The sequence below is a fragment of the Chiloscyllium plagiosum genome, unplaced genomic scaffold (genome assembly GCF_037043375.1).
Source record: "Chiloscyllium plagiosum isolate Xiang-an unplaced genomic scaffold, Cpla_swu_hap1 HiC_scaffold_3, whole genome shotgun sequence".
Lineage (NCBI taxonomy): Eukaryota > Metazoa > Chordata > Chondrichthyes > Orectolobiformes > Hemiscylliidae > Chiloscyllium > Chiloscyllium plagiosum.
In genome coordinates this window covers 113,872,961-113,945,049 of record NW_028270141.1, presented here as the reverse complement: position 1 = coordinate 113,945,049, position 72,089 = coordinate 113,872,961, and the positions used below count along the sequence as shown (strand labels likewise).

The window sequence follows — 72,089 nt, the reverse complement described above, 5'->3', positions numbered from 1 at the left end:
GGAAGGAGGTCAAGGTGAGGGTGATAGGCTGGAGTGGGGGTGGGGGCGGAGAGGTCAGGAAGAAGATTGCAGGTCAAGAAGGTGGTGCTGAGTTCGAGGGATTTGATTGAGACAAGGTGGGGGGAGGGGAAATGAGGAAACTAGAGAAATCTGAGTTCATCCCTTGTGGTTGGAGGGTTCCTAGGCGGAAGATGAGGCGCCAGACCATAGCAATACGACGGCTGGAGGAAGAGCACCTCATCTTCCACCTAGGACCCCTCCAACCACAAGGGATGAACTCAGATTTCTCCAGTTTCTTCATTTCCCCTCCCCCCACCTTACCTCAGTCAAATCCCTCAAACTCAGCACCGCCTTCCTAACCTGCAATCTTCTTCCTGACCTCTCCGCCCCCACCCCCACTCCGGCCTATCACCCTCACCTTGACCTCCTTCCACCTATCACATTTCCAATGCCCCTCCCCCAAGTCCCTCCTCCCTACCTTTTATCTTAGCATGCTGGACGCACTTTCCTCATTCCTGAAGAAGGGCTCATGCCCGAAACGTCGATTCTCCTGTTCCTTGGATGCTGCCTGACCTGCTGTGCTTTTCCAGCAACACATTTTCAGCTTCCCTATTGAATCACCTCTTACCATTGCTGGTCTGGATTTCCTTGTATCCCTTTGTGCACCTAAACCACCAATGATAAAATGTACTTGGTTATGAACCATAACTCTCATCAGTATTCAGAACTGGGTCAGAGAGGGGAATGCACACAGGCGAGTAATGTACTACATGCCTCGTCCTTTTTGGTAGCCTGGTAATCATCCATCCCCTCATTCGCTGCATACACTTAATCTGTGGGAATACCTCATTATGAACACATTATCCATGCATTTCTCAGTCCCACAGATGCACTGCTGTAAAATCAGCTGCTTCTCAAGATTCAAAACCTGGACAACAAGCTGCTACAAGTGATGAAACCTGATGCAGAAATGATAAGTATAGGAAGGATATTCCTGATGATCATGGAATCCAGAACAAGGGTTGCAGTTTAAGGATACAAGGCTAGGCCATTTAGAACTAAGATGAAGAAGAATTTCTTTGCCCCAAGATTGGTGAACCTATAGAATTCTCTGCCATAGAAAGCAGTTGAGGTTAACACAGGTAGGACCTGGATTGTTAAGGAGATCAAAGGTGAAGGGGAGAAAGAGGAAGCATGGCGTTTAGAAAGTTACCAGTCATGATTGAACGGCAGAGCAGACTCAATGGGCCATATGGCCGAATTTCTGCCACTATGTCGTATGGTCTTATGACCTTAAAACATTGAATGTTTTCAAGAAGCAGTTAGATACAGTTGCTAAGGTTAATGTGATAAGAGGGTATGGAGAGACAGTGGGAAGAGGGCACACAGAGTTGGATGATCAGCTGTGACCATACTGAATAGCAGAGGCCCAACGGGTCAAATGGCCTACTTCTACACTTACTCTCTATGATTCTATGAAACATTTCCCACACAGAAAAACGTGCAATTACTTGAATTATTTTTATACCTTAATGTATTTTTCTTAAGTAACTTATATAAACCTGACTTTTTTCAATAAGCTTCATTTCAGTTAATAAATTTTGTGGCAAAAGAATTATTACAAAGACTGAGAATAGTCAGTTTGTGATACTGAATTTGAGTATTTCCAAAAATAGATATTTCTCAAAGCTTTTTGTCTTGTGCTCAAAAAGACCAAGGTGTAAGAAAATGGATTTGAAGGAAAATCAACCTCTGTACAGTATGGGAGGAGCACATGCATAAGAGAGATTGGCTTGTGAACTGTGATTGGTCGAGAGCTTTGAAAGGTAAATGAACTAATACTCACTAACCAATCACTTATCCAATTTTTTCTGACACGAATCCTATTTATATGTGGACACGGTTGGTCTACAGATTAGGTAGGGTAGGAAAGGATAGCTCTTTTCACTACTTGACAGGTGTTCTCAATGTACATGCATCAATCAACGTCCCCACCTCTGACCTTATAATGTATCTGAAAATGGTTGGGCCGAGTTATGACTCTGAGGAACACCTGCAGCGATGTTCTGGGATTAGGATGGTTGATTTATGACAACAGTCTTCCTCTGTGTCAGGTTACCCCAACCTGTGAAGAGTACTCTCTCTGATCCCCATTAAATTTAACCTTTCTGCTGGCTGTGGTGCTATGCAAAGTTAAATGCTCTCTCATGTTGTCAAGGGGTTTTAATCCCATGTCAGTGCTGTTATTCAGCTCCTTTGTGCATGCTTACATATCCCCAAGGTATAACGAGCTCTGGAAACAAGTGATCCTAAACTGAGCATCAGTAACAGGTTATTAATGTATGTGCGCTATTGGATAGCACGGCAGACAAGAGCTTTCCACACTTTGCTGGTGTATCAGAACAGACTTGGGAAATTCACTGGATTAAACTTGGACTTGCCTGAGCAATTTTCCAATTTGTCAGCAAATTCCTAGTGCTGGAGGTGAAGCTAACTCTAGTGCAAAACTTTTCAATAGCACAGCCAGGGTGTTTTCAGGACCATAGCCTTTCACTGCATTCAGCTCACACAGTTGTTTTGTTGATTTGCGATGCCAGCGTTTTACCTTCCAAAGGTGGGAGTGAGCTGCTGCATTCTTGTCAGGGGGAGCAAATGACGTTGGTTGATGACTGTCGCCTTTGATGGTGGGAGCTTGAGGTAAAAACCAAGATAAATCATCAATTCAGCATTTCTGGTTGAAGGTGGGCTCAGCCTTACCATTCTCAGTTAGATTGTCAGCCCCCTCATCAATGAAGGTGGAGATATTTGTAGAACCTCCTCACCCGGTTAACTGTTTAATTGCTCACCACCATTTACTGCTAGATATGGCAGGACCACAGAGCTTAGACCTGAACTGTTGCTTATGGGATTGTTTAACACTCTGTCAAGATGCTGCTTCTGCTGTTCAGCATGCAAGTGGTCAATACATTTGGCTAATGACTGGCAAGTAACATTTACACCACACCAACGCAAGGCAATGACCATCTCCAATAAAAGAGAATCTATTCTTCGCTCCTTGACATTTAATGACTTTACCATTGCTGAATTTCCCATTATCAACATAATGGTGTGACCATTAACCAGAAACTCAACTGGACTCGCTGTATGAATACAATGGTTACAAGAGCAGAGCAGCGGATCAGAATTCTGTGGTGAGGAAGTCACTTCCTGAGTCCCTAAAGCCTGTCTGCTATCTGCAAAGTGATGGAATATACTCTAAATCCTGGATGAGTGTAGCTCCAATAACACAAGAATCTTGTCAGCAACCAGAATAAAGCAGCATGATTCATTGGCGACACATCCACCTCATTCAACAGTGAATCCACTCTACCACTGATGTAGTTGTGTGAATCATCGACACAATGAATTGAAACAGCTCAGAAGTTCTCCTTAGAAAGCAGATTCCTCTACCACCCAGAAGGACAAGGACAGCAGATGCATGGGAATATCATCATGTTCAAATTCCACTCTAAATCACACACCATCCTGATTTTATAACCATGTTGCAATTCCTTGACTGCCCTCAGCCAAGAGCTTGGAACTGCCTTCCAACAGCATTGTGCATGCTTGAGAAGCAAGCTTATCAGCATCTTCTACAGGGCAATTGGAATGGGCAATAAATATAGGCCTAGACAGTAAGGCTCAGATCCCAACTAGTTAATAAAACAAAATCTGTCAGAAGTAGTACAACTGAATCACTCTTGAGATCCCAATGTAAAAGCCTCGATCATCCCATGTTTGACTTGCTGAGTCAGTGTTCAGTCCTCCCAGTGCACACTTCTTCACAATTGTATGCCACAATGTCACCACCTCGAGTCGGAATGTCCTACCTGTGACACTGGACATAATCAGGATTGACGGTGGTATTCTGGGACATTGAAGCCACAGCCTGACACAGACAATGTCTAGATTAGAGTGGTGCTGGAAAAGCACAGCAGGTCAGGCAGCATCTGAGGAGCAGCAAAATCAATGTTTTGGGCACTTCCATTCCTGATGAAGGGCTTTTGCCCAAAACATTGGGCAATTTTTTTCTGCTCCTCGGATGCTGCCAGACCTGCTGTGCTTTTCCAACACCACTCTAATCTAGACTCTGGTTTCCAGCATCTGCAGTCCTCACTTTTGGCCTGTGGCTTCATTGGTCAACCAATTCCCTCAATATTGAGAAAAGCTCCCAAGCATTAATGAGGAAAGATGTGAAAGATTGCCGAGTCAGGATATACCTTCCTTTTATATGAAACCAGTGACTAGATTTATACATGAGTGGTTTCTCAAATTCTGATATTATATAATGATTTGGTACAACTGAGTGGCTTGCTAAGTTATTGAAAGTGTTATTAAAAGTCAAACACATTGGTGTGGATCTAGAGTTACATATAGGCGAGATTAAGAAAGATAAAAGCAAATTACTGCGGATGCTGGAATCTGAAACCAAAAGAGAAAATGCTGGAAAATCTCAGCAAGTCTGGCAACATCTGTAAGGAGAGAAAAGAGCTGACATTTCCAGTCTAACCGATCCTTTGTCAAAGCTAAAAGAAGGGAGAAATAGGGAGGTATTGATACTAGAGATTAAGAAAGAATTGTAGATTTCTTACCCTTCCAAACATTAGTGATTAAAAATCTTATTTCTGAATAACAGTATCTCCCAGATAATAACTTCACAGTCACCTCCAATAAGATTAACATATTTTTTTCCAGATTTCTTTAATTAAATTAATTTGTCTTCGCAAATTACAGTAAATTCTCCATTATGTGGTACCCCATTATCCAGAATTCACAACAATCAATAATCAAAGGGATTCGGTTTTCCAAATCTGTGAACTGACAATGTGGTCCTCTTAATCTCTCTTTCTCTCTTTGACTCTCTGTCCTATTTGATCAGCCCTCACTGAGTATTTATGCATGATCCTGGCCACAACTCACACATATATGTAAGTGGCACTCTCAATTCCCCATGCATACCAGTAACCAGGAAGTCTACTGCACCATGATTTCTTTTTGCCCTTGTCTCTAGATTGTTAGCTCTGCATTAATAATCCAATAACATAACCTCTAACCACTGCTATAAAGATGGGCACAGAGAGAGAAGAAGTCATCACATGTTCAAGAGCTTTCAAGGAGAAGGGGAGGTGGGAGAGAGGGTGATAATTTGTAAGTGGAGGGCTATCTTGAGATTGAGGGTGGATGATAACCGATTTGAAAAGGAAAGATACTTTTTCTGGAGAAATTGAATCAAATAATTTATCATTCTGCATGGAGGCCAAGTGGGAATTTGACTGCTTCAGATTTTCATGGGAGAGCTGGAGGTGTCACTTATAGACAAAAAAAGTTTAGCAATGGTTTGAGGAGAATGAATAGATAGATGTGGGTTCAGGGATTGAGCAGAAGGAAACCTGGTGAAAGCTTGAACTGATGTACAAGAGGGAAAATGAAATAACTTTTAGAAGTCGGTAGCCTGTCAGCATGGTACCCTTTATTTCCACGTGGAGAGTCCTTGACACTGATCCAGCTTCCTCAGAACCAGCCCTCTGAGTGAACAGAAACTCTGACACTCCTGTTCTTATCTGTCAGTCAAGGCTCCCTGATTGGACCAGACTAACAGCCCCAATTGGGGAACTCAGATTCTATGAAGTCTACCTAACTGACCTCGTTATAATCACTACATTCCTCCCCCTCTGAGTCTGAGAACATAGGCAGGCTTATTTTTGCAGCTCTCCCAGGAGCAGCAAAGGCGTTGAGGCAGCAACGTCTGCTGTGTCCATCTCAGATTCTGAGGTATCTTCAAAGCTTGATGAACATGGAGACCCATGGGTTCCAAGACAGTCAGAAAGGTAGTCAAGGAGCTGGCCATGGTTTATTCCTGCACTGTTTGCAAGTTTGGAGCTTTCATATGGTGCATGTGAATGTTTATGACCAAACTTTGTACGTCACTGGGTCTGACCTCGCATTGACCATGTCTCTTGCCCATACAAGGCCATTCCTGTGGTTCCTACACCAAACTTCAGCCCTTGGAGTAAACAGTCTCTCTCATTTAGCAGATTGTGTCTGACAATGATGTTCCTGACACAGTTTCACCCTCTCCTTCAGGTCTGGGAAAATCCAATTTAACCTGGTGTGGAGTCTTGTCCCCAATAATAACTCTGCTGGAGCATTCCCTGAAGATATCTTGCCCCAATGCCCCACGCCTCTCCTATTTATCTCTCCATCCCCTCGGCTCACAGCCCCATTCCCGATGAAAGGCTTTTGCCTGAAACGTTGATTCTCCTGCTCCTCGGGTGCTGCCTGACCTGCTGTGCTTTTCCAGCACCACACTTTTGATTCTACTGTCCAGCATCTGCAGTCCTCACTTTCGCCTATCCCTATAGATTCATGACAGCTGGTCCCATAATAAATAGGAACTGGGACAGTTTGGTATCTAGTGAAACTGCAGGCTGTTTCTTTTAGCCTGCCTTCAAAGTTTGCACTTCTCTTTTCACCAGACCATTGAATGAGAAATGGTGTGGAGATATCCTTCTATGCTGAATACCTTTCGACTTTTGGAAATACTGAAACTCCCTGCTAGTAAATGTTGGCCTATTATCTGTCACCAATACTTCCAGGAGTCTGTGTATTACAAAAGATGCACATAGTTTTTCTATTGCTGTTCCTGTGTTTGGCGAATGAACTCCAGCCACTTTGAGTGGGTGTCAACAATGACTAAGAACATTGAACTCATGAAAGGACCTACAGAACCAATGTGTAACCGAGTCTAGGGTTTACCTGGTCATTCCCACAAATCTCAGGGTGCTACTGGCTATAGTTTTTATCCTTGCTTTGATTTATTGTTGTCACATATATCTGAGCACTGTGAAAAGTTTTGTTTTGTGTGCAGTCCAGGCAGATCATAACTTATGAGGACATGTAGACAATAGGGTGAACAGAATGAGCCATACAAAGTTATGGATGCACAGCAGGTAAAAGTGCAGAGTGATTGTAAGAAATGTGAGAGTAAGATTTGCTGTAAAGACCCTTGCAAGGAGTCAGTGCCATCTTGAATAGCACTCTGGGCACTGCCCCACTAATGTGGCAACGTCAGCATCCAATCCTGGCCATCAGACATAACTACTCGCCAACATCTTCATTTTGGAAACCTATGGATGTCTGTGGTGGAGTTCAGCCAGTATCGGCAGTGACATTTGCTCTGAATAATCACTCTTACTCCCCATAATAAAATGCAATCCTCCACTGAGATCTGGTCTTTCTGGGTTCAAAAAGGTTTTAATCCTGTTTGTGACACCCTTCGGTTTTCTTATCAGCACCAGGACCAGATCTTTTTGCGCCAAACATCTCATTGTTAGCTGTGACCAGAAGCATGCCCAGAAAATTTAAAACCATTGCCGTGGACTCTTCCAGTGGTGGTGGTACCACTGGTGGTGCATCTGCCAGTGGGAGGCAGCTCAATTCATCTACACTTGCTACTTGGCCTCCTGGACAGCGTTCCGACTTGTAATTAGAGCCCACTGCTGATTTCGGTTTGAAGCTATGGATGATACTGACTTGTCCACTTTAAGTAGACCTAGCAAAAGTTTGTGGTCCATTTTTGTTACAAATTTATCTCCATAAAGGTGGAACGTCTGACTCCAAATATAACTGCCAAACTTTCCTTCTTTATCTGGGCGTATTTACACTCTGCGTAAGCCAACGTTCAGGATACATACCTTATTGGGTGCTCCACTGCATTAAGCCACCTATGAGCTAATTTTAATCCAATGTTGTAGAGGGAGGCATTGTATGTCAATACCAGATCTCGCTTGGGATCATAATGTGCCAACACCTTCACGGATGCTACCTGTTTCTTCACTTCCCCAAAAGTTATGGCTTGGCTACGTGACCATTTCTGAGGCAGAGTCTTTTTAAAGAGATTTTGCAAAGGTGCCAGGATGAAGGCCAGATTATGTGTGAACTTTCCAGAACAATTCACCAGCCCAAGGAAAGAACTAAGCTCCGGTACAGATGTGAAAGCCGGGGGATCTCTGATCGCCCTCATTTTATCTTCCAACCGGTATAACCCGATCTTGTTGACTCTGCAGCCCAAGCTGGTCACTTGGGGTGCCCGGAACACACATTTTTACCTTCTAAGGCGTATACCCACCTGGGTGAAATGTCTAAGGACTATGTCCAAGTTCTCTAAATGCTCCTTATTGGTCTTCCCTCTTATTAGCAAATCATCTAGATAAATGGTGACCTGGAATAGACTTTGTATAATGATCTCCATCGTCCGCTGAAAAATTGCACAGGCTCATGATACCCTAAATGGCAGTCTCGTATATTGGTATCTGCATTAATTGTAGCATACAATTCTCATCGAATCATAACTTCAAGTACGCATGGCTCATGTCCAGTTTTGCAAAGGACAGACCCCTACCAGACTTGCATGTAAGTCCTCTATGTGAGGAATTGGGTTTTTACTTAGCTGCCAAATGCAGTTTATTGTTTGTTTAAAATCCCCACAAAGGCGAACCGCCCCATTGGGATTCACAATCTGTACAGGCAGTGCTGCCCATTCAGCAAACTAGGCTGGTTGTTTCATAGCCAAGAAAGCCCAGCAGCATCTCTACCTTTGCACAGGCTGAGGAAAGCCCACCTCTCACCTACCCCTACCCCCCCATCCTCACCACATTCTACAGAGGGTTTATTGGGAATTACACCATCTCGGACTGTAAGACCCTACAACGGATAGTGAGGACAGCTGAGAAGATCATCGGGTCTCTCTTCCCTCCGTTACAGACATTTACACCACATGCGCCATCCAAAAGGCTAAGAGTATTGTGGAAGAACTCACACACCCCTCACTTAAACTCTTCTCCCTCCTGCCATTCAGCAGAAGATACCAGAGTGTTCAGTCTCTCACAGCCAGACTGTGCAAGAGAGTTTCTTCCCTCAAGCCATCAGGCTCCTTAACACAGTATGATTGACTCTATTCTATCTGAAATTATCTGCATGACTTTGAATTGCTTTTAGAAAAATGTCTATTATTCATCATTCTTCTGTTACAATGTAACTTGCGTGTTTTGCACTTCTTATGCACCTTATACCGAGTAAGATTGTGTAGTTTCTACTGTCCATGCAGCACTCTCAGTCCTGGAGAAACGCTGTCTCAATTTTACTGTATCAGTTGCATTTGGTAGAAATGACAAAAGCAAGCTTCTCTACTCTAACTTCTTCGCATTCCAGATTTCTGATTTCAGCCTTTTTTTTGCCCATAAGGCAAATGGCACTGGACAGGCCTTGCAGAATTGGGGAATTGCTTCCTGGTCAACATCCAAGGTGGCTTTGGCTCCTTTGACAGCCTTGGACCTTGTGGAACCTCCTCCGGGTATTTAATTATGACTACACACAGGCAGCCATCTCCAAAATGAAAAGTGTTGAGCCAATCGAGGTGAACCAATTTAAACCAATTTCTCCCCATCAAACTCGGGCCTCAGCCTTTTACTACAATGAATGGGAACGGAACCAACTGCTTCTCATAAGAGACTGGAACCAAAGTTCGGTAAAGTATCCCAGGTATAGGTCCTCAGTCCAGTCAAGGTCTTGCTCAAACTTAAGGGTTAGAATCCAGAGCAAATTCTGTTAAAGATTTGTTCTGTGATCACAGAAATGGCCGCACCTGTATCGACCTCTATTAGAACTGGGTGACCGTTTAACCAGATATTTATTTTGATTGGTTCTGATTTGGATGTTGCTAAGCAATTTAACTGTTACAAACCAGATGAAGGTGCTTGTTCCAAGGTGTGCACTCTCCTGAGCACGAGCCTATGAGCTCTCTTACTCAGTTCAGGTCCAGTGGGACTCGTTTGCTGTCTCGAGTCTGCAGACCAGCAGCAGCTACAATGGCTTGCTTCAGATCCTGAAGAAAATTTTAACTGTTTGGCTGAGGCTTGGCTTTGTTTTGGGGTTTTGCTGTGGGCTGACCTAGAGTCTCTCTGCTCAGGATAGGTCCTGAATGAGGCTACGCAATTACCTTCACGCAAGTGGTGCTCCCCAAGTTCAGTCAGACTGGCAAGCGTGTCCACTTCCATTAGAATACCTCGCAATTCATACATTCCATTTGATACATTTTCTAATGATAGAGTCAGCTGTAGTGTCTGTTTGAAGTCCAGTTGGACTTCAGCTCGTAGGCACTTTTGCTTGAATGCCTCATTAATCCCAATCTACAGAAGCTGCTATCCTGTCACTGAGTCCTCCTTCATTTACACCTGGGGAGCCTTTGACACTGATCCAGTTTCCTCAGAGTTAGCTGTCAGAGTGAACAAGATGTCTGACACTCCTGTTCTTACTGTCAGCCAGGCTCCCTGAATGGGGCTGTTAATCTAGTTGATAAAGCGTGGTGCTGGAAAAAGCACAGGAGATCAGGCAGAATCTGAGAAGCAAGAGAGTCAATATTTCCGGCTCCTGAAGAAGGGTCATGCTGGAAACATCGACTCTCTTGCTCCTCAGATGATGCCTGACCTACTGTGCTTTTTCCAGTGCCATGCTTTATCAACTCTACAACATCTGCAATCCTCACTTTCCCCTAGTTGCAGATAACCTAGTCCCACACAGGGAACTAAAACTCTATGAGACCCACCTGGTGGACTTCATTACATTAAACTACAGAAAGGACTGAATGCATTGTCCCAATCTTAGTGATACCCTTTGCAGTTGCTACTGGAAATGAAGACTCTTGGGTTTTAATAAATCATTGAAAATGAAAAATCTAAGAAAAGTTTGAAGCAATGAATAGCTTTAACGGGTTAGAACAGGGCCTTGTTTTATGTAATACAGCACAGTCAATGGTTAATGAGCAGGGTGGGTGAGAGAACAAAGGTTTTATTGGAGGTGATGTCGAGGAGATTGATGATTGAAGAAGTGTAGTGAGTGGAGGATTAAAAAAAAAAGAACACCAAGTATGTGAGAAAGGAGTTATGCTAACATGAAAACTGAAGTTTCTTTTCATAAAGAGCATTGTATACTCATAGCAATTCATAATTCTTAATGTCTTGGGGAATCCTTGACATGCAGGGACAAATTCAAATGAGATTGACAATGGGCAATTGGGATTAAAAACAGGGACAGCAATTGCTCACTTATCAGATCTTGTTTCAATACAGCTAAGAATTATAATTTAATCTTAAAGGTGATGTGAGGAGCTAACAACAACGACTGTAGTGAGTTGTGAACTGGGGTCTGGGTTCAAAGGAGTATCATCTGTTGTGTCAATGTTCAAGTGACATCTGAATTTTCCTGATTGGCACATAGGGATCCAGTTAGTGACAGCAACTTACGCTGAACTCATTTTGTTTGACCTTGTCACATACGCCAAACCTGACAATTCCATTTCTTTTCAGTCAGCTCATAGCTTGACAGATCTTTTTCTTTCAAAGTGGGTATTTTTTTTGTTCGGTTGCTTTTGAAAAGCAAGCTTGTGGCAAAAATGCACCCTCCCAGATTCAGCTTCACATAACAGCAATCCCAGTATTTCACCTGAGATAGCATATTTCAGGGACCTTTTCTGCTGATCCTGATGAAACACGTTAGAGTAGACTTACCTGGCCCTATCAGGGTCATCATAGCAGAGCTGGATATCAAACCAACAGTGGAGGGGCTGAGCAAAGTTATTGACTCAGCTTGCCATGGAAGGAGCTTCAGGAGATGTTACTATTCTGCCTAAATTCATCGAGTGTGCAAAACAGGCATTGCTGCCACATCTGCATGTTCTGTCCCTGTCTCTTCTGGAAGGGCTGCAGTGTGATTAGATTAGATTAGATTAGATTAGATTAGATTACTTTACAGTGTGGAAACAGGCCCTTCGGCCCAACAAGTCCACACCGACCCGCCGAAGCGTAACCCACCCATACCCCTGCATTTACCCCTTACCTAACACTACGGGCAATTTAGCATGGCCAATTCACCTGACCTGCACATCTTTGGACTGTGGGAGGAAACCGGAGCACCCGGAGGAAACCCACGCAGACACGGGGAGAACGTGCAAACTCCACACAGTCAGTCGCCTGAGGCGGGAATTGAACCCGGGTCTCTGGCGCTGCGAGGCAGCAGTGCTAACCACTGTGCCACTGTGCCGCCCATGACCACTGTGCCACCGTGCCGCCCATAACCACTGTGCCACCGTGCCACCCATAACCACTGTGCCACCGTGCTGCCCATGACCACTGTGCCACCGTGCCACCCATGACCACTGTGCCATCGTGCCGCCCATGCCGCCATGCTCGGAATATAGAATATAGAATATAGAATAATAGAGTCATAGAGATGTGCAGAATGGGAACAGATCCTCAGTCCAACTCATCCATGCAGACCAGATATCCTAAATTAACCTAGACCTATTTGCTAGCCCTTGGCCCATATGCCTCTAAACCCTTTCTGTTCATATACCCATCCAGATGCCTTTTAAATGTTGTAATTGTACCAGCCTCCACCATTTCCTCTGGCAGCTCATTTCATGGACACACCACCCTCTGCGTGGAAAGGTTGCCCCTTAGTTCCCTTATAAATGTTCCCCCTTTCACTCTAAACCTATGCCCTCTGCTTCTGGCCTCCCCATCCCAGGGAAAAGACCTTGCCTATTTACCCTATCCATGCCCCTCATGATTTTATAAACCTGTATAAGTTATGAGATACAAAAGACTGTGATCCTGTACAAGAACAAGGGTGACTATATAGTGAGTTCAACAACTAGCAAGGCATCTTCTAGCAAGGTGGGAGAGGTGTTTGCCTGTGCTCATGTCTGACTCCAAGTCCTGACAGAATGCATTTACCCCAGACCTCAGTGTAGTGTCAGAATCAGAAGAGGTGTAGCTCATGGAAACTTCTCCGTATGGCAGCTGCAGGAGAAAGGCCGTGAACAAAGCAGACCATTACCTATAGTTTTTATTGATCTCACCAAGGCATCTGACCATCTGAGCAGAGGAAGACGAGTTAAGCTGCTGAAGAAAATTGGCTGCTGCCACAGCTGCTCAACGTGATCCCCTCCTACCGCGGCCACATGACAGGTACGATCAGCTATGACAGGACAACAAAACCATGTGACCTCTGTAGTGGGGTCAAAGAAGCAACAACATTCTTTGACAGTTCTTTTTGAAACTGTTATATGCATTCAGATTATCCATAGACAGTGTCTACTCACATAGTTGAGCTGACAGAATGCTGTTCAGGTTTGCTTGCCTAAGATCCAAGACAAAAGGTACACAAAACAGTCTTAAGAGTTTCTCTATGTTGAATTCCAAACCAAGGAACCCAGTTTCAGCAGCAAATGGACAAACTCTGTAACGCCTGTGAAGAGTTTGGTTTGACCGTCAGCATCAGGAAGACAAATATCATGATCCAGGATGTTACCAAACTACTACTTAATAACATTAACAATCTGCGACTGTTTGCAATGGGCATTTGTAAGCCCTGTAGTTTTTAAATGTATACTATAGATGCAATTTTTTTGTTGTTGAATAAGCCAAGCTCACTAGACGCCACTTTGGGGCCCATCGTCAGGCAATACAAATGCTTTTTAAACTAGCATCAGATATTGCATAAAGCGATGCTCAGTTGTGTCAAACATCTGTAACAAAATTTCTATTAAAGAATAAAATGATCAACCATCTTATATATTCAATCCCATCGCCACTGGACCACTTTGACTGCAGTTTATATCAGCCATGAGAGGTACTGCAGCAATTCACCTTTCAAAAATCTACAGTCAAAAAGAACAATTGCAGCAGGTTTATGGGAACATCATCTCCAAGTTAGACTCTAGGACATAGACTATCCTGAGTTTTAACAATAGCATCTTCCCTGCACTGTCACTAGAGTGGAATTCTGGAACTCCTTTTTGAACATATTGTCAGCTTATTTGCAGCCAGTTCCAGAATAACTCATTGCTAGTTTCTCAAGGACAATTTATAATGGGCAATAAATGCTGGCCTTGCCTGTGACGCCCACATCCCCTGAATGAACATAAAATATCTATGATGAATAAAAGTCATGGTAACAGTCAGATCATAAATTTTAAGTGTTTATAATCAGCGGCGATTCACCTACACTCACCTAACTAAATTGAGAGCGATTTTTCTGAATTCTCAAGGTACTGTAAAAATATATTTTCTGAGACAAATGTAATCATATCAACATTTCATATCAAATTCAGGAGATTATTCACGCAGAAAGTTGGTCTGTGAAATTGTGCATTACCAACAGAGCAATTTTCCTAAACAACTATCAGTTTAAAAGCTCATAAATTTCTCTGTTATTCAGTTGGACTTAATCCAAGAAGAACTTTCAGCATCTAGACAGACAAACTATATTTTTTCACTCATGGATTATGAGCATCGCTGGCTCGCTAGTATTAATTGCCTGTCCCTAGCTGCCCTTGAGAAAGTGATGGTGAGCTGCTGTCATGAACTGCTGCAGTACAAATGCTGTAGGTTGAATCACAATGCCCTGAGGGAGGGAATTTTGACCCAATGACAGTGAAGTAACAGTGATATTTTTCCAAGTCAGATGGTGAGTGGCTACCAAGGGATTTTTCAGGTGATGGTGTACCTTGTATTTGCTGCCCTTGTCCTTCCAGATGGATTTGGTCATGGGTTTGGAAGGTGCTGTCTAAGAATCTTTGGTGAATTTTTGCAGGACATCTTATAGATAGTGAGCACTGTTGTGACTGCGCATTGGTAATGGAGGGTGTAGATGTACTGCCAATCAAGCGGGCTGCTGTATCAAGATGGTGTCAAGCTTCTTGAGTGTTGCTGGAAATGCACTCATCCAGGCAGGTAGGAAGTATTCCATCATAGTCCTAACTTGTGCCTTGCAGATAGTTGACAGGTTTTGTGGAGCCAGGAGGTGAATTGCTCGGTCACCCAGGTTTTCTCTTGTCGCCACTGTGTTTACGTGGGCTGAGTATATGAATAGGAAGGGTTTAGTGGGATTTGGGCCAAATACTGGCAAATGGAACTGGTTCAGATTGGGATGTCTAGTCATTGTGGACGAGTTGGATCGAAGGGTCTGTTTCCAACCTGTATGAATGAATGATTGTCAAATTTGTCTGTAATAGTATTTCTTTCACATCTCAAAAGGTTTACTTCTGATTTTTAGACGACGGGTGTAAGACTATTGCTCTATAGCCTTTGGAACAATTTCTTTAAATCTACATTGTTCCCTTTAATATCTTGAAAACTTTAAGCAAATAATCCCTTAACCCTTTGAATTCCAGGGATTACAACCCTAGTTACTGCTATCTGAATAATTTAATCCTTATCCAGGTTTAACTCTAGCCCACCAATGCTGCACTCCCCTCAAAGCCAGTATCTTCTTCCTAGTTTCCAGAATGGCTCCGAAGATCGGTATGAAGCTTGGTTGTAACAGTTTCCCTTTTTGTGTTCTAGATGTAAACTCCAGCATTCCATTAGTCACTTCAGGTTATTTTCTATATACTGCTCATGACATTTTACTTATTTGCGTACCCCCAGGTCTCTTTTGATGTCCCCGCATTCTATACTTCTGCTGCTTACAAAAGACCCTGCTCTATCTTTTTTTCTTTAGTCCATGGATTACCTCATTATTGCTCGTATTAAAATACATTTGTTATATTTTAGTTAATTTACTTACTCTGTTAACACCTTTTGTGAGTTTGTGTCCAATGTTGCTTAATTTGCTGCCTTTCTTGATATCATCAACAAATTTGGATATATGACTTCTCATCCCATCAGCTAAATCATTAATAAATATGATGAACACTTCAGAACTAATCATAAATGCTTGTGGGATATCCTATTCACTTTGCCCTTCCATTGAAATAATTTTGCTAACCAGGTCAATAATTTTTCTTCAATGCTAGGCCTTCAGCTTTGGCTGACAGTCTTTGTCAAATGTCAGGTGAACACTGATTCAAGTAATCCCCATTCCCTGTGCTCTACTTTAGTCACCACTTCAAGTATCTTCAGTCAGCTCTGTCAGACATGACATGCCTTTTAATGATGCATCCTCATGCACTCAAATCAGCTGGAAAAAGCTAAGGTATTCATTTAACCCTTAGTTGTAGGCTTCCATAATTTCCTGAAAAACAGATACTAGATTAACTGTTCTATAATTGATTAACCTAACTACACTGCTATGATTTGTCCTTCATCCAACCCTTGGACTGTTCCCTCACCCATTCTACTAACCTACCCACTTACTGAAAGACCTGCACTTACCTGAATACAGACCATATAAGAAATGGATGTGTCCTGTCTGTATCCATCTTTTCTTTCAATAGGTGAGCTTCTTGGACATAACCGTACTGACCTTTGATGGAATTGGAAACCCTGGCCAAAACATTGCAAAAGGGTCAGGCCACAGAAAGCGGTAAAGGCAGCGTTAGTATGCACAGCACCGATGCTGACCAGAAGTTGAGGACTTAGGTTTTTGGATTTTCTTTTTAATTATTCTTTTTATCTTTTAGATTTATGTCAGCCCTTCCTTTCGGTCATCGCGGTTTATTTTGCCAAGTACAGCTCCTCACTGCTTCAGGATATGAGCTAGTTCTGTACCAAAGATTATTTTTCAAGCAACTTTGTTCATTTTCATCTATTAACCAATTTGTCCAGTTTATTGTAAACTGTTCCTCTCACATCCAACTAATGTAACCTCTCCTGCATATTGGTTGCTCTCTCACATTTCTCCCTTTTAAAAATATTGCATTTGAATTAAACATATCATGATCTTTATTCATTAAATGGCTTTTTTTCCAGACTCAAAACATTAACTCTGTTGCTCTGGCCTCAGATCCATTGATTTCATCCACCATTCTCTTGCTGTGTTGTTGCAATGGCTACCAATGTCATAACCTCTGAGTTGAAATTAAAATAAGGATATTCTTCAAATGACTTAGGTGTGCCTAGTTTCAATTCAATTTTTAATCTGTCATGTTCCAAAACATTCTGCAACAGGTTTAAATAACTTAAAAGAAACCTTTGTTTTTTCATCAAAGCAGCAATTTATGTCTCCTACAAATATGGCAAACAGGACACTGCTGTTTGTTACACATAGCTTAAAATGTCAACCCACCATCCTTCTCAAGCGTGATTATGCTGAAGGCATATGCTGAAATCTCTTTGATTGTACCATCAAATTGCAAGGCAAAGAAATAGCTTCATTTATTTTAAAAATAGATCAGAAGTCACCAGCTCTCAACAGAATTGTTCTGTCGTGCTTAGGTTCAGCATGATAACCTCTTCATCAGCCTGTTTGCCAGGATACTCTCCATTTCAAGGGAACACTTCTGACTTTTTATTTTAAATTAACATTGTTTTTCTTCTATTTCTGCCCAATTCACAAATATAAAATTAATTCCAACAAGCCCGATGAGCTGCTGCAGACACCAGTTGGGAGCCTTATCACTAGAGCTTTCAACCAGCTCCAATACTGAGGTTGCCACAGGTAGAGGAGGTCAATAATGAATGGGGGGGATACTGAATCCAGACAGCAGTAGCCCACGGTTAAGTCTGAGATCTTGCTCCTCCTGGCTCAATGGAAATATAACAGAGGAAAAATCACTTACATTGTCACCATCAAATCGCAGTGAGCCCTTCAAACATGATGGGGTTCATGGCCATAGAACCAATCAGCTGTGCGTTAATCCACAAAGTCGATGCCACATCTCAGAATTGGGTTTTTATGCCTTCTGGTTCCTACAAGTTAGAAGTACTCGCTCTCCAGTCTCAAAAAACTGAGGCTTTATCAAGTACCTTTCCTTCAGCTCCCAATGTAGCTGGCAGATTTTTGCATTGATACATTATTACTCAGCACATGATTTCAGTGCAACAGTGAGTGTGGCACTCCCAACCATATACTCACATAACAATTAGTTCCTGGCTCTTTCTGAATTTAAAAAGAAAAACTGTGCCACAATATACTATCCATCTTTATCGAACATATATAGTGCTGTTGTTATGTTTATATAACTGCTCAAATTAACAGGCATATTTTCTCAAGAAACTGAACACCATAAGAATTTTTAAGACTTCATTTCTTGCCTCAAATCAATATCCATGGCAGAGCTCAGGTGGTGGGATATTGAGCCACTGGTTTATAAATCTGGCACTTCCCACTATAGGTGATAAATTATCATGTGGTATAGGTGATAGTGTGCGTGGATTTAGGAGATGTGTCTGATGCTGCTGGTATCACTTGCTTGTGACATTGTTTGATGTTGCTGCAATCGTTAGTCATCCTGTTAATATTGTCTCTTGAAGTTCTCTGCATTCTTGATGATCTTCTCTGCTCTTCAAACCCAGGTGTAGGTCGTATATGAACTGTGCTCCTTCTCATTGACTTACCAGTTGCAATTGCTATGATTTATGACGCTGTGGCCTGAACGTTTGCTGGGCTCCAGGCTTTCATAATTTAGTCCTACACATATACAGTCTGCCCTTTCAACAGATCAGGCAGAGATTTAATGTGTGAAGTGTTGACCAGCTTCTTTGTTAGTATTGTGAGTTGTCTTATTTTCTCCTGGTACCTTAGAAGGAGTAACTTGCTTGACAGAGTTGGCTTGTCTTTTCTCCTATTCAAGAACTCTATAGGTGATTTTATGTCAGCGTTGAGAAGTGTAGATTTGAAATGTCAATAAGGCAAGGTTTTGGTCTTCATCTCTTGATAATTTGGTAAGATTTCTGTTGATGGTTAACACATTTCTTTTTAGAAATGTTGTAAGGATGTTGTTATCAACCTGGCTTGATTCCTGCTTCAGGCCCTGAAATTCCTATTAGCAAATCCGAGGAGTGATTTTGGACAGAGATACGTGCTGAATTAATCACAAAAAAATGTCTTGGTTCTGATATTGGCTTTGTTCAGGTCTCAGGTTTAAGAAAACACCACACCTTCCTCTCCCACTCACAACAAATAATGACTGACTCTCTCTGCCTCATGGGTGACTGGTGGAAAACTATTGAATATCAATCTGCTCCTTTAATTTCTTAAATGCCCTGACAACATCATCGACCTCCCAAATCTCATGCACTGGAGCTGCGTGTTGGTAGCTGTGGTGGACATTTTGTTTTTGCAATACACATTCAGTTGTTCTCTCACTTGGTCACTAATTCAGATTGATTTTCATTTCTAATTCAGTGTACGTTTTGTATAAAATGTTTGAGTTTTTACTCAGATGAACACTACCACGGTGCTGGAACTTGTTTCAAAATTCTGAGCTTACACAGACCACTGTGAGTCCGTCTATTGTTATTCAGTCCACGACTACAGTGGAGCAGTGATGTTGCACTCCAAGATGTATATTCACATGACAGTTAGTTCCTAGCTCTTTACAAATAACATAACAATAACAAGGATCACAAAAACAAGCAATGCAACCAAAATTAGCTATTTTAATAGGTCCAGCAACATTTTAAGGTGGTGTCCTTGACATTTGGAAGTCTTGGTGGCTGTTTATTCAATCCACTGGCTCCTTCACTGCTGATTTCTTACCCAGAAAAGCAGATGTTATGGAGACCAATTTCACCCTGCCTTGCACCTTATTGTTTTAAATGCTCAAGTTGTGCTTAATAATGGGAATAGTGCTAACATACATAAGACACATTTCAATGAGAACCTGAAATGTGCTTATTTACTGCAGTGTTAATGTATCAAAGGTATCCAGAAGAACAAGTTCCCCCTTCAGTCGTCCGCTGGGAAAAGGATGAACTGCATTAATGTACTGTGTTGCAAATTAAAGGGCATGCTTTTGTGCTTGTAATTTATACATGCACATTTACAAAATTGACCAAGCAGTCAGTTGAAACAGAACTTACAGGTTCCTCCAAACTGCCCAAAAGAAAAAGGAGTTGCTTGAGGCACTGAGACATTCTTACATTGTTGCCTACTATCCAGGTGATAATAACCGAGATACATTGTTCGATATCCGGAACATTGTTGTGAGATGTTCTGTGATATGACTTAAAAGAGGAAAAGCAGTTATAGTTAAAAAAATCTTTTTTGACAGTCTATATCTTTGGAGAATGGTTATTTGTGCCTAACCATTAGCAATATCACCAAAAATGTTTTTTTTCTGCCTTTATTCCCAGTATAATTCCTGTGCCACCTTGAAGACATTGGCCCAGAATATGCTGAAATAAGACATCACATGACGTGCCTCAAGAGTTAGTCCTTGTTACAGCATTCTTTGTTTGAAAAGTTTTAAACACCACAAATTGTTAGAACTGGAAGCTGATAATGGTGTAGCAAGATCAACAGGGAGTTGGATGAATGATGGGACCAACATATTCCCCCTAATCAGAGATCTTAGGATAGAGAAAGATGCAACAGAAGTGCAGAGAGAAACTTAAATATGGTAAAAGAGAAATAACAAGAGGGAAAGAAATATTGAATTTTGAAAGAAAAGAGACAGGATGGAAACACTTAAAAATGTATTTAATCTTTTTAAAATCCTCTTAGAGCAATTTATGACATGCAGGAATAGAACTCTGTCTCATATTGATCCCTTTCAGGGCTGAAGATGATGAGTGGCATTGAAGCAACTTTCAAAGAGTCGTTATACCACTGAATATCAGGACTAATTTTCTGCAGTGAATTTAATCTGTTTTATCAGCATAAATGCAACAATGTCTTGAAACTCACAAAGTGGTTTAAATGTCAGCTCAGATTTTTGCAAGCTTGACAGTACAGCAATGCAAATCACCCAGGAGTTTGTGGCATTTTGCAATTGACAAGGTGTCTCTTCTTTGCCACAAATTGCTGTATGATTTATAAATTAATGATGGCGTGGAAATTCAATTCACCATCATTTTGCCAACAAATTCTGGCCCATGGTAGCTTGGATATTCATTACAGGATAATTCAAACCAGCTTTCCTCTGCTTGCTACGGTGCCCCAGCCATATCGTGATTTCATTATTTTCTTTACAACTAGCCCTCAGGGTGCCATTCAGTCACTTATTTTGGGACTGAATTATAGAACTGGTGCAAAGGAGATGGCAATTGAATCAGCTCGCTGATTCACTCTTGCACTTCGTGATCACTGACCCAGCAGTCCTGTCAAACTCCCAGTGATGAATTACATCGAATTGTTGCAGTATCCAGCCCTGATATTTTTCGAGAATATGTGCCCAATCGGGATGCATATAGATTTTGATTTTTTTTATGCACGGTCATTAATTCTATTAACCAATAATCATGGAAATCAGTTTTATAGATTCAAGGGCTTCAATACGTGCATACAGGGCATCTCAGATATTTAATACAGCAGGCTGTCCTTCACATCAGCAAGTGAATAGGTTCTGGGGACTATCCCGAGTGAGCAGCTTCTGCTTACACCTTGCTGTTGAATGTGTTTGGCTCATTTTTTCTCTTCTCACCTAGGGAAATGTATAAGACTATTTTTGCATCTTCATTGTGCTTCAGCTCATATGAACAGATGTTTTCAAGCAATTGTCTGTGAGTTGATTAGAAAAAAAAAAGGCCTTTTTTCACAACACTGTTTTTACGGAAGCACTATTTTAACAAGATTCAGAGAAATGGAGTTCACTGAGGGACGCATGTCTTGGATTGGTGTTGAAATCATTTGGCATGATACATAATGGTGCTGCTATTGAATCCTATATTCTTTGTGTGGGTGTCACTATTCAGATTAAGAATATGTGGACACGCTTTGAATGTCTGTCTGTAAATTCCAATTTACTGAATAATTTTCAAACTCCAAAGCGAAAGCAGGAAGCCTCAGCCACAAACAAGATGAATATTCATCTCATGTAGCAATTATTTCCATATACTGGAAATTGTAAAACTTACGGTTCCCTGTTATTGATTAAGAACCTGGCTGGAGGATCCAACCTTTAACATTTTCAACACTGCAGTGCCTCCACTGATACCCAATGTTATAGAAACCAGCATAGAGCTACCAAGAGCTTTTATAAGTATATATAAGTTGAAAAGTGTATAATAGCGAGTTTTGAGCAGATTTGTAGCTCAGGTCGAGGTTTTGGATGTAGGTTTGCTCGCTGAGCTGAAAGGTTCATTTCCAGACGTTTCATTACCTTACTCATGCAAAGGGGACAATACATCCATCCTAGGACAAGCCAAACAAAGATCTGCACGAGAATTCCTCAAAGCCTGGCATTCCAACCGGACCTCTATCAACAAGCACATCGAGTTAGACCCCATGTACCACCCCCTGCGTAAAGGAACAGGAAGTGACTTCACCACAGGAAATAACATCACCAACCCAAAGAAACCCAAACATAAAAATTGAAAGCATTGCTTCGGGTGAGTTCCACTGAAGATGTTACCTAGTAAGGTAATGAAACGTCTGGAAATGAACCTTTCAGCTCAGTGAGCAAACCTACATCCAAGATGTATAATATATATCCTTTTCAATGTATCTCCTTTTCAAGGACCAAAAGTTAGCTTTTCCTTATATATATATATATATGACTTACTCCCTCGCAATTCCAAAAGAGGTAGCTGAACTTTTCTTTCTGCCCAATTATTTTTGCTTTGTGTACAATATCGACATTGAATTCATTATTACAAATTACACCTCACAGTATAAATCATACAACAATATCTCCAGCTATACTGAGGAAAACCACTGAGGCCACAGGGCATTGACTGTTCCTTCAGAATGGATGCAAGTTTGCACAGTGCTATTTCAATAAGTTTCCATCCGTCTGCCTCAGTAAGGATTCTTTGATTTAATTGGCCACAACATAACTTTCCCGAATATTGTTTTGCCTCTCCAAATGCCACATGTTTAGTGCAAAAATTACTAGAAAACGTGAAAGCAAATCAATGACTATTCATTGACCACAAAGTCCAAGTCATTGAAGTGAGATAAAAAGCATTAGCTGTGGCTCAATGTTAGGACTCTTATTTGTGAGTCACACATCATGGGCTCATATCTTGCTTCACAGTGCTGATGGCACAGTCCATGCTTTCTATAATTCAGTCATAGATGTGGGTGCCAAATTGGTTGGCCATCCCTACTTCGCCTTGAGAAGGTAATGCCTTCTGGAATCACTGCAATTCATTTGGTGGTGGTGTACACAGGGTTGTTGGGGAAGGCTTTCCAGGATTTTGACCCTGTGACACTGAAGAAAAAGGATTATATTTCAATGTCAGACTGGTGAGTAGTTTGGCGGGGAATGTGCATGTTGTGATATGCCTCTGTCTTTGTCTTTCTAGATGGTAGTGGTTGATGGTTTGGAAGGTGCTGCCTAAGGATTTTCTTTGTGAATTTCTACAGTACAACTTGTAAATAGTACACAGTGCTGCTACTGCGTGTCAGTGGTGGAGGGAATGGCTATTTGCAGATGTGGTTCCAATCAAATGGTCTGCTTTGTCCTTGATGGTGTCAAGCTTGCTTGTGGGATGTTGGAGCTGTATTCATCCAGGCAAATGGAGAGCATTCCATAACACTCCAGACTTGTGTCTTCTACATTGTGGACAGGCTTTAGGAAGTCAAAAGATATTATGTATAACTTGACAGAACTGTATGTATGGAATGCACCATCACTTAATGCTGCATTCTTGCTGCAGAGGAGTCAATGGCCACCAGAACAGCAAAGAGCAGCTATAGTATCCTGCTAGATCCCAAAGGTAGTTACTCAGTAAGTAGCAGATACCTAAAAGGCAGCTACCCTCATTAATCGAATGATCCTGTTCCTGGGCTTTTTGACTCAGTCAAGATGCAGACAAACAGCTAAGCAGAAGTTACATCCTTCTAACCTGATCCGAGTGAAGTACAACTGCCAGACTCCTGGGTTGTGGAATTTGTAAGCATTTTAAATTGTCTGATTATACCAAATGGTGTTCATGTACATATTGGCTTTTGTAAGAATGAACCATTTCTCCTGTTCAGATATTGATGTAACAATGTTTACTGGCTACAATGGATGTAGTGCATTCAATCTCCTTAATGTAGCTTGCTCGTGATGTAGGTGACATACTTTCCTCAGGGTGTTAAGTAGAGTGAAAATTAGGTATGTGTAATTAAGTCTGGCCAGTGGAAAGTGACAACAGTCAAAACAGAAATCCCTTTCCCTTTTGCACTTTGCTGTCATTGCGAAATGTCTACAATAAAATTAACAAAGGTTGTCTTTCTTAAGGACTTGTTAAAGGCCTGCCAAAGGAACAAAGACAGAAATAGGTGTACAAAGAGAAAGAAAACAGAAGTTCAGCTAAATGTTTTTCTCAAGAAAAAGCAATATTTCCAACTATCATCAATTCAGTGGAATAAATGAATGTAATTTTGAGTCAAGCAACCCAGATGTACTGATAATAACTATTGCAGAAAGGATTGTAGCTGGGGCAACAGTAGATTGCACATGAAAAATCTCTACCTCAATAATGAAGCACTCACAACCCATGTGTAAAGCAGAAGCGACAGCAACAACATCCAGGTAAATATACACCAAATCTTGATTATCAGTGCAGGATAGGAGCATGGACTTGCTGCTGACAATAGAAACCATGGATTCCGCTGCAATGTAACTCTCAGATCTATTGCAAAGGACTGCATTGTCAGACCAGCTTCTTCTATGTGAGAAAAAGAAACAGGGTCTGGGGTTGACCTTGCAAGAATGTGAATCCACGGATATCAAATTTGTAGATAACGAGGCGTGAGTGTATAATTGCTGCACTGGTGGAATGTTTGTATCTGGAGCAGTCACTACACACAAGTCACATTACAAAGAAGCAAGGAAGCCAATCATACCACCTATCTCATTTTCATAGAATAGAATCAGAGAATTCTGACAATGCAGAAAGAGACCATTCGTCCCACCGAGTCTGCGCTGATCCTCCCATTCAGCCCCAACCCACACCTGATTCCCAAAACACTGCATTTACATGGTGAATCCATCTAACCAGCACATCCCTGGACATTACAGGACAATTTAGCATGGCCAATCCACTAAGCTGCACAACTTTGGACTGTGGGAAGAAGTCAGAGCATCTGGAGGAAACCCACGCAGACACAGGTAGAATGTCCAACCTCCACAGCCAAGGCTGGATTCAAACCTGGGTCCTGGCACTGTGAGGCAGCAGTGCTTACCGAATTCTCTGAGTGCCCATTTGGAGAGACACATCGAACTAGCCGGCAGTAGGTTTTGAGTTCAACCCTGCTTAGCTCAGAAACTTGTGTGGACTGAGAATTCCAGCTGTATAATTAACACTGAGATCAACAAGGAGTATGGATTGCATGCTGTGTCTGGGAAAATAATGAAGCTCCTGTAGTTGAGCAGCTCTGTTCTTCTGAATCTCAAGCTCCAAGTACAAGTCCCTCTCCAGGTCTTGATGACTCCGGAAGGTGTGTTCACAATATAGGTAAAAACAATGACTGCAGATGCTGGAAACCAGATTTTGGAAAAGTACAGCAGTCCAGGCAGCATCCGTGGAGCAGGAAAATTGATGTTTCGGGCAAAAGCCCTTCATCAGGAATTGAGGCAGAGTGCCTGCAGGGTGGAGAGACAAATGAGAGGAGGGTGGGGGTGGGGACAGAGTAGCATAGAGTACAATAGGTGAATGGGGGTGAGATGAAGGTGATAGGTCAGAGAGGAGGGTGGAGTTGGTTGCTTATCCGCTCGCAAATCCTTCCAATATGGCAGCTAGTAGGAGCCAGAGAGTTTCGTGGTGAACCAGGACCTATGAATAGCCGGAGTTGTGTTCTATAGCAAATGCCTTCCTTGTTTTGAAGGACTACCAGGAGAAGACTACTTAGGGGCACCTGGAATGCTCCTCTCAATAAGCAGATGGTGTTGTTTTGAGTTAAGAGATGGCCAAAACGTGCAAATTTGTAAAATGAATCAAGGAAGCTCGTGGGTGAATTTGTGTAATCCTGGTAAAACTTCTTACAGTCAGCTATAAATATAAAGTTAACAGTGAATACTGATCTTGCCCCTGAGTCAGCAGGCTGTTGGTTCACAAGCTCACTCCAGAGATCAGAACAGATAATCTAGGTGGCATTTCTATATATTGGCAGCATCAACTTGGAGAACACACCTTTGAATTCCTATTTCTGTGAAAAAAAAGTTTTCTAACTATATAAGGATACAGTAAAAAAAAAAAATCAGAACACATTTTATATTTCGGAACAGCCTTTAAATCAGTTGTCAGCTCTCTGCATGTTCTATGTACAAAATTCTGAATTTCTGTCTTTAAAAGTAATTTTGCTACAAAATAGTCACAGAGTAAACATTTTCCCATTAAGCCATTATCAACAACACTGAAGTAGAATACTGCTGGCAAGGATAACATTTAAAATGCGGGATTTGCTCTATCCAAGTGTAATAAGGGAAGATAGAAAGGAAATGACTCTAAATCCTTCTTTTAAGCTGTCACATTGAATGGAGTCAAACTGTTAATTATTACTGACATACTCTTTTTTTTATCTTCTTACTGAAGCTTTGACTCTGAGAAAGCTGGATGTTATAATTACAGCAGACATTAGGAAGAAGTTAGTAACTTACTCATGTGTCATCCTTGACCTAGAAATATGTCACCAAACTGGCTGCTTTTTGCAGGCAGAAAACTGCACCGAGACATTCAATGTGGTGTCTCATGCACAGAGCAGGAAGTGGAATACTGGCTTAAATATGGCTTCCATGACTGGAACAGGCATTATATCTTGAGCATCTGTACTTATGCAAATTTATGGGGGGAGAAAAATTTGATTCAGGAATCAATCTTGAAATCACGTTGTCCTAAATGTTGCCTAATATATGAGTATTCAAGATAACTAAAATTTATCTGTAAGAATAATAGGGTGGTTATGGTAGGGGATTTTAACTTTCCAAACATAGACTGGGACTGCCATAGTGTTAAAGGTTTAGATGGAGAGGAATTTCTTAAGTGTGTACAAGACAATTTTCTGATTCAGTAAGTGGATGTACCTACTAGAGAAGGTGCAAAACCTGACCTACTCTTGGGAAATAAGGCAGGGCAGGTGACTGAGGTTTCAGTGGGGGAGCACTTTGGGGCCAGTGACCATAATTCGATTAGATTTAAAATAATGATGGAAAAGGATAGACCAGATCTAAAAGTTGAAGTTCTAAATTGGAGAAAGGCCAATATTGACAGTATTAGGCAAGAACTTTCAAAAGCTGATTGGAGGCAGATGTTCTCAGGTAAAGGGACGGCTGGAAAATGGGAAGCCCTCAGAAATGAGATAACAAGAATCCAGAGAAAGTATATTCCTGTTTGGGTGAAAGGGAAGGCTGGTAGGTATAGGGAATGCTGGATGACTAAAGAAATTGAGGGTTTGGTTAAGAAAAAGAAGGAAGCATATGTCAGGTATAGACAGGATAGATCGAGTGAATCCTTGGAAAAGTGTAAAGGAAGTAGGAGTATACTTAAGAGGGAAATCAGGAGGGCAAAACGGGGACATGAGATAGCTTTGGCAAATAGAATTAAGGAGAATCCAAAGGGTTTTTACAAATATATTAAGGACAAAAAGGGTAACTAGGGAGAGAATAGGGCCCCTCAAAGATCACTAAGGTGGCCTTTGTGTGGAGCCTCAGAAAATGGGGGAGATACTAAATGAGTATTTCGCATCAGTATTTACTGTGGAAAAGGACATGGAAGATAAGACTGTAGGGAAATAGATGGTGACATCTTGCAAAATGTCCATATTACAGAGGAGGAAGTGCTGGATGTCTTGAAACAGGTAAAGGTGGATAAATATTCAGGTCCTGATCAGGTGTACCCAAGAACTCTGTGGGAAGCTAGAGAAGTGATTGCTGGGCCTCTTGCTGAGATATTTGTATCATCAATAGTCACAGGTGAGGTGCTGGAAGACTGGAGGTTAGCAAACGTGGTGCCACTGTTTAAGAAGGGTGGTAAGGACAAGCCAGGGAACTACAGATCAGTGAGCCTGACGTTGGTGGTGGGCAAGTTGTTGGAGGGAATCCTGAGGGACAGGATGTACATGTATTTGGAAAGGAGAAAGTGAGGACTGCAGATGCTGGAGACCAGAGTTGAAAAATGTGGTGCTGGAAAAACACAGCAGGCCAGGCAGCATCTGAGGAGCAGGAGAATCGACGTTTTGGGCATAAGCCCTTCTTCAGGAATGAGGATGGTGTGCCAAGCGGGCTGAGATAAAAGGTAGCGGGGAAGGAATTTGGCGGAGGTGCGCTGAGAATACGATAGGTAGAAGGAGGTGAGGGCGAGGGTGATAGACCGGAGAGGGGGTGGGGGCGGAGAGGTTGAGAAGAAGTTTGCAGGTCAAGAGGGTGGTGCTGAATCCAGGGGCTAGGACTGAGATTAGGTGGGGGGGTGGGGACATTCACTGCCTCAACCTGTCCACCCCTCTTACCCTCACAATGCGCAGCCCTCCACTCCCTCCGCTCCAACCCCAACCTCACCATCAAACCGGCAGACAAGGGAGGCGCGGTGGTAGTTTGGCGTACCGATCTTTACACCGCTGAAGCTAGACGCCAACTCGCGAACGCCTCCTCCTGTTGCCCCCTTGACCATGACCCCACCTCCCACCACCAAACCATCATTTCCCAGACCATCCATAACCTCATCACCTCAGAAGATCTCCCATCCACCGCCTCCAACCTCATAGTCCCACACCTCCTGCCCAAAATCTACAAACCCAACTGCCCTGGCCGACCCATTGTCTCAGCCTGCTCCTGCCTCACTGAACTCATCTCTGCATACCTCGACACTGTCCTGTCCCCCTTAGTCCAAGAACTGCCCACCTACGTTCGGGACACCACCCACGCCCTCCACCTCCATGATTTTTGCTTCCCCGGCCCCCAAAGCCTTATCTTCATAATGGACATCCAGTCCCTATACACTTCCATCCTCCATCACGAAGGCCTCCAAGCCCTCCACTTCTTCCTCTCCCGCCAACCCAACCAGTACCCTTCTACTGACACCCTCCTTCGACTGACTGAACTGGTCCTCACTCTTAACAACTTCTCCTTCCAATCCTCCCACTTCCTCCAAACCAAAGAAGTAGCCATGGGCACCCACCTGGGCCCCAGCTATGCCTGCCTCTTCATTAGATATGTGGAACAGGCCATCTTCCGCACCGACACCGGCACCACCCCCCACCTTTTCCTCCGCTACATTGATGATTGTATCAGCGCTACCTCGTGCTCCCACGAGGAGGTTGAACAGTTCATCCACTTTACTAACACCTTCCACCCCAACCTCAAATTTACCTGGACCGTCTCAGACTCCTCCCTCCCCTTCCGAGACCTCTCCATTTCTATCTCGGGCGACTGACTCAACACAGACATTTAATAAAAACCGACCGACTCCCACAGCTACCTAGATTACACCTCCTCCCACACTGCCCCCTGTAAAAATGCCATCTCATATTCCCAATTCCTTCGCCTCCGCCGTATCTGCTCCCAGGAGGACCAATTCCACTACCAAACTACTCAAATGGCCTCCTTCTTCAAAGACCGCAATTTCCCCTCCGATGTGGTCGATGATGCTCTCCACCACATCTCCTCCAGTTTCCACTCCTCCGCCCTTGAATCCAGTCCCTCCAATTGCCACCAGGACAGAACCCCACTGGTCCTCACCTTCCACCCCACCAACCTCCGGATACATCGAATCATCCTCCGTCATTTCTGCCACCTCCAAACAGACCCCACCACCAGGATTGTATTTGGAAAGGCAAGGACTGATTCGGGATAGTCAACATGGCTTTGGTGTGTGGGAAATCATGTCTCACAAACTTGATTGAGTTTTTTGATGAAGTAACAAAGAAGATTGATGAGGGCAGAGCAGTAGATGTGATCTATATGGACTTCAGTAAGGTGTTCGACAAGGTTCCCCATGAGAGACTGATTAGCAAGGTTGGATCTCATGGAATACAGGGAGAACTAGCCATTTGGATACAGAACTGGCTCAAAGGTAGAAGACAGAGGGTGGTGGTGGATGGTTGTTTTTCAGACTGGAGGCCTGTGACCAGTGGAGTGTCACAAGGATCAGTGCTGGGCCCTCTACTTTTTGTCGTTTACATAAATGATTTGGATGCGAGCATAAGAGGTACAGTTAGTAAGTTCGCAGATGACACCAAAATTAGAGGTGTAGTGGACAGCGAAGAGGGTTACCTCAGATTACAACAGGATCTGGACCAGATGGGCCAATGGGCTGAGAAGTGGCAGATAGAGTTTAATTCAGATAAATGTGAGGTGCTGCATTTTGGGAAAGCAAATCTTAGCAGGACTTATACACTTAATGGTAAGGTCCAAGGGAGAGTTGCTGAACAAAGAGACCTTGGAGTGCACGTTCATTGCTCCTTGAAAGTGGAATCGCAGGTAGATAGGATAGCGAAGGAGTTTGGTATGCTTTCCTTTATTGGTCAGAGTATTGAGTATAGTAGTTGGGAGGTCATGTTGCGGCTGTGCAGGACATTGGTTAGGCCATTGTTGGAATATTGCGTGCAATTCTGGTCTCCTTCCTATTGGAAAGATATTGTGAAACTTGAAAGGGTTCAGAAAAGATATACAAGAATGTTGCTAGGGTTGGAGGATCTGAGCTACAGGGAGAGGTTGAACAGGCTGGGGCTGTTTTCCCTGGAGCGTCGGAGGCTGAGGGGTAACCTTATAGAGGTTTACAAAATTATGAGGGGCATGGATAGGATAAATAGGCAAAGTCTTTTCCCTGGGATCGGGGAGTCCAGAACTAGAGGGCATAGGTTTAGGGTGAGAGGGGAAAGATATAAAAGAGACTGAAGGGGCAACTCTTTCATGCAGAGGGTGGTACGTGTATGGAATGAGCTGCCAGAGGATGTGGTGGAGGCTGGTACAATTGCAACATTAGAGAGGCATTTGGATGGGCATATGAATAGGAAGGTTTTGGAGGGATATGAGCCGGGTTCTGAGAGATGGGACTAGATTGGGTTGGGATATCTGGTCGGCATGGACAGGTTGGACCGAAGGGTCTGTTTCCATGCTGTACATCTCTATGACTATGTCTCTATTATGCACAACTTAACTAGAAAACCTAAAGGGACTGCTGAAAGGCACCATTAAAGCTATGGTTTTAAATAAAATCTGAAAGTGGAACCAGGAAGTGCAAGAGTTTCTCTTCCTTACTCCACAATCCCAGGAAATGTCTACATCCACAGATCAGTTTCTAGTCAGCCTCCTCTTTCTTGATTACCTTCTATCTCCAAGGACCTGAAAACTATGAGGAACACGGTTTCAAAATTAGGAAATCAGCCTTTTACAACAGACATGAGGAGAATTTCTTTTCTTAGAGCATTGTGCAACTTTGTAACTCTGTCTCAGAAGGTGGAGGAGTCAGGGTCATAGAATCATAGAATCCCTAATACATGAAAGCAGGCCATTCAGACCATCAAGGCCCTACCCACCCTCTGAAGAGCATCCCAACCAGACCTACCTGCCCCTTACCCTATGACTGTACCCTTGCATTTCCCATGGACATTCCATTTAATTTTCAGATTCCTGAACACTATGGGCAATTCATCATGGTCAATCTACCTATCCTACACATCTTTGGGTTGTGGGAGAAAACCAGAGAACCTGGAGAAAAATCATGCAGACACCTAGAGAATATGCAAATTCCACACAGACGGTCACCCAAAACTGGAATCGAACCAGGATCTCTGGCATTAACCACTGAGCCACCATGCCACCCCCAGGGTCATATTTTTAAGACAGAGGTAGATAGATTCTTGTTAGGTAAGGGAATTATTGAGGCTAGGTGGGTATGTTTAATCTGAAACGCAAACAGATTAACCTTGACCTTATTGAATGGTGGTACAGGCTCAAAGGACTAAATGCTCTTAAGTTGTATGTCCGTTTGCAACTGCTGCGTCAGGCTCAACGACCTGAAGTTTACACCCAGTTCATCAGCCTTAGGACTTGCAGTTCGTCAACTAAATTGAAGTGAGGCCAGAGACTTAATGTTGCCCGGGCATTGGGCCTACCACCAGTCTGCATCTGTGGCGCTATCCAACTGTGTCTCCCTTGTGTCCTTTGTAGTTGTTGGTGCATGTAAATGCACCTAATTTGGACACATACTGTGGTAATTACCAGCTGATATCCAAATGCAGATTAAACTGCTCTGTTCATAGAACAGCTGATACTCCTCATTTAGCATTTAAACAGGGACAACAGACATGGGAAATGCCATACGTTTTCCAGTCAAATGATGTATTTTGTGTAAGGCGATTTTACTCAGTTCTGGCTTCTGAACCAAAAGGTATCTTCCTCTTGATTTTTATCTTCTTTACTTTTATAAATAGCTGCAGGGTAGGCCATTTAGGACTGAGAGGAGGAGAATTTTCTTTATCCAGAGAGTGCTGAGCTTGTGAAATTCTCTGCTACAGAAAGCAGTTGAGGCCAAAACATTGAATGTTTTCAAGAAGGAGTTATGCATATACTGTACTTTGCTTTTATCGAGCTGTGTAAATAATAAGCTGAAATTTGCTGGGTTCACCAAAATCAAGTGATGTGAAATGAAAAGGAGAAAACATACAAAGCCTGATGACCTTTTTAATCATTAGGTTTTCACTAGTTTTAAAGCGTTTCTATGTTTTGTTGAAGGAACCTATGTGTTTGAGTGTGTTTTGATCAAGTGTTAGAAGTTAGAGGTAATAGACTTACTTGCCACGGTAACTCTGGAAAAACTGAAGCTTTGTTTAATATTATCATAGTAAATCCGATGTGATAATGTGGACTATTTATCATCTGAATTTGTGATGGCACTGGAACTGTGCTGTGTAAAAATCATACACTTATTTGGACGACATACAAATGCAAGCTAAAGTTTTATGTCAAAGTTCATTAAAAGCAAGGGCTAAGTCTCTTACTAAGGAGCCATAAGCAAGTCTTAATGAGTTAATTGATCAAACCAATGAGGAAAATATGACAGGTTTGTGATCGGGTTAGCAAGTTTGCTGGTTGTTAAACTAATCATTTGCTGAAGTTTGGATCGTCTTAAGAGTATACAGATTCTTTGTATGGAAACAGAATAAAATAAACTTGCCATACTGCCGAATTAATTAGCTTGAGGAAGAAGTTGTGTGACCAACAGCTAAAAGTTGAAACAGATGAGGCTGATCACCTGATCTGGTCTGATCTTTGGACAAGTCAAGAAGAAAAGATTCCCTAATGATTATAAGCATTATACAGGTAAGACTTTTGCAATACGTTTTGTGGTTTACTTTGCGTTAATAATGAACACTGGGCACATTCGAACTGCCTTAGGTTATTGATATCCAGAGTTAACCTGACAGACCAAGGACAGGGAATAAAAGTCTACAGCTGATAGTCACACGGGAGTATGATGTAGTAGCTATGACTGAAACTTGGCTGAAAGATGGGAAGGATTAGCAGCTCAACATTCCTGGTTATAGGTGTGATAATCCCATGATTCATGGAGAGTCAGTATTTAATAACTGAGGAGCCTGGTGAGTATAAGTTCCCTTGGTAACAGGCAATAGCCTGCACAGCTGAAACTCAGCATCAGAGTATTTTATAAAGCAGACCCAGGTTCACTTCTTCCCTGCTCCAGAGGTGTGCAAGAAGATCTCTGAACAGGGTTGATTAAAAGAAAGCAGACCCTTCCCTTATCTTTGATGGTCTGCATAATAAGCAAATGTTTGCCCTTAATAAGCTTTGCACATAAATTATTCAGTTGAAAACCTGGGTGATTTACACAGATGAAAAACTAGCAGTGATTTGGTGATGGAGAGGAAAAATAAACAGTTCAGCTGTGTAATACCACTTCTGGGAGACAGTGAGGTCTGCAGATGCTGGAGATCAGAGTTGAGAGTGTGTTGCTGGAAAAGTACAACAGGTCAGGCAGCATCCGAGGAGCAGGGAAAAAAAAAAAGAATCGATGATTCAGGCCAGAGCCCTTCATCAGGAATTTCTGATGAAGGGCTTTGGCCCAGAACGTTGATTTTCCTGCTCTTCAGATGTTGCCTGAACTGCTGTGCTTTTCCAGCAACACACTCTCAACTCTGATACCACTTCTGGATATATTTAAAAAAGCAGTCTCGGGGTGAATCTGCAGAACTGTCTGTTCCGGGCTGTGACTAGCCTATGTATGGCGTGTTTAATGGCTTTGGTTTGATGTTCAACAATAAATTAGGTTTCTTGCCATTTGGGCTTCCTGAGCTTTTACATTGCCAATGAGTGTAAAGAAAGGTTTCAGATAGCCTTGCCTTTCAACAAACCTGATAAGACTGTGACAGAGAAGTATTGGAATGCATTACTGCTCCCATTGGTGTTCCCAACAGAGATAAAACTCCAGATAATTGGCCACCACCTAGACATGGATAGAAACAGGTACCACTGTATCTATTATTAGGAAAGAAAACTTTTGGAAACTTCAATGAGCATCTGGTCTTTAAGAATGTGAGATTTGAAGGTTAGATTGGCCACATGAGCTAGGGAGCCCTTGTATATTATTCGGACCACTGTAACCCCAGTTATGCATTTTCAGCAGACAGACCAATTCCCCCCAATGGTGTCACAAAGGCTAAGGTCCAAACTTTTGGAAAGGGTTAGGCTACAGAAAATCTGCATGGATTGATAACAGTTTTAAAATGGGTACCAGCTATCTATATGAAGTCATTGGAGGTATCCCAAGGTTTTTCCAGTGGGTTTCAGGAAGATAAAAGGTACCAGGGCTAAGATATATGTGGACCAAAAGGTCTAATTTAAATACTTCAAGGCATTACCAGCCCCTTAAGCATTATGCATCAGACTAGAGGCAGAAGTGGAACATCTAGAGGAACTGGGCATCATAGTCCCAACAATTTTCTGAATGGGCCATGCCAGTAGTCATGGTTATAAAACCTGACAACGCAATCCATCTCTGTGGGTGGTCAACAGAGCTTCCAACATAGACAGATACCCAATGCCACACATAGGAGACTTGTATGTAAAGCTGGTGGTGTCGGTGCAAATACCACACCTACCCCCAATGGCAAGGTTGAGGGGGTCATCAGGAAACACCTATTACTATAAATACTCAGAAAAGATTGTATGAATACACTTGCTAGTCCTTTGAGGTATCTTTGGCTTGTGCCATCTTTCAAAGGGTAACAGAGAACATCCTCCAAGACGTGCTCAGAGTGGCAGTCTATCTGGATAACGTTTTAATCTCAGGAACTACTACGAATTAACTTGTGGAGAGCTTAGAGCAGGTCTTACTGCATCTTTCGGAGTCTGGTATCTGGCTAAAAAGGGAAAATGTGTATCCTGGTTAAAAGAGGTAACGTACTTTTGTACAAAGTTGACAAGGATGATTTTTATCATGTTGAAGAGAAGGTCAATGCTATAAATAAAAAGGCACTCTGAGTCCAAGAAATGAAGAGGGGTCCAAAGATTTCCCCATGTCTTAATAAAAAAGAGAGATACAATATATGGAAGGACCATAGGTAATGGCTTTCCAGAGATCCTGGGAATTATTCGTGAGATTCATTCGGAATCACTATTTACTCTTCCTGTGGAATTTGTAGAGTATGAGTTCCCTTGACAACAAGCAATGGCCTGCCAAGCTAGAACTCATTGTCTGAGCCCTTTAGAAAGCAGACTGAAGGATGGTTCTTTGGAATAGTCTATCCTGGACCGTGTACACCATAGTTCTACTTTCTGATAAAATTACATCATGATAGAGCAAGACATTCAAGGGAAGATTAGCAAGAGTATAGCACAAATATGTTCCCAGAAGGTCAAAGGGTGGGATCAAGATCTGAGAATCATGGATGTGTAGGGGCATGGAGCCTGGGACTAAGAAAACATATGAGAAGCTAAAGGCAGATGCCGAGTGTTTGATGGCCCAACTACTCAATGATGTGCTCCATTGAGTACTAAGAATTATGCGTTCTTCAATCAAGGACAGAGAGGAAGCAAGTTCTAGCCATTGAGACTCAATTCTTAAGATGAGTGGCCTCAATCTCATTCCAGAGTATATTACCCACCATCACCTAAGTACAACCCTAACCTGATGTAAGGTTGAATTCACTGGAGAGTAGGAGGTTGAGAGTTGACCTCAGAGGTTAATAAAATAACAAGAGATATAGATAAATTGAATAGCAGGTATCTTTTCCCTAGGGAGGGGGATTTCAAGATTGGGGGCATATTTTCAAAGTGAGATTTCGAGATGGGGGCAATTTTTTTGTTTTAAACAGAATGTATGGAATGAACTTCCAGAGGAAGTGGTGGATGCAGCTACAGTTACTATATTTAAAAGGCACGCAGATAAGTAGATGATTAAAAAATGTTTGGTGGGATAGGGACCAGGTGCAAGCAGGTGGGACAAGATTAGTTTTGAATAATAGTTGGCGTGGATTAGTTGGACTGAAGGGTCTGTTTCTGTGCTGTATTACTCTGTTGGTTCTCAGCTGTAGGTTAGTCAAAGTCCACTGGTCAGATTAAATGCCCACTGACATAATAAAAAGTGGTGTGGAAGCACTTTGGGTATTATTACATGACATTGTTTACCTCACCTGGAGGCAGGTGAACATTCCTGGGGATCTCCGAGGTGCATTAATTGTGGCCACCTTCAAGAAAGGAGACAAGACTGATCACGGTAGTGATAGAGAACCAAAGCTGTTGTCCAGGATGAGCTATGGCAAAACAAATCTCCTCAATTGCTTCCTCCCGGTGACTGAAACATTCCTACCAGATTGCAATCTGGATTTTATCCATAAAGAAACACAGGGCAAACTTGTTTTGCTTAACTTGGCTCCTGTTTATTTTCAATAACATTGGATGTACTTCAAAGCTATTATATTGTGTATAAAATGCTTTGGAATATTGTGAGTTTGTAAGAGGCTGTGAGAAACTGCACACATTTGAATGTACTTGTATGTAAGTATTCTATTAATAACAAATACAATGATTAAGAAAGCACAACAACACCTCTACTTCCTTAGGAGGCTAAGGAAGTTTAGCATGTTCATAAAGACTCTTACCAATTTTTCTAGATGCATCATAGAAAGCATTCTATTCAGATGCATCATGGCTTGGTATGGCAACTGATTTGCCCAAGACAATAAGAAAGCACAGAGTGTGAACACAGCCTGATGAATCACGCAAATCAGCCTTTGTTCCATTGATTCTATCTATACTTCTTTGTTGGGAAAACAGCCAACATAATTAAAGACTCTTCCCACCCCGGTTATAATCTCTTCCAACCTCATCCGTCGGACAGAACATATAAAAGCTTGATCACACGTACCAACAGGTTCACAAACAGCTTCTTCCCTGCCATTATTAGACTGCGGAATGGACCTCAAATCTTAATGTTGATATTGTTCTTTGCTCCATTACCCCAATTCACTTTGCCTGGAATGATCTGCCCGTACTGTGTCCAAAACAAAAAAACTTTTCACTGTACCTAAGTACATGTGACGGTAATGAATCAAATCAAATAAAAAAGCAACTTAGCTAATATTAGAGAATAGGGCATTTTGTTTAAATGATCTACTAGTAATTTGCTCATTTCAAAATAAAAGTAAATGCTGTGCACAAGAGGAAGATTTGAAATTTAGTCCAGTATCTTTTTTATCCTGCCCTCTGTTGCTTCTTCAAAATTGCACGAGAATCACAATTGCAACAGGACTCAGGGGCTAAACCATACTGTCAGTCAGTGCACAAACGAAGACAGTTCTTCTGGGAATTTACTAGGGAAACAATTTAGTTCTCTGTGCACCAAGCAGATTTCTGTAGATTTTTCGAACTATTATAGCACATATGAAGAAACTAAAGCTTCTGTTGTCTCAAGCTGGCCACCCTGGAGCCAAACTGTTTGCTCTGTCAGTCAACCAGATTTTTCTAAAATAAACGGCAATGCGCATATCATCATATCCCAGTGGGACAATGGATTCCAGAGCTAATTCATTAAGATGCATTATCTAATTGTCTTCATTCCCCTGCAGTTAATTAGAACAAATTAAAGTCAATTTTCATTTTCTTTATTTGATTTTGTGTTTTTTTTATTACCCTGACCAAATTGGATAAATAAATTTCAGTAGCAAAGAAACATGCTGTCCATAGTATTCTTGTGGAATAAAATAGGAGATCTACGATGGCTGCATAGTGACAGGGCTACGTGCAGACCCTTGTCTGTGGCTCATCTGCTTTCTTTCTTTTTACATCAGTTCTTTCTCGTTTTTGTCTTTGGCAGGTTGTCAGCAGCATTGGTGTGGCAATGAGAGCAGGCTGTGCACTGAGTGGAGGCAGCCTCCTGGTGCTCAGAGGTGACAGCAAGGGTATCCTTCTGGTTTTGCAGGCTAGTGACAGCAAAGCTGCTCTGTGATCGGGGCCGGCCATGGGTGGGTAGGGGACTCTTTAAGATGGCAGCTCTGCAGCTGGAGTGGGACTCTTGGTGCAGTAGCAGCCTGCCCTGGCAGCAGAGCCAGGGACTCTTGGTTGCAGAAGGCCCAGAATGGAGACTCCGTGCCTGGCAGTGGAGCCAGGGACTTTTGGTTGCAATAGGCCCAGAGTGGGAACCCCTGGCACTGGTGAGGTGGTGACTGCAACAGCAGCACGGTATGGCAGAGCTGGGACTACTGGCATCATCAAGGTAGCAGTGGAGCCAAGGACCCCTGTTGACAGCTGTGTTTGGCCCAGAAAGGGGGGGTGGAAGTTTCCTAATAATGGGCATGGCATCAGTGAGGTGGGCTGAGCTGCGAAGAGATGGCACCTAAAGAGTGGGGACTCCTACATCGGTGGGTGTTGCACAGATAATGGTGAGGTGATGGACGATACTCTTTCAGGAACATATTCTTAAACAATTAAAAATGACATCAAAAATGGTGACATTTAAAGCTTTTCACTGCATTATTCACTGCAAAATGCAAGCAGCAATACTAAATCATTCAAATGTGCCCCCATTAACTGGAGCACTTGGAAAATTCACACAAACGTGGTTAACAGATATTCCTCTACAAACAGTAATTTTGGTTGAAATGATATTGCATCGTGCAAGACTGCAGTGGCCAAATCTCATCACATCTTGTTAAAACTCCAAAGGCTTTATTAATGCTTAACCCAATCAATTATTTGAATGTTTAATCAAAATCAATGGTGTCTATCCATTTGGAGAGGGAAGTCTATGAATAAGTTGCTGCAAGTTAGAGATGCAAATAAAATGTTTTTAAAAATTGGGAAAACTCAAAACCACCTCAATGTCTTGTCATTTTTAATTAATCTTTGATGCAGAAAGCCTTTTGAGTGAGTCTATTCTCTTCTGAATCAACTCATGTATTCACTATAAATGTGCAATAAGCCTGATTGCATGCTCAGAATTATTATACCTTGAATCTGATCTGATATAACACAAACTGGATTATTTGGAAAGTCCATCATGTTTGTTGAAATGTAGCGAGGGCAGCACGGTGGCTTAGTGGTTAGCACTGCTACCTCACTACATTAGGGACCTGGATTTGATTCCAACTTTGCACAAACTCCACACAGACAGTGGCCCATTCTCCCAGTGTCTGCATGGGTTTCCTCTGGATGCTCTGGTTTCCTCCCACAATCCACAGATATTTAAGTTAGGTGAATTGGCCATGATAAATTGCCCATAGTGTTCAGGGATGTGTAGGTTAGGTACAGACGTCAAGGGTAAGTATAGGATAGGTGATTGGTCTGGGGAGGTTACTCTTTGGAGGGTTGGTGTGGACTTATTGGGCCAGAGGACATGTTTCCACATTGTGGGGGTTCTTAAAAAAAACTTCTAAAAATGTTGTCCTGCCTAGCCTAAGGAAAACTAAGTTAGATTTACTTTCAAACACTATTATACAAAAGGAGAAAAAAAATACTTGGCACCATGGCTCAGTGGTTAGCTCTGCTGCCTCACAGGCCCCAGGACCTAGGTTCAATTCCACCCTCAGGTGACTACGTGTGTGGACTTTGCACGTTCTCCCAGTGTCTGTGTGGATTTCCTTCTGGTACTCCAATTTTCTTTTACAGTCCAAAGATGTGCAGGTTAAGTGGATTGGCCATGCTAAATTGTCCAGAATGTCTGGGGATATGCAGGCTAGGTGGATTAGCCATGGGAAATGCAGGGTTAAAACGATAGAGAGGTGGGTCTGAGCAGCATGGCCTTCAGAAGGTCAGTGTGGACTCGATAGGCTGAATGGCTTAGCTCCACATTGTAGTAATTCATTGAATATTTTAACTTTTGACCTGCTGGTAGTTGGGGGAGTGAGCCAGTAGAGCACAGGAAGCTGGGATAAATTGAACACAGATATTTTAATCAAGGTAAAAGATAAAGTCACTATAGTCCCATACACTCAGAGAGAGAGAGAGAGAGAGAACTGCTGGTAGTTTAACCTTTGGGTCATCCCACCTCAGGTGATGGGAAAGGATGATAAGGAGAGTCCTTCATGGTCACCTTGTCTAGTGCAGGAATTGATCCCATTCTGTTGGGATTGTTCTATATTTCAAACCAGACCTCTAGCCAACTGAGCAAACCATCTACCCTTCAGTAGGTGGTATGCAATCTATGCCATTAACTGTTGTGGTGTACCTTGCCTTTCAGACACTTCACCATTCAGGACTCCACGTTCTGTACATACGCACTGTTGCGATTCTTCCCAGCTAGCAGTTAATCAGCTGTGAACCATAAACTGCACACCGTGAAAACAACTGGCTTATTGTAAGGTCTGCTTCATAACTTATAATGTGTTCCAATGTTTTCAGTAAACTAACCTGTAGAGTTAATCAATAAATCATTACAATTAATGGGATGTGGCTAGCAGTGATGGAAAACATGTCATGAGTTTAGTTGGCAAACAAATCAATCAATCGACATGCAAACTGTGGCCAATGGTCTTAAAGGTATTTTCCAATTAAGCTGTTCAGAGATGTTATTACACACTGCTGGAGCAGGTGGGTCTTGAACCGGAGTCTCAATGGTCTTAAATTGAACTAAAAATGATGAGACAACCTTTGAGAGCTTTGTTGAAAACACACCTGGCTCATCAACAGACAAATCCCTACTGAGAGGCCAGTTCAACATATTTGAGCAAGGCAAGTGACCTATGCGTGTGTGATAGCTAGTAAAGGAAGATCAAAGGAACGTTCTCAAATGTCCTCAAACATTCCTAGTATAAATTGAGTCACAGCAGACCTGTTGGGCCCAGATCAAAATTGTAGGATGGTCTTGAAATTTTGTGGTTGTTTTTCTGGCACAAGTTAACATAAACTCAGGCTAACAAGTATGAAATTTGCTTTGAGATAAGTGACTTTTACTCAAATAAACAGCTATGTCTTAAAGTGGTTTAGTTTTATAAATTAAAGTCTGTAACAGGCTTATGTGTATTAGTTTGTATAGTTATTTGGAGCTTTATTTGTTTTAGGCATCAAGTTATTGTGGAGTCGCACATGGTTGTGATTAAAGGATATTGATAAGTTTTGGAGGATACCTTGTATTACTCGAGACATTTGAGATGGCAATAGATCACCAGGAGGTAACACTAGGTGAACAGATTACGCTAGTGGTGTCACATTATAAAAAGTTAGTAACAAGCTATCACAAAAGGAATTGGATAGTTTACAGACAAAGTCAGAGATGAGGTTGGTAAGGTGACCATCATTTTTAAAGAACCAATCAGGAATTGGTCACGACTGCTGAGGCATTGTGCAGTCCATATATTGTCAAGGCATTAAAGTTCAGGATGTCTCTGATCATGCACACAGATAGTGGCTAGCAAAACTTCAAAAGTGATAGCTCTTGGTTGTCAGATACACAATAAGGAAGAGTGAAGACAGAAGGACAAATTAAGTCAATAGAACATAAGAAATATATACCCAGTCAGACAGAAATGTGATCTGCTATCCCAAAGATCAAGAAACCTGGTTTTCACTGAAAGTAATTTCTTTTGTACTTTGTTATGATAAGTTTTGCACAACTTATGAAATTTATGAAAACATACTTACATTTAGAATGCATCTTATTGTGAATCAGGATTAGTCAACCTTTGATTTGGCTAAGTCCATAATTATAATTGACTTAAGTCAATCTGTGCATCTGCACAGAATTTTAACACATAGCTGTTTCTTTGAGTAAAAGCAGTTTGCCTTAAAGCATACTTCACATTTAAACTTTACAATTAAAGTTAAAGTGAACCCAAAGTCCTCCAACTTTGCTGAACTATCAACTGCAGGACTACAAGCTCCCTGTGACATGACAATACTTATAATCCATGGAATCAGCCAGACATCAGGCAAGAAATGGGGCTCAGAATCTTTGCCTATCACTTCGATTCATGACTTAACATCAAAATCCTTGTTAAGAACTGGGAGGCACATCAAGTCATAGCAAAGAACCATTGATGCGTAGTGAGACAATGAGAGCACAGTCATTCCGCCTCCAAGCCTGGACTTAGAAGGCATCAAAACTCATGCTTCAGAAGCGCTGAAATCCCATAGCCATCGGGAATAGGCAGTAAATGATCAGACATGATTGAATGGTGGTGAGCCGAATGGCCTAATTTTTGCTCCTATGTCCTTATGGTCTCATGGTCTAAATATTGGCCTAGCAAGCAAAAGCAATATATTAGGAACACATCAGAAACAATTTATTGCCTCAAGCGTTCAATGGATTTTGGCCAGAGGAAAAGAAACTAATGGACAATGTCACATGACTAAAACATCCTTTCACTTTTGGATACTTTATTTACACATTTCTGGGCTTTTCAGTTAGTCTGAAAAAAAATGCCAGCGACAGAAAGCAGGCTGACTATTAAGCCTGCCTGAAAATCTCAAAACCTATTTCTGAGAAAGGTCCTTGCATTCTCCTAGACAGTAATAATGATTCCCAGCCTGTAAATGTCACCTTGCCAAGTCATATCCAACTTTGAAGTCATTGCGCAACTCCTATTTTCAGACATCTGGACACAGCTGAAATTTGACTCCCTGAGTGAAGGAATCCTCTTATCCATCAGAATTGATCATCGTATTTTTCTGTTTTAATATTCATACATCTCCATCTTCTAGCTTTCCTGTATTTTCTGAGTATGAAACCAAGATGACCATTGCAGATGAGAACATTTGAATAAATAATACTCATGGTTTAACTCTTAAAAAGATGCCTGAATGACACTTTTAAATTGACTCCACAAAACTAGACTTTAAAGAGATACACTGCAGTCTTTCAAAAAGGTCAGAGGATGAGGTAAATGAAGGATTTTAGTCTATCTCTTTTTCTGTCAGTAATAATACCACAACAGCTCTGCTTTCCTCCCATCACCAATCTGCCTCTGTTCAAACCAAGCCTGGAGGCTTTTTAGGATCAGGATTAAGAATGTTATCATCTTTGCCTTTACCCCAAACTAAAACTGCCAATCTAACATTGAATCACTTCCTAGTAAATTATTAATAATGCAAACATAAAACTAATAAAAGATTAAAATATTCTCTGTAGGCAATGTTTTGTACAATTTGTTAACTTAAGTCTTTCAATAAAACAAGTGAAGATAATGGTGATACAATGATTGTACATCAGTGATGAAAAATTATTGCTACCACATTCTGTTAATTAGTTTAAACTAAAATTAAAGATATGAGGCAAATCTTCAATAATCATTCCCTTCCAAGACTTTTGAATAAAAAGTTATCAATCATGTTCAAACATACAACGATGCATCCTGTGCAAAGAGTCACTTGCTGGTGATACCAGGTTTGTGTTATTTATTAATATTTTAGTTGTGGATAATTTCATAGGAACCAACTTTATTAGTTTAAAGATGAGAAGGAAACCAACTCACATTGCGGCCTCAAATTGAATTTAGGAAAACCAGCTCAGTTTTCCCATCAACTCGGTTTCTATTTTGTCTTTTGGACAGTGGTCTGGAATGAAGACAGACTCATTTTCATCCATTGTCAACTGCAAACTGCTTATTTAAAAATTATTGATAACCACTCTAAAGTCATAGAAATGGAAATTAGCATTTTTTTATGTTTGAAGTGACAAGCTTAAGATTTGTGTTTTAAGGCACAAACTCTGTTCAATGTGGGCTCCTTCTTAATTAAAGACGACAATACACATCAAAGATGGCTGCCAAAAATTAGGTGATCTTTTGTTATTTATGCATAAAAGATTGACACAAGTCTGAACATACTTCTGGAATGTGATTCACATATAGTTTTCAACCTAGAGAAATTTATATCTCAGAAAGATAACCATTTGTGAATTTGCACCTCCTACTGACTGGGAATTCACGAAACTCAAATGTAGTAGCATCCCTCCTCCCACCCCCTGCCCCTACAAGACTCCGTCTCTGTGAACTCAATATTTAAGAAAATTGCAGAGAAACCAGTTTACCATAAGCAGGTGTGAACAATCACCACACATCTTCCATTGTATAGCACGGGCCTCAGTTTCATCTCAAATTAATTGTGTGGAAAATAGAAGTTTTGATTGTGTAGTTAAATGTTTGAACAGACTTCAGATGTTATATCTTATTACCCCCAAGAACCGTCCAGAGACAATGCAATCTGGAGCACCAGAGAGAATATTCTACCAGCAAAAATAATCAAACCCTTCCTGATAAAAGTCAACTCAGGCAGTCAGAAAAAAAGAAGTCTCTAATTTGTCTTCACCGAGATTTGTCTCTACAGCAACTTAACCGTGACTTAATTTGGAAATCTAAAGCTTCCAACTTCCATTCAAAGAACAAAAGAGAACCGATTCAAGCCGGCAATGCAAGCATCCTCTGGACTGAAATTTCAAGACCTGATTTATCTTTTGTGTACATTTGTGTAAGAGAGTTTTGTTTACAAAAGGCCGTAGATCATCCTTCTCTGCAGAGAGGGAGTAAGAGTTATCCCATTATTACTCCCAATTAGAAGCAAATATGATAAAAAGTTAAAGTGAGGGTCGATTTTAATTGGCATGGGAAGGCCAGGGTATTTATAACTCCTGGACCTTGCTTTACAGGCATCCAGTCAGCTGCCTAGCTGAAATAGGAGGAGGTGGCAGATGATCAGAGGGCAAGAATAGCAATCCGGGGACAGAAATTCAGAGGACAGAACAAAAGAGGACCAACCAGAGGCACCAGCAGAAGGCTGGCCAGCAAGGGAGTAGTGAGTTCTCAGGAGTGTCTCACAAGTGGAGAATCAGGAAGCTCTAGAGGCAGTAAATTCCCTTTCCGACCCTAGAGAGACATTCTTAAAAATGCTAAGGTCCTTTTCTGGTCCAGTGTCTCTATCCCACAACCTCCACACAGAATATCCCCAAATGGGAAAGAATGTTGTTTGCTCCTTAGTTTTGACTATGCTAGTTGCATACTTAAAGAGAAATCCATTCCAGGTTCAGTTGGGCACCGTTCCTTGTTGTCTACTAATAAAGATTATTTAAACAGTGAAAGAAGTCAGGATCCAAATGGCATATTGTGGGCAACAACCTTTTATTGATTGAAACTATCCACTCAGTGTCTTGCGAGCCATGTACTGCACTCAAAATTGGTGCTGAGAGCTTTATTTTCATTACTTGCAGATCAATATTTTTAATGTTCACCTATTGCAGTTCGATATTGTTGTTCTGAAATATTAAATATCAGTATTCCTGCTCCATTCAAAGCATGAGATTTAGATTATTTTTATTGGTTGTTTTCTCTCAAGCATTGGTGAAGATCAACCATGCAGAATATCAGTATTGATAGTCAGCTTGAGAACTCGTGCTTGAATAGCTTAGGAGTGCAGCTCTTACACTGGCCAGGAGGGAGTACTTTCAACATCCTAATTAGTCATGAAATGATAAGTGTTCACAACTGTCTCTGATCATGGCGCTCTACTGAATATTACTGCAGCACAGTCATGATAGCTGAAAGGCAGTTAAAGAGTTATACAGCTTGGAAACAGACTCCTCGGTTCAACCAATCCACAACAATCACGTTCCCGAATTAAGATAGTCTCACTTGCCTGCACTTGGCCCTTTTCCCTCCAAACATTTCTGACTCACAAACCTATCCAAATATCGTTTAAATGTTGTAACAATCCTTGCAACCACCAGAATTCTTTTCACACAGAACCACTCTTCTGTCAAAAGATTGCCCCTCACATCTTTTTTAGATCTTTTTGCTAACATTTTAAAACTATGTCCCCTAATTTTGAACACTCCCACCCGAGGAAAAAGGCTCTAGTTATTAACCTTATCTATGTCCCTCATGATTTTATTAACATCAGTCAAGTCACCCCTCAACATCCTATACTCCAGTGAAAACAATCCCAGGTTTTTCAGTCTATATATATCTCAAACCCTCCATTCCTGGCAATATCCTGAAAAATCTTATCTGGATCCTCTCCAGATCAATAATATCTTTCCTATAACAGGGTGACCAGAACTGCATTCGGTACTCCAGAAGAGGCCTCACCAATGTCCTATACAACCTTAACATGAGGTCCTAACTCTTACACTCAAAGGTCTGAGCAAATGAAGACAAGCGTGCTAAACACCTCTTAACCACCCAGTCTACCTGTTGTTTCAACATACTAACAAACTCTTCAAACATCCTAATGAGTGAACATTTTCAGGGTCCTGAAGAAGAAACGGGGAGTAGGACAATTTGAAAGAGCTGGCACAGCTGTACTGGATCAAATGGCCTCCTTCTGTTTGGTATATTTCCACGACCACATTACGCACTGCACGTTCATTTTCTTTTCAGTCTTTAGATTTTTGTTTGACTCATCACCACAGTTCTTGTTTAGAGGACTGGTTTTACAGAGCTACCCTAGCATTACTGAAGTAGATGTTAGAAGGAGCAACAATGGTAATATTGTTTCACCTCCAGACTCCTGATTTGACATTTGGCTGTACTTGAAGAGGCATGCAGATGGAATAGTGGTGCATATGGTGCCTTCACAGGATAGATGAGCATTGGAAGTTTGGATTGTCTGCGGTGCTGACTTGCAACCTACACTTGGGACTTTACTTCAGTTGGTTTGCACTGTTCAGGTAATTACAACAATATCTGCTGCGATGCTCATTGTTGTATCACTTTAATCTTAGCTGGAAATGTGTTGCTGGAAAAGCGCAGCAGGTCAGGCAGCATCCAGGGAACAGGAGAATCGACGTTTCGGGCATAAGCCTTCCAAAACGTCGATTCTCCTGTTCCCTGGATGCTGCCTGACCTGCTGCGCTTTTCCAGCAACACATTTCCAGCTCTGATCTCCAGCATCTGCAGACCTCACTTTAATCTTACACCCGCTTAGCATGAAGTCAGTCAGATTAACAACTTAATAGTTAATTCAAGGACACTGCCCATTTTGGTGTAAGGTTTTTTGGTAAATAATTGGCATATTGTAACAATAAAACCTTAATGCCTTCCCAAGTGAACTAAAGATCATGACCAATGAAGTAAAAAATAAATCTGCCATCTCATGTGAATTCAGAGAGTTATTTTAGTTCTAACTACTGGAAAAACGTTTACTCAAGACAGGTTCTATGAAACAACAGTTGGAAAGGATATTCCCAAACAGTAATCTAGAATGATTAACATTTGTTTATTTAATCTTACACAGGACGAAGAATAAACTATTCAGCCTCTCAGGCCTGCTTGCTATTCAATGAAATCTGAGCTGATCTGCGGCCTGACTCTTGACTTATCTTTGGCCCTTATACTTTAATACCTTTGCTTAACTAAAAATGTATCGATCAAGTTAGAAAATTAAAAACTAATTTAGCATCAACTTCCATTTGTAGAAGAGAGTTCCAAACATCTACCATACTAGGTATGTAGAAATGCTTCCTAACATTCCTCCTGAGGAATTAAGACCCAAAAAAGTCCTTTAGACGTGCAGAAATTTTAAGAATTAATCTATATTTAAGTGGACATGTTTTGTTTCTTTTTAAAAGTAATTTCATTTAATAGCCTACCAATGCTAGAATAATCAATGGTATCCAAAATATATGGCATGATTTTAATGGGACAGAATTTCTTATGGTTAATTGTAAATAACTACATTGAGTTATTGTAAATAACTACAATTACATAACTACCCCATAACCACGTTGAAAGTTTCTTTTAAAAAAAAGTACTGAACAATGTGAGTATTCCACTTTAATATCTAATATTCAATAAATTATTCATTTCAGCTCAATGATCAAATAACAATATCAATTTTAATTGTGTATCTATAGCTTTCTGTACACAAGATTGTTTTTACTGCATCATCATCCAGACAGTCCGATTACGATGTACACTTATGGAATATGAAAACAGTTCAATGTGATAGTTTTACATGCATGACATTTCATACTTAAATATCTGAGAAATTTGGAATTGGATAAAAGCAACAACAAAAAAAAAAAAAGCAGAAATCTGGATGATGCCTTGATTTAACAAGATCTGTTTTGAGCTTTAAGGTTTGGTTTTGAATTAATTCTTCTTCAGTTCTTACCTGGAGACAGTCAGACAGTCACAACCTCCACTGTGGACCGGTCTTGAACCCATGTCAGCAAGAATGAGAATCAAATTAAATACCATTAGTGCCATTCTGATCTACACTGGCCATCAAGCCAAATGACCCCCATGGAGTCGGAGTTTCTGCAACAATAACAATTTTTACCATAATGTCGTGACAGGCTCCAAATTACTTCCCCTCACATGGTTAAGCAGAAATTGCTCCTGCATTTACTTCCCATTATTAGCATGTACTGGATTTATAGTGTTGATATTCAGCTAGTTTGGACAAATTATGAACGTACTTTCCTTTGTCATCAAATCCTGTATTAGGAGTCAAACCCAGACCTTCTAGATCCTGACTTTACCCATTGCACCACTACGTCTACTCAGAATTCATTTCAACTTAAAAAAAGGACCTCATTCCAAGTCATTTGTTTGATACATCTCAACATACTCTGTATGAAGTGAATTACAATATAATGTGGAGGTGCCAGTGTTAGACTGGAGTGGACAAAGTTAAAAATCACAACACCAGGTTCTACTGCAACAGGTTTATTTACAAGTACTAGCTTTCAGAGCGCTGCTCCCTCATCAGGTAACTAATGGGGCAGAGTCATAAGACACAGAATTTATAGCAAAAGATCAGTGTCATGCAATTAAAATGATATATTGAACAAACCTAGATTGCTGTTAAGTCTTTCATCTTTTTGATAGTCGCACTATTTGCAAACACAATAGCACTAATTCTACTTATACAACGCGTTCTAAAAGGTAGCTCACTATCACCTCTTTTTAAATAAATTAACCTTTTCTTTCTAATCAACCTGGTCAGAGATGTTATTACGTACTTCTGGAGCAGGCAGGACTTGGATCCACGCCTCCCTGGTCCAGAGCAGAGACACTATCACAGCACCACAGGAGAGCCTCACCATTACCTTCATTACATTAGGAATGAGCAATAAATGTTGGCTTTGGCTGCAATACTCACTTCCCATAAAATAATAAAACAATTGCATTCCATAATATGATGGTCATAACAATATAACAAAGATATTAACTAATCAGTTAACCTGCATTTGATAGCAAGTACCGGGGGGGGGGGATGGGAAGAATTATTGGTCAAACTAATTGGAGGCCATCCTGGCAATCACCTGAATCAGCAAACAATACAGGCAGGCCTCTTACTAAGTTTCTGCAAGACTGGTACCTATGGTTTATTCTCAAGTAGTACTAGATGGGCAGTAAGAAAAACAGGTCAGGGCCCGGTTTGCCAGATAACCACCCAAGTTTGGCTCCAATGTACTCTATCCTCAGAAATGATTGAGGATGGCTTGCACTCAAATATGCATTAAATGACTTTATAAAGAGAATTTGACTTTATACAAGTTGTTTCTCATTATTGTTATTTTAGTAACACAGGGCACTGTGACTACCAGAACACAGATGCTCAATGGTGCAAGGGCCACAACTTTAACAAATTTAAACTACTCCGATTCAGAATGAGAAATGCACTAATTTGCACCTGCCACTTGTTTTTTTTTAAAAGAGACCATAACATTTTGTGCTTACTGAAATAAGTCTGTTCATTTCAACTTTGCTGAAATCCAGTCCACCAACTACACCTATATCACCTTGCTACAACTTTTCAGAATAGTATTCATTTATCCCTGCTTCATCTACATTTCTTTTTCTTTACGGTCCACTACTAGTGGCTCAATCTTCGGCTGTTCAGGCTCTATATCCTGGAGTACCTTCCCTAAACTCCTTTTCCTCTTTTAAGAAGTTTGTTAAGAACTAGTTGTAGACTAATATTTTAGTAACCCAGTTGGTATCTCTTATGTCTCGGTCTCAAAATGCTTCATATTGATCTGTAGCTCAACCCATAAGGCAGCAGACCATTGGTTTCAGCCTCAGTTATCAATCATACATCAATTAAGATTAATTATAAAAGAGTAGATATTAATTGGGAACCAATGACCACATTGGCTGAAAGTGCCGTGTAGGGTCCCATTGTGTTTGTGCATCATGCTCTAAAACATTTATCTGCATTCTGTGCTAAAACATGATCATTTTGTTGAAATCCTAAAAAAAAATTGTATATGATATTTGCAGAGAAAGTCTGAGTGCTAAAACTGAGGACCAACTGTGTTAGTGAGCAAGCGGAAGAACAGCAAATTTAGGGACAGCAGTGAATCAATGGACATTTTGCTGTTCCCTCAAGAAGATTCATTCTGGATGTGAAACATTAATTCTATTTCTTTCTCCACAGATGATGCCAGACCTGGGGAATTTCTCCAGCATTCTCTGTTTGTTTTGAATTCCTTTTCAGGTTATTGCAACATGAATATGACTGAACCCCAGTGGTAACTTTGTTGCTTTGCGAAATGACCTCCATTGCATTCTCAGGAACAAAACTCACTACCATCTCATGAAGAGATTCTGTGGCCAAGTCTTACTGCGTGCGAATCTGTTTGAGATTCTTACCCAGTTGTCTGATAGTTCACACTGGTGACAAATACAGCAACGATTCAGCATAGATCGAGTTGGCAAAATATTCCAGAGTTAATTTAACGGGCTGTGATTTTACTTTAAACTGTCCTATACATTGAGATGATCTTTTCAACTCGATATTTGTAATAAATGGTTCTCCCTGTGGGAAAGATTGTATTCAACAGAAAAAAAAAAGAGTACTCCTATACAGATGATAGATCATTACATCTGTTTCTGAGAGACTATGAATCACAGGTGGCAGAGATTTTGGACAGCAGATCATTTCCTGTGAACCTTTATAGAGTTTCAAATATTCTTGTCTCAGCATGTAGCTCATTATTAACAAGCCCATTTTATGTGGATATTTAAACTTCCTTGTATGTTTGTAAATAGATAATAAGTACTTGCATTCATAAAATGGTTTTATTTTACAATGTGCTGTGGTAATTTATAGGAAAAGATGATCAATAACATTTAAACCTTATCAAAGCATCTGTCTGCTATTACTGGTGAGAGGAACAGCTCATTTGTTTCTCATACTCACCATTACCCCCCACACACAAAAGCAAAATGCTGGTTCAAAACAACAAACTGATTATCTGTAATTTACCCAGATCATACATTCCTTTTAATATCATGCAAAAAAAAAATCCAAAAGGTGATATTCAGACATTCCTTCAATCCTATGCACTGGCCATGACATTATAATGCAGGGAGCCATTGAAACAGGATGATGAAGCAGTAACACAGTTGCTGCAGGTAATAGTATAGTTAGGGGGATAAACACTCTGCTTTCAAGAACTCAAGTCCAGAAGGCTGTGTTTCCTGCCTGGTGCCATGGTTCATGTCATCTGCTCAAGTTAGAAGGTCTGCCAGAGTGCTCTGGAACTTTAACCCACTTGCAAATAAAAAAAATTGAGACAAATAAAACAGACCTTTAGCCCTCACGATTCACACTCGTCACCTCCTTCACACTTCCTCATGCCAGTACTTTACCTCATCTACACCTGTCTGTCACAGCCATGGCCATCCATGATAATTTTGGTAAAAGTAATCACAATACAATCCTAGTTGAGACAAAGTCCCAACTTTGTTTTGAGGACAACAGCTTAGCATGACCACCATGTTCAATGGGACAGGTGTTGAACAGGTCTAGGAACACAAGACTGCTCACCTATGAGATAATATAGGCAGCAGTAGAACTCTATTCAACCATGATCTATAAATCCAAGTTCAGGACCTGATGAAATCTATTCCAGGATATTGAAGGAGGTGGCAAAGAAGGCGATTACTGGTGCCTTGACGGAGATCCTTGTGTACTCTTCAGCCACAGGTGAGGTCTCAGAATATTGGAGAACATCCTTTCTTCCCCTGTTAAGAAGGACAACAGGGATAATGCAGAAAAAAAGTGTAGGTTCATGAGCCTCACATCAGTGATAGGGACATTATTGGCAAAGGTTCTTATGTTTAGATTTACTTGCATTTGGAAAAGAATAGTGTTATTGGGGATCATCAGCATAGCTTTTTGTAGGGGTCTTGTCTCACAAATTTGACTGAGTTTTTTGAGGAAATAATGAAAACAATTGATGAGGGAAGGACAGTAGACATTTCTACATTGAATGCTTTAGTAAAGTCAACAAGGTTCCTCATGGTAGCTAGTCCAGAAGATTGTGTCAGTAAGTTGGTAGATTGAGATAATTTTGTATCCCAGTCACAAGTGATAAATGGTGATTCTGGAGGGATGTTTTTGTGACTGGAGGTTTGTGACTAGTAGTGTTCTACAAGGATAAGTGGTGGGACTTCTGTTGTTTGCAATACATACAAATGATTTGGATGAAAACATAGGAAGATTAGATTAGATTATTTACAGTGTGGAAACAGGCCCTTTGGCCCAACAAGTCCACACCGACCTGCCGAAGCATATACCACCCAGACCCATACTCTTTCATTTACCCCTTCATCTAACACTATGGGCAATTTACCATGGTCAATTCACCTAACCTGCACATTTTTTGGACTGTGGGAGGAAACCGGAGCACCTAGAGGAAACCCACGCAGACACGGGGAGAATGTGCAAACTCCACACAGAGTCGCTTGAGGCAGGAATTGAACCCGGATCTCTGGCGCTGTGAGGCAGTAGTGCTAACCACTGTGCCACCGTGCCGCCCACCTAGTCAGGTGTCTGACTAGCAAGTTTGTAGATAATACAAACATTGGTGGAGTTGTAGGTAATAAAGAAGATTGTTAAAGGGTACAGCAGATCAGTTGGAAAGTTGGGCGGAGAAATGTCAGATGGATTTTAATCTGGAAAATTAGAAGGTGATGCTTTTTGGGAGGTCAAATGCAAGAGGAAAGTATACAGTAAGTGGCAGGACTCTAAGATCCCAATGTATACCAATGCTCCTCAGAGTGCAAGTCCTTAACCCTCTGAAAGAGGTAACTCAAACAGATAAAAAAGTGATAAAGACAGCATACAACATGTTTGCCTTTATTGGTTGGGGTATTGAGTGTGGAAGTTGACAAGTGATGTTGCAGCTGTATAAAACTTCAGTTTGGCCACATTTGGAATTGTGCGCGCAGTTCCGGTTGACACACTGTAGGCTAAATAGGGAGGCTTGAAATCATGAATGGGCTGGAGACAGTAGTTAGGGAAAACCTACTTCTATTTGTTAGTTCAAAAGGACAAGGGATCATATCTTGAAAACAACGTACAAACAAAGAAAGGGTAATGTGAGAAAAAAAAATGTTTTTACACTGTGGTTGGAGCATGGAATGTACTGCCTGGAAATGTGGTGGAGGCAGGTTCAATCAAAGCACTCAACAGGGCACTGGATGACTACTTGGATTGAAATGGTGTTCAGGAATATGGGGATGAGGCAGGAGATTGGCATTAGGTAATAACATCAGTGCAGGCATGTTGGACCCAATGGCCTCCATCTGCACCAATAACAACTCAGCGGTTTCATGATTTACTTCTGACGTGGTGATGGAGAGGGCATCATTGATGAGGCAGGTGAAGATAATTGAAGATAGAATGTTTGCAAGATGGAAATGAATATAGTTCATCAGGTTAAAGGGATCAAAGGGTACGGTGAAAAAGCAGGAAGATACAGAGTTGGATGATCAGCCATGATCGTATTGAATAGTGGGATAGGCTTGAAACGCCAAATGGCCTACTTCTATTCCTATTTTCTATGTTAAGTTGGGCTGATAACACAATCCTGAGGAACTCCTGCAGTGCTGTCCTGGCGATGGAGATGATTGACCACCAACTACAATATCCAATCATTCTTTCTTTTTACTTGGTGATCACTAACCAGCAGAGAGTTTTCTTCCCATTTCGCATTAATTCCATTTTTGTTCATGCTACTTGATATCACAGGCAGTTAAACACACCTCATTTCTGGTGTGCAGCCAAGTTTGGATTAAGGCTGCAATGCTGTCAGCAGAGAGGTAGGCCTGGTGTATCCCAAACATAGCATCATAGAGTTGCTTATTCCTGACAAAATGTTGCTTCATCACAGTATCATTATTTACTTTGCTGTTGACTGAGAGCAAACAGATGTATATTTGTCCTGATTTTTGTACAAAGGCTGTCCTGGATTATTTTCCACTTTGCATAGTATTTGCAAATGCTGTGGCTGTTCTGGAACAGCTTGGCTAGGAATGTGGATAGTCTTGGATCACATGTCTTCAGTACTAGTGCAGAACTTAGTGAGGAGTCATTGCCTTATCCAGGGTCTTCAGCCATTTCTTGATATCACATACATTGGCAGAAGACTGGCAAAGCTGATGCTTGGGCACTCAGGAGAATGCGGAGGTGGATCATCACTTGGTACTTCTGGCTGAAGGCAGATGCAAATGCATGTGTCATGTCTTTTCTAGTTATCGGAGGATGAGTATACATATAGCCTCCTCCTGTTAGTTGTTGAAATGGACATAACTATTTATAACTAGACTTGACTTGTTAGCTGTTGGATCACTTCCTGAAGAAGGGCTTATGCCTGAAACGTCGATTCTCCTGCTCCTTGGATGCTGCCTGACCTGCTGTGCTTTTCCAGCAACACATTTTTCAACTCTGATCTCCAGCATCTGCAGTCCTCACTTTCTCCTAGCTGTCGGATCACACCTGTCAATATTGTCATGGACAGATGTATCTACAACAGGTAGATTAATGAGGATAACATCAAGTGATTTTTTTTCTGCTTTTGCTGGTTCTCACTCAGACTAAGACTAATGTTGATTCTTCACGACTCAGTTCTTAATGGTGCTAGACACTCTTTATAATAGAGATTGATATCCCCTATTCAGAATGCATTCTGCTCCCTTGCCAAAGGTGTTTCTTCCTAGTGTTGTCTAGTGTGGAGAATCACTGATTCACCAAGTGAGGTGGGTAGTTAGTGGCTATCAGTAGGATGTTTCCTTGTCTGTGGTTAACCTCATACCATGAAACTCTATAGGGTCCGGAGTCAATTTTGTAAACGCTTGGGTAACTTCCCCTCAACTATATACCATTGTACCACAACCTCTCTGCTAGGTCTGTGTTGTCACGGGAACAGGCCGACACAGGGATGGTAATGATCGTATTTGGGAAATAGTCCATGAAATATTATTCTGAATAAAATGATGCAGGCTGTTGCTTGACTAGGCAGTGGGACAATAATCATCCCAAACTCCTGTATGATGTTCAGGGTACAATTAATTATTGCTGGAACAAAAGTTGTTACTTTCTCTCAGAAAAGTCCAGGTCCTGCTCGGGAACGTTTACACTTTGAACAAACAGTGGGATCTACTTCTCATCTCAGGGCTGTTCACTTGCTTTCTTAAAGCTTGCTCATTTAAGCTTTACAGCGTCTCTGTCTTGCCTTGAGCTTTTGCACTTTGCCCCCTCAGCCAGGACTGCCAAGCTCACAGTCCTTGTGCCTTGCCTTGATGCTTAGCAGAGACACAAAGCCAGGATGCTTGTCATGACTGTCAGCAGTCCTTAGTCAAGTAAAGGGTGGCGCGGTGGCTCAGTGGTTAACACTGCTGCCTCAGTGCCAGGGACCCAGGTTTGGTTCCACCCTACGACTGTATGGTTTGCACGTTCTCCCCGTGGCTGTGTGGGTTTCTGCTGGGTGCTCCAGTTTCCTCCCACAGTCCAAAGATGTGCAAGTTAGGTGGATTGGCTATGCTAAATGATCCATCGTTTTCACGGATGGGTAGGTTAGGTGCATTAGCCATGGGAAATGCAGGATTACTGGAATGGGTAGGGGGCTCTTTGGAGGGCTGGTATAGACTTGCTGAGCTGAATGGCCTGGTTCCACACAATGGGGATTCTATATTTTAAAAAAAAGTGAAGGGAGCCAGTGTTCAGTATTCAATCAATCAGTGGATTCTGACACAGCAAGTTAACAGCAGACTCGGATAGCAGTCCAGGTGCTTGGATACAGTCAGTCAGCCACTCACAGAAGTCAGGGACCGGGTTGGCTGTTCCTAAAACATGAGAATGTCATGCAGCCCACCAGCTGAAGTGGCTTTTCCTGCCCTGTTGTGGGCTGTTTTGTCCCCATAATGAGACAAAGGGAAGTATTAATACAGATAGAATTGGCTGGCGTTCAGGCTTCATGATGTGGGGGTTTGGGGTGGGTGAAAGTGAGTGAGGGAAGATATTGCATGCAACAGCGAAAGTGTTAGAATGAGAGTCTTCTGCGTGGTGAATACAGTAGCAGAGATAGAGTGAGCACAAAGGTAATAGTGAATAGTCTTCTCACACAAGCATCATTCAAGAGGAGAGCCATAGAGGCAGGATTGGAAGCTAAAGAGGCATGTTTGAAACAATTGGGAAAGAAAACTCCTTTAGCTTTACAGTCAGAAAGCTTCCATGAAACCTGATTAAACTGATACTTAACCAAAAAAAAAGTAAGATGCAGACCGCGAATCCATTTCCATCAGCCTTTTTGCACCACTGGCTCTTCTAGAGCTCCTAATCTATTCTTATTCATGCATCCACTAAAACTGTTGATTGTGATATGTCATGCCTTGGATTTCTCTCGACCCATACAGAACAAGGTATTGAACCATTTCTGTTTGCAAGACAATCCTTTACTATCCATAAGTTTATATTATAATAATAAAAAAAAACCTAAACTTAAACCTCACCTTAGGATAATCGATCTGTGTGCAATCCTGCTTTGTTTTGACCACACAAAATAGCCTATATTTGACCAATTTATCAGCCTGTAATTTTGAAAATTGTTTTATGTACTTTACAACTTTTTGCAAAACTCCTATGCATATGCACACTCCTATATTTCTGTCCCATGAAGCACATCCATGTGAAAATATTTTGAAATAACTAGTTTAAAAATGCAGGAAAAGAAAAAGACTATATAAAAACATTTGTACATGCAATTGAATTATTTTAAATAAATACAACATTGGGCATTTTGTCAAATCAGCAGCAATGCTCCTGCAATTATAAATGGCTCCCCCTTGCCCTCACTTGTTGACCGTTAGCAGTCGGTCCCGCGCCATCTCGGAGCCCAGTGCCATCTTGTGCAGGCGTCATGGCGAACAGGAACCCGCGCGTGTTCATGGACATCGCCATCAACCGCAGGAACGCGGGGCGCATCGAGATAGAGCTCAGGGCTGATGTGGTCCCAAAAACTGCAGAAAATTTCCGTGCACTGTGCACTCATGAGAAGGGGTATGGTTATAAGAATTCGACATTCCACAGAATCATTCCTAAATTCATGTGCCAGGGTGGTGACTTCACAAACCACAATGACACTGGTGGGAAGTCCATCTATGGACACAAGTTTGCTGATGAGAATTTCCAATTGAAGCACACTGGACCTGGTCTCCTATCTATGGCCAATGCTGGGCCAAATACAAATGGGTCACAGTTCTTTATATGTACTGAGAAAACTACTTGGTTGGATGGGAAGCATGTCGTATTTGGTAAAGTTGTAAAAGGCTATGATGTCGTGCAGATGATGGAGAAATGTGGCAGTGAAGGTGGCAAGCCATCCTCTAATATTACCATTGTTGATTGTGGACAATGTGAATAGAAATGTACAATACAAATAAAACTTGATTACTTGAAATTCAAAAAAAAAAAAAAAAAAATGGCTCCCCCCCGTGGAGGCGATACCTCAGCCCGGCTGAGGAATCCTGGCCGGCCAACTGGCAGGAGCTGGAGGCCAACGTCTCGGCTTGCCTAGGCCGCTGGACAGGACTGCTCCGAGTGCTATCTTACAGGAGTCGAGTGCTGGTCATAAACCAGCTGGTGGCCGCCATGCTGTGGTACCGGCTGGTCACTTTGGTCCCTCCTCCTGGCTTTGTCGCTGACATCCAGAGAACGTTGGTCGATTTCTTCTGGGACAAAAAGATGCACTGGGTCGCCGCGCAGGTTCTGAGTCTCCCTATTGAGGAGGGCGGTCAGTAGCTGGTGTGCGTCCGCACCCAGGTCGCGACGTTCCGTCTTCAGACCTTGCGGCGATACCTTTACGTCGAGCCTCCTCCTAGGTGGTGCGCCCTGGCGACGTATTTTTTCCGCCAGGTGCGTAACCTCAACTACGACATGCAGCTCCTGTTCGTCGACCGTGACGGTTTGGAGGTCGCCCTCAAGACGCTGCCTGTCTTTTACCAGGACCTGATCACTGTCTGGAACATGGTCGAATCGCGTCGCGCCTACCCTCCGGCTGGAGTAGCGGCTGTCGTCAGGGAGCCATTGCTCAGGAATCCGCACCTCCGTACTCGCAGGTTCGAGCGGCTGTCGGAGGGGAGGGCCGTGGCGGTGAGGGTGACCAGGGTCGGGAAGTGCTGGGTGCCGGGGGCCTGGGCTGGACGCTACCGCCAGACAGCGGTAGATGTCCGGTATGTGGCCACCGCCATCCGACGCCTTAAAACGGCGGTGCTCGGACCCGACGTAGTGCACTAGTTGGAGGACGCTCAGGTGTGCGGTGGGATCCCGGCCGCGCTCACCCCAGCCCGGACGGAATTTCACATTGGCCCCAAGGTCCCGTACTTCCCGCGGGAGCCTGTGCCCCACAACCTGAGCCGCCTCCGGAATTTTAATTTTGTTTTTTTTCATAGGTGTAAAAAGGAGGGCCCTGTATAGACTGCTGCTGCACACCGTCCACCTCTTCTCCCTCATCCACCGTCCGGACACGCCTTGGCGTGCCCATTTGCCACCGGGCGGTGGGGATCCCCAGTGGAGGGCTCTCTATGCTGGAGTCCTCCCCCTTTCTCTCGGGGATCTGGGGTGGAGGGTGCTGCACGCTGCAGTCCCCTACAACCGCAGGTTGCAGTGGTTCACGGACTCCCAGCCCAACTGCTTGTTCTGTGGCGCTGTGGAGTCCGTGGACCACGTGTATATTGGGTGTGGGCGTTTGCACTCCCTTTTTGATTTTCTGAAAAACCTTCTCCTCTGTTTTTGGCTGCACTTCAGTCCCACGCTCCTGATCTTTGGGCACCCGGTACGGAGGAGGGAGGGCAGGTCTGAAGACCTCCTCGTGGGTCTGCTCCTGGGCCTGGCCAAACTGGCCATCAACAGGTCCAGGCAGCGGGCCGTGCAGGGGGTCGTTAGGGCCGACTGCCTGCCCCTCTTCCGCGATTCCGTTAGAGCCCGGGTGTCCACCAACACCATGGAATTGTTCAGGGAGGAGTGGGCGCCGCAGGGAGTGGAGTACATTATTTTCCCCCTCCAACTTTATTTTGATTTAGTCCCTGCCCTCTCCTTCACTGTTTCATCACACAGCATTGCCTTTTGTAAAGGGCACTACTTGTCACTGGCCACTCGGGTATTTTCCTATCTTCCTGGTGGTGGAAATTGAATAAAGATTCATGCACCTTGTGTCTTACACCTGCACACACACACACACACAATGGGTGCTGGGGAAAAAATAAGCAGATTTTTAAAAAAAAATAAATGACTCCCCTTCAAGTAGCCTGACAGTGTCATTGTTTTCTTATCCATTGGATAAATTTATGATTAAAGGTACTGATTGTTAGGAACTGTTAATTAGGCTAAAAAGGAAGAACTCCTGATTAGGTGCACTTTCTTTACCTTTAGAAAGGGAGAGAATAATGTAACATGCTGGTAATCAGTCATTTAAAAAAAAATGATATCCTAAGAAGCTAAAGCCAAGAACATTTGTATGGCAGTTATTAATGGCGAACATGCTTGGCCCCATAAAATTGAGTTCTATTATGGATTAAGGAAGCAAATAAGAAATAGTATCTGCTTTACTTCAGCATATTATTGTGAAAAAGTATGTGAGTACACAATACCACAAATTATCTCCCGCACCTCATTTATTCATTCTGGTGAATTTGTACTTTTTGTGCAAATGTAAAAATGTTAAAAAAGGTCAATGATTGGAAAAGTGCAATTAATCAGTAAAATGTGGAAAATAAATGAATTATTTCAGTAATTTATTCTAAACTTCCAAATGCAATTTGGTTTCAAAAGATTGAATTAAGGATAGTTTGTCACCTTTTGGGACCAGAGTTTACTCATTAATTTTTTTGATTATGTTCAGTACCATAGAAGATCAGAAATACAAAATATTCTGCCTGTGAAAAAAAACCGTATTTTCGGGACCTAATATATCAGTCATACTTCAGGAAATCACTGAGAATAGTATATGAAAAAAGGTGTGTGACTGCTCCTGTAAATTCCCATGTGTTTTTCTCTTAATCACTCACTCTCACTTAGAAGTATTATTTATGAGGGAAGAGTTGCAGCGATCAAACAGGTGCACTCGAGAAAAAGAAAATGCAAGTTTATCTTTATTTAATGCAGTTTTAGGTCAGCTGCTTCAGAATGTCAAGGATAGAGATTAAAAAAAAAAGGTGTTGAAAAATTCTTTCCAATTAGTTTCCTTTCTAGTCGACCTTTTTTCACTCCTGATAGGTGTTTCTGCACAATTTGCTGACATTCAGGGATAATGTCAGAAAAGCTACTTGCACAAGTCTGTTTACTCCACAGCAAAATCTAATATGACATTTACTGCGAAAAAAAAAGTAAGCATAAAGCTTTCACTTTATTTAATCCATTACACGGTGCCTTGTTTCTAAGCCACACTAAAATTAACTATTCGGGAAATCGTTTAGACTCTCTCAAGTAATCCTTAAAATGACAACGCTCTTCAATCAATAATAAAAAAAGAATTGCTTCTGGGAAAATTACTGCAGAGTCGTATGTTCAATGCAGATTTACTTAATTGCCTCAGGGCTGCAAGATGAAAGCTCTGGCTTGCAAGTTAGAAATTAAAGGCAAGTTTAGTCTATGAAACATTGGTGAGTGAGGTGTAGGTCCAGCTTGAAGCCAATGAGGACCTAGATATTAACAATTGCTTTCTGTTCACCAAGGCTGACCAACAGATAAGCTTAAACATTCAAAACATCATGCATTAACCTCCATTATTGACCTGATATAAGGCATTCTGATGAGACTGTTTGTACTGGTACCATGTCACTACAAGCCTTACCTCTTCCATGAGGCAGATGATGCTCTAGACCAGACCTATACCTATGCTTTGAATATGTACATGAAGCGAATGACTACAGTGTAAGATGGAACCCTTGACTTCGATTCCCAGAGTCTACAATTTCTTTAACTGTATTGGATAACAAAAAAATAATGCTACAAAAATAAGAAGTGCCTTTATCATACAATATGAACATTGACTCACTGTTTTAGTTCTATGCTTTTAGATGTCATTTACCTCTCCCGCCTTCAACACACCCCATCCACCTGGACACCCCATGCTGGCCTCTTACCCACCCTCGATCTCTTCATAGCCAACTGCCGCCACGACATTAACCACCTCAACCTCTCCACCCTCTCACCCACTCCAACCTCTCACCCTCAGAACATGCAGCCCTCAACTCCCTCCATTCCAACCCCAACCTCACTATCAAACCGGCAGACAAGGGAGGCGTAGTTTGGCGCACCGACCTTTACACCGCTGAGGCTAAACGCCATCTCACAGACACCTCCTCCTACTACCTCCTGGACCATGACCCCACCTCCCACCACCAAACCATCATCTCCCAGACCATCCACAACCTCATCACCTCAGGGTATCTCCCATCCACCACCTCCAACCTCAGTCCTACAACCCCACAACGTTTCTACCTCCTGCCCAAAATCCACAAACCTGACTGCCCCGGCCGACCCATTGTCTCAGCCTGCTCCTGCCCCACCGAACTCATCTCTGCATACCGCGACACGGTCCTGTCCCCCTTAGTCCAAGAACTCCCCACCTACGTTCGGGACACCACCCACGTCCTCTACCTCCATGATTTGCTTCCCCAAAGCCTATCTTCACCATGGACAGCCAGTCCCTGTACACCTCCATCCCCCATCATGAAGGACTCAAAGCCCTCCACTTCTTCCTTTCCCGCCATACCAACCAGTACCCTTCCACTGACACCTCCGACTGACTGAACTGGTCCTCGGACTGAACAACTTCTCCTTCCAATCCTCCCACTTCCTCCAAACCAAAGGAGTAGCCATGGGCACCCACATGGGCCTCAGTTATGCCTGCCTCTTCGTAGGATATGTGGAACAGTCCATCTTCCGCAGCTACACTGGCACCATCCCCCACCTTTTCCTCCGCTACATTGATGACTGTATCAGCGCTACCTTGTGCTCCCACGAGGAGGTTGAACAGTTCATCCACTTTACTAATACCTTCCACCCCGACCTCAAATTTACCTGGACCACCTCAGCCTCCTCCCTCCCCTTCCTAGACCTCTCCATTTCTATCTCGGGCGACTGAATCAACACGGACATTTACTATAAACCGACCGATTCCAACAGCTACCTAGACTACACCTCCTCCCATCCTGCCCCCTGTAAAAACACCATCCCATATTCCCAATTCCTTCGTCTCCGCCGCATCTGCTCCCAGGAGGACCAGTTCCAATACCGAACAACCCAGATGGCCTCCTTCTTCAAAGACCGCAATTTACCCCCCAGACGTGATCGACGATGCTCTCAACTGCATCTCCTCCACTTCCCACTCCTCCGCCCTTGAGCCCCGCCCCTCCAATCGCCACCAGGAAAGAACCGCACTGGTCCTCACCTACCACCCCACCAACCTCCATATACATCATATCATCCGTTGTCATTTCCTCCACCCCCAAACGGACCCCACCACCAGGGATATATTTTCCTCCCCTCCCCGATCAGCGTTCCGAAAATACCACTCCCTCCGTGACTCCCTGGTCAGGTCCACACCCCCCACCAACCCAATCTCCACTCCCGACACCTTCCCCTGCAACCGCAAGAAATGCAAAACTTGCGCCCACACCTCCCCCCTAACTTCCCTCCAAGGCCCCAAGGGATCCTTCCATATCTGCCACAAATTCACCTGCACCTCCACACACATCATTTACTGCACCCGATGTGGCCTCCTCTATATTAGGGAGACAGGCCGCCTATTTGCGGAATGTTTCAGAGAACACCTCTGGGACACCCGGACCAACCAACCCAAACACCTCATGACTCAACACTTCAACTCCCCCTCTCGCTCCACCAAGGACATGCAGGTCCTTGGCTCCTCCATCGCCAGACCATAGCAACACGACAGCTGGAGGAAGAGCGCCTCATCTTCTGCCTGGGAACCCTCCAACCACAAGGGATGAACTCCGATTTCTCCAGTTTCCTCATTTCCCCTCCCTCTACCTTGTCTCAGTCCCAACCCTCGAACTCAGCACCACCTTCTTGACCTGCAATCTTCTTCCTGACCTCTCCGCCCCCACCCCCTCTCCAGCCTATCACCCTCACCTTAACCTCCTTCCACGTATCGCATTTCCAATGACCATCTCCCAAGTCCCTCCTCCCTACCTTTTATCTTAGCCTGCTGGACACACTTTCCTCATTCCTGAAGAAGGGCTTATGCCTGAAATGTCAATTCTCCTGTTCCTTGGATGCTGCCTGACCTGCTGCGCTTTTCCAGCAACACATTTTCAGCTCTGATCTCCAGCATCTGCAGTCCTCACTTTCTCCTATGCTTTTAGACACCTTTCACCACATTTTGGCTATGCCTCCTAACAGTTCCTTCTTTGGTTTGCCATAGTCTTACCTGTACCATCATTAAGCATAGAGATACCTTTCCATATAAATGAAATATTAGTTATTGCTAGATCTAATTCATGATTTTACTGCTTTGACATTTGTATAGTTTGTGGTTGAATAGGACTTTATGGGTACCATGAGCCATGTTTTTAGTGAGTCACGTGTAAAATATAACCAGACTCCTGTTCACCCTCCCCCCTCATTCCTTGGTGATCTGATCCCCATTATATGGTGTGAGGGTGTGGGGAAGGTAAGGCACTCACTAGCTTGCTACTAGTACCCAATTAAAGCACACAATCTGCCTCTGCCATAATGCTGGTCAGTGACAAATCGGTGAAAGTCAGAATGAGAAAACAATTTTATTTTAAAAAGTAAAAAGGTAAAGCAGGAAGAAAGTGGAAAAGAGGATAGAAACATCTTTCAGGTGATACACCCCAAATGTGTCTGAATGTTGTCTCAATACAAAATTTCCGTGTCTCCCTGGCTTGTCTGCATAGCCTTAACTCCCCAATCCACAGATCCCGGATACCTTCCCATTCAAACTTCTGAATGTCTTTCTGTAGCAGCCATGCCCTTTGAGTTCTTTTTGCCATTCCAACAGTGTCCACAAACTGACCCAAGGCCCTTGAGACTGCCTGACAGATTGCTAAATAAACTGATTTGGCATATCAAGGGACAGACCACCTCCCAAGTGAAGGGCAAGAACCAAACCTTTCGCTGGTTAAGACCAAATGGAGCACATTCATCACAGTGGCTGCCTTATTGAAAGTCAGTTTGTCTGAAAATAACTTTTCTTCCAGAGTTTGCACAGTATACTCCATTCTCACCCCATAATATCCATACCAAAGAGTAAGTGAATATTTGCCCTCTGTGTCCTGTCAGCTCAGTGCAAGTGCAACTCCCCTGTCCCACATGTCCTGCCAATTGTTCACAGATAATTATCAAATTGCCTTTTGAAAACCATGATTGATGGTATGCCTCTAGAATGTGGTCAGACTGTACATTCCAGAACTTAACCAATCTCTGGGCAAAGCAACCTTTCTTCCTGTTGTTTTGCTGTCACCTTAAATCTATGCCTTCGACTCTTCTGCCCTTCCAAAGGGAATAGTTTCTTCCTATCCACTGTCTAGATGCTGAATGATGAATAACATTTCTACCAAAAAGATTATGAGGAGTTATGATAAGGAGAACAGTTTTGTCAAACTATCCTTGGAAGTACAATTTCACATTGTCCAAACCATTGTTACAAATCTATTCTGCACTATCCTCATTGCTTCCACTTCCTTCCTAAAAGGTGTGGTGCTCAGAACTGAGCACCATATTCCCACTGAGGCCCAACCAATGTCTCTTGACAGCTCACCTTAACATCCTTTCCAAGTAAGCAGCTAGCATATGTTGCAAGTGTGACATGATGTAGCATGGTGCTGTATGGCAACATATTTAACCCCTTGACTGATCACAGTTGACAATTGCAACAACCCTGGTTCTGTGTCTGTGCTAAATGCCAAGGTAAGGCAGAAGGACATTCTTTATGTTCTGAATGAGGCTGACAAGTGCAACAAGAAAGGGGGTGCTGTGAGACTCCCAAGAGTGAATCGGTGATAAGAATATAAGGTAAGAGCCCTGATGAACCCTCTGCCCCGGTGCATGAAATAGGTGTCCGAGTCTGTGTGCAATGTGATCTAGTAGCAGCATCACAATGCAAGGTGCCATTGCATTTCAGTGTGCAGTCTTGAGGTAGAGAATTGTGCTCTAAGTGGGTCAGAGGTGTGCAGTTGACGATTATAAGACAGGACCACATTCAATGCCAATCTCTGTGGACGAAGGAGTGCGGGCAGTTGCTGCTCTCAGATCATAGTTTGAGATATTCAGAATTGTTGCTGAGGGGCAAGTGGTGAGCTAAGCAGCTACTTGGTCTTTCATGTTGGGAATTGTTGATGCTTAGTGTCTCTCTGGTGCACAGGAGAATAGGAAATTGCATATAAAATGACACTGATATTTCATTTTGTCTCATGTTATTACATGCAAGTAGACCGGTCTAACTGTTCAGATGTTGGATTGGAAAATTAGATGACTTCTTGGCATTGAGAATCTCATTCTTCAGTGATCATATTTTGCCAAATGACTTCCTTGCCAGTGTCATCATCATACAGTGGCTGTGAAAATACAGCCCAAAGGACTAATGTAATAGCATAGCAATAGTCTCTGTCTCCATGTGTGATCTTTGCATTGTATACCTAATCATCCCCTCTCCTGTCTTTTAACACCCTTTTACTATTTATGTGATGAGGGAAGACTTTCGGATTCCCATTCTGCTTGTTCATTTGCAAACATTTTCTCTGCTTCGCTACGTTGTTTTTCACTTCTCAGAATTTTCTACATTCAGATTTTTCTACTTTCAGTCTGGTCACACTTGTATTTTCAATAGAACATCTGCTATACATACTTTTAAATAAAAACAATCTTTTCCATTCTGTCATCTACGCAGATTTGAATTTCTTTATCCAACTATCTCTCCTCAATGGAAGTAATTTGTAATCAAGTTATCTTCCCTTAAAAACAACCATTTATCTATTACCTTTTCACCTGCCAATCATTGATCCTAATTTATCTGGACCAAATATATTCGCACCCCCTTAAATTTGGTCTTCCTTCAACTCATTTTCAAGAGAGTGTCGTGCAAGAAAAGCACAGCAGGTCAAGCAGCATCCGAGGAGCAGGAGAATCGACGTTTCACCTCATTTTATTTAGATTTCTCCTTGTCCTTTTCCATAGCCAAACTAAACCTCATGATGTAATGATCACTGTCTTCCTGGAGTGAAAAAAAGAGGCCATTCATCTGATTGAGTTTGAACCAAACCCTGGAAGAGCATCCCACCTCAACCCAGCCCGATCCCCATAACCCTGTAGTTACTATGTCTAATCCACCTATCCTGCATTTGTTTGGACTGTGGGAGGAACTGGAGCACCTGGGAGAAACTCATTAGACATTAAGCAAATGTACAAACTCCATGCAGACAATCACCCAAGGTTGGAATCAAACCCAGATCCCAAGTGTCGTGAGGCAACAATACTAATCACTGAGTCACCATGTCACAATTTATTCACAAAACCAGATCTAGCAATGTCTCCTTCCTCACTGGCCTTGAAATATACTGGCGCAGAAAGTTTTACACAGACTTCTCCCTCTGTTCCCTCAATGCTGTTGAGGAGCCCAAACCGGACCCCTCCCCCCCCCAATTCAACCTGCTATTTCTTTCTCTTTCGTTGTGTAGATTCAGTATGATTTTTGTTCTCTTTGTCTGTAGCATTTTCTGTGTGTCTGCATTAAATTCCAGTATACTCCAGATGCTAGAAAGCTTCAATGAAAAATAAAAAGCAATATTGGAGAAACTTAACAAGTTTGGCAGCATCTGTAGAGAGAGAAAAAGTCAGTGTTTTAAATCTGATAGGGTCCTGACAGGTTCTGAAGAGGAGTCGTGTCTTACCTTAAACACTGGAGAGAGTAATGCAGTTAATGTTTCAAATATGATATGTTGCTTCTTTAGAAATCTTATCCTCTAAACATTAACTGTTTCTTCTTCTTCCAGATATGCCACAAGACCTGCTGAATTTCTCTGGAACTTTCTATTTATATTCATCTGTTGATATTTATTTATTGTACTGCTTTGATATATTTTGGATCTTCAGCAGGAATTAATTCACTTCTGTTTGGCTTCAGTGTCAAGGCTGCTGTTTTTGGAATTTAAAAAAAAACTTAATGGAGTCCACTGAAGCAGGCAAGATATTGGGATGCTACGTTCCTCTCTCAGAAGCCAGGAAATTTGTCTAACTTCTAGTGAGGAATGGACTTTGGAAACTTGCATGCTGGAGGAGAGAAGGCAATTAGGTTTATTAAAGTGCCACTTGATACCAGTGAGCCCCAGAGGGATTTAATGGGGACTAAGGCAGTTACTGAAACCTGCATGGTTAACCCATGCCTCCAGTTAACCACTCAGCAAAGATGCGTTGGTATCCCTCAGTCACAGGCAGTGGGTACAGAGGGATCCAGCACAGGAAGCAGAGGTCCATCTGGACTCACCCTTGAATCTGATCTGACCTCATTTCCCTGAGTGGCAATTACCTCCCCATGTTATTCATTCTGACCCAGTTATTTCACTCCAGGGCTCTCATGATTGTCCCTGTTGAAGGTCTTAGCATCTTGTTGGCAACAGTTTTTGGTCCCAGTAATGGAGAGCTGCCAAGGTCTAACGAGCAGCTCTTAGGGGTGCGTTTCCACCCGGCTGGTTCCAATAGGGATGGGACTCCCAGACAGTAAATGCGTGCCTGTTCACCTTGTAATTGAGTAGAGCCTCCTATGAAAAGGTGACACCAGGCCCTCACCAATTCTCCAGTCAGTGGGCAGCTCATCTGTTATCACGACTAAATTCCACACCAGCATGTACCTTTGAAAAAAGTCTGTTCAAAGCTTGTCCCTAGTTCAATGTTACATGTTATTTCACTGTTCATTAATTTTAATAAAATGGTTACTTTTGTTCTACCCATGTACTCTGTCTTTAAGTCTCAACATTTAAATAGAATGCAACCTTTCAGTGTGTATAAGACATTGAAAGGTAAGTGTAACAATAAAACAAGTGCAAATATTGATCAGCTGTCGGTGCACGAATAGGCTAAATTCATCATGGTAGGAACCCATGTAGCATCATTTCTGAGACAGTATCCTCACACTGCTGGATGTAGCATCAAATCAAACTCAAGAATTGGGGTGAAGTCTTTAATTCTCTGCTGGAAGGATTCTATATGAATTAAACCATGGCCAATGTACATTCGCTTATTAGTGGGTGCAATTAGTGGGCGGCACGGTGGCACAGTGGTTAGCACTGCTGCCTCACAGCGCCAGAGACCCAGGTTCAGTTCCCGCCTCAGGCGACTGACTGTGTGGAGTTTGCACGTTCTCCCCGTGTCTGCGTGGGTTTCCTCCGGGTGCTCCGGTTTCCTCCCACAGTCCAAAGATGTGCAGGGTCAGGTGAATTGGCCATGCTAAATTGCCCGTAGTGTTAGGTAAGGGGTAAATGTAGGGGTATGGGTGGGTTTCGTTTCGGCGGGTCGGTGTAGACTTGTTGGGCCGAAGGGCCTGTTTCCACATGTAATGTAATCTAATCTAATGTAATCTAATCTAATCTAATTTCACAGTACAGAATTGTTAATTTTATAAGTCAACACAAGTTAACACTGAATTGGCAGTTTTACTCAATGTCATTGTAAATATCAGCTGTGGGAAATTCAAGAGAAAAGAAAACATCATTGCTGCCCTAATTTCTCACAACCATTAGGATATGAGTTCAAAAAAGATTAAAGTTCTGACTTGAGATTTTCAACTACAATGAAATAGATGATGGTAACGTACTGAACACTATTCAAGTGTTGTTCACTTCAAAACAGTTGCTGATATTTGAGCTAGTGGAACATGCAACAATCTCATGCAATGGAAGGTAGTGCTCTGAACACCTTCAAAGAAAATTGGTTTGGTTCTTGGCCAAGCAGAGACATTGTGCAAGAATTCACTTGTACACAGGCGTAATGGAATTCAGCAATTGGTTTATTCCTTATAGATTGTAAGACATTAGTCTTACTGATAAGACTTATCTACTCTTAGTTTAAACATAAGTAACAAATGTCGTGAGATTAAAAAGAGAAACTGGGAGTTTGTGTTGAACAAAAATTACACCTGCTGAGATGATAACTTTATTCACAAGATTAACTTCACCTTTCAGAGTCTTACTAGAGTCAGCATGTCAGTAATATCCTTAATTACTTCTCCTGTGAAGATGTGAAGAAAAATGATGGACAGCAAGAGCGCTGGTCCTTTGAGCCTGCCTCACAAATAGTCATGATAGCTTAAGTTTCACGATCACAATACCAGCTACCCATGCTATCTCCTAGAGGAGAAAAGAAAAATATAACAAATGCACAATGCAATTTACAGAGACAAAAACAACTGTTGAATTTCTCTTCAATCTCTGAAGCAATCAAAACTAACCCAGGAGACCGTGCTGACAACTTTGCTTCATATTCCATTGACTTCTTGCACAATGTCTATACCAAAAACTGATCCAACTTTCTTTGAAAGTATTCAGAGAATCATTTTTGATTGTATGAGACAGCGACTTGTGCCATTTGCTTAACTTCCCACTAGTAGAAGAGGGAACATCCTTGTTGTGTCTTTGTATAACTTTATATGCATGAAGACTGGTCCTCCCTCACCTATAAACTTGAAACACCAGTTTCACAATCTAGTCCCACCATCATTTCAATCACTTCTATCAGACCAACCTGGAGTCTATTTGAAGTAAATGGGGATGGGGGCAGGGAGGAGGATGGCCTCTCAGAGGAATGCAACAACAGCATCCAGGTCAGTGGTACCATTGTTGTTATATGGCAGGGAGGGTCAAAGAATAGGCATGAAGGAGTGATAGGGGACTCTACAGTCAGAGGCATAGATGGGGATTTTTGCAAGTTGAAAGAAAGCTCCAGAATGGTGCGTTAATAGAGTCATAGTTGCCAAACCAGTGTTAGGATAAAAGACATTTTTGCCAAGGTGCAGGATATTCTGAGGTAGGAGGGTTAGCAGTCAGAGTTTGTTATTCATATCAATACTAACAAGCAGAGAGATGAGGTCTTGCAAAGAGAGTTCAGAGAATTAGGCAGATAGGTGAAAAGCACGACCTCGAGTTGCAATCTGGGGATTACTCCCTGTGCCAAGAGCTAGTGAGGCCAGAAATAGGAAGATAATACAATTGAATGTGCGGCTAAAGGGCTGATGTAGGAGGGAGACCTTCAGACATTTAGATCATTGTGAACCCTTCCAGGATACGTGGGACATGTTCAGAAGGACAGCTGGGAGATTTGCAAGGGCCACATGAGAGGAACCAGATTACTATGGAAGAGGGATTGGAACCAGAGCAGCAGGTCATCATGCGGTGTAATTGAAGAGAAGGCCAAGTAAGGTGCTTTGATTACAGTAGGATCTTGAGGTGCAATCCCACAGCTCCCTGAAAGTGGCAGCACAAGTGGATAAGGCAGTCAAGAAAGCATATGGCATACTTGCTTTCATCAGTCTGGGAATTGAATTAGAAAGTTGGCAAGCCATGATGCAGGTATCTAAGACTTCAGTTAGGACACATTTGGAGTATTGGTCACCACATTAGAGAAAGGATGTGGAGGCTTTGGGGAAGGTTGATGAGGATGTTGCCTGGTTTGGAGTGTATTAGCTATAAGGAAAGTTGGAGAAACTTGGATTGTTTTCACTAGAGTTTCAGAGATTGAGAGACGACCTGATAGAAGTACATGAAATTATCAAGGCATTGATAGAGTGGATGGTCTCAGTTCCCACCCCCCAGGTGTAAATATCAATACCAGTTGGCATAGGCTTAAGGTGAGAAGGGGAAGGTTTAAAGGAGAAATGTGAGAAAAGAAGGTAGTACGTGACTGTAACACACTACCAGGGAAGGTGATAGGAACAGGTATTTAGCAAAGTGTAAGAGTCATTTAGACAGACACATGAACAGGTAGGAAATAAAGGATTAAGAACCATATTCAGATTGATGGGATTAGGTTAGAATGGCATCATGATTGGCACAGACATGGTGGGCTGAAGGGCTTGTTCCTTGGCCAGCACTGCTGCCTCACAGCATCAGGGATCTGGGTTTGATTCCAGCCTTGAGTGACAGCTCGTGTGGAGTTTACATGCTCTCTCCATGTCTGCATGGATTTCTGCTAAATGCTTTGGTTTCCTTCCACAGTCTAAAGATGTGCAGGTTAGGTGGATTGGCCAAGCTAAATTGCCCATAGTGTCTAGAGAGGATTAACCATATTAAATGTAAGTTTCCAGGAACATGGTAGGGGTTGGGGTTGGGTTTGGGTGGGATGTTCTTTGGAGGGGCAGTGCAGACTCAGTCAAATGGCTTCTTTCTGCACAGTAGGGTTTCTATGATTTCTGTATTGTTCTGTTTCTAAACCAGAGTCTCATGATAAAATGTTATGGTTTGTTTTACAGGGAATTGTACCAGCATTGCAACTCAATACTCCATTTGCTTTAGCTCTTTCCTTTTGG

General features: G+C 42.2%; 1 pseudogene; it reads left to right on the top strand.

Annotated features, from left to right (window-relative positions):
* Nucleotides 1–57,377: 57,377 nt before the first annotated feature.
* Nucleotides 57,378–58,003, top strand: LOC122548408 (peptidyl-prolyl cis-trans isomerase pseudogene; annotated as a pseudogene).
* Nucleotides 58,004–72,089: the final 14,086 nt, after the last annotated feature.